General features: G+C 45.4%; 4 protein-coding genes and 1 long non-coding RNA gene across 6 annotated transcripts; 2 read left to right on the top strand and 3 right to left on the bottom strand.

The window, feature by feature from the left end:
- Nucleotides 1-24279: 24279 nt before the first annotated feature.
- LOC127347876 (uncharacterized) lies at nt 24280-25515 on the top strand. The gene has a single exon (XM_051374019.1). It carries the CDS (start codon nt 24280-24282, stop codon nt 25513-25515), a length of 1236 nt encoding a protein of 411 aa, XP_051229979.1.
- A 325-nt stretch (nt 25516-25840) lies between these two features.
- Nucleotides 25841-30985, bottom strand: LOC127296506 (protein root UVB sensitive 3). Of its 2 annotated transcripts, XM_051326608.2 has the most exons (16): nt 30594-30985; nt 30430-30487; nt 30087-30146; nt 29955-29993; nt 29791-29853; nt 29340-29396; nt 29136-29199; nt 28833-28916; nt 28659-28741; nt 28440-28569; nt 27689-27781; nt 27192-27330; nt 27063-27100; nt 26796-26983; nt 26212-26306; nt 25841-26135 (listed from the first exon to the last, which is right to left on the bottom strand). In XM_051326608.2, the coding sequence occupies exons 1-16, from the start codon at nt 30725-30727 to the stop codon at nt 26090-26092; spliced, it is 1371 nt and encodes a 456-aa protein (XP_051182568.1). In that variant the 5' UTR covers nt 30728-30985; the 3' UTR covers nt 25841-26089. The 2 variants fall into 2 exon arrangements, with proteins under 2 accessions (XP_051182568.1, XP_071675486.1); XM_071819385.1 differs by lacking the exons at nt 25841-26135; nt 26212-26306 and adding an exon at nt 26408-26620 and having other exon boundaries at nt 30594-30862.
- Nucleotides 30986-31285: 300 nt separating this feature from the next.
- Nucleotides 31286-35670, bottom strand: LOC127296505 (uncharacterized). Its single transcript, XM_051326607.2, has 9 exons — nt 35444-35670; nt 34622-34737; nt 34450-34507; nt 34111-34260; nt 33452-33662; nt 32774-32819; nt 32347-32467; nt 32161-32233; nt 31286-31805 (listed from the first exon to the last, which is right to left on the bottom strand). Exons 1-9 carry the CDS (start codon nt 35541-35543, stop codon nt 31616-31618), a joined length of 1065 nt encoding a protein of 354 aa, XP_051182567.1. The 5' UTR covers nt 35544-35670; the 3' UTR covers nt 31286-31615.
- Nucleotides 35671-43529: 7859 nt separating this feature from the next.
- Nucleotides 43530-44360, top strand: LOC127347875 (putative F-box/FBD/LRR-repeat protein At1g22000). The gene has a single exon (XM_051374017.1). It carries the CDS (start codon nt 43530-43532, stop codon nt 44358-44360), a length of 831 nt encoding a protein of 276 aa, XP_051229977.1.
- Nucleotides 44361-45210: 850 nt separating this feature from the next.
- Nucleotides 45211-50965, bottom strand: LOC127296504 (uncharacterized). Its single transcript, XR_007848515.2, has 5 exons — nt 50302-50965; nt 49888-50054; nt 46760-46865; nt 45600-46467; nt 45211-45498 (listed from the first exon to the last, which is right to left on the bottom strand). It is a non-coding gene; the product is annotated as an uncharacterized lncRNA (long non-coding RNA).
- Nucleotides 50966-71686: the final 20721 nt, after the last annotated feature.

The following is a 71686-nucleotide window of genomic DNA, read 5'->3' as shown; positions in this document are numbered from 1 at the left end:
GCTTCACATGTGCTCGCGTGTCGCCTCCCCCTTGGGGGAAGCGCCCGCTGAACTATGCGCAGGTCTGGGTGAAAGTCTCCGCTGAATGGCCCCGTCAAGGGCCGCGGTCAGGCGAGGAGCGAAGAAGAGAAGGTTCGTGGAGCGGGCATGGTGCCGCAACTCTGGCGACCACTGCATCAGGCCCGAGTGGCCCGCCACGCACCCAAAAAGAAGCTCTACCCTGCGAGGCATGTTCCGATTTCCCCCAGCCCGGGGAGATCCAAACTTTGCCGAGTGGAAGGACAGTGTGGAGAAGCTCCTCATGGATGTGGACCAGGGCCACCCTCGGGAGGTTCCGCGGCCGGCGGGTCGGCGGGTCGGAAGCCCGCTCCCTTGGAGCCCCGCGGGAGTCTTACCTCCTAGAAGGGGAGGGTCGTACTGGGGGCTTGGGGAGGGAAGAGGGCCCCCGCGACGGTCCTACTAGGGGACCATTTTTACGCAAGGCATAGATCAAAATCTCACCAAGCAGGTTCCTCTCTTTGGCGACATGACTCATTCTGTGACCATAGGTGCGCACCTGTCGCCGGAACGGGAGGAGGAATTGGTCGATTTCCTTCGGGAAAACGTTGATTTCTTTGCCTGGGACTCATCTTGCATGCCCGGGGTGCCCCGGGGAGGTGATCGAGCACAAGTTGGCCGTGGATCCAGCGGCCAGGCCTATCAATCAGAAGGTGCAACGCCAGGCCCAAGACCGGCAAGACTTCATCATTCATGAGGTTCTGAAGCTCGAAGCTGCCGGGGTGGTTATCCGTATCCTGCATCTGACCTGGACCACAAACCTGGTCGTGGTGCCCAAACCCAACCTGAAGAAGCGGACGTGTGTGGATTTCATGGACCTGAATCGCGCTTGTCCAAAGGAACCGTTTCCTTTTGCCTCGCATAGACCAGATCATGGATTCCACCGCAGGCTGCGACCTGCTATGTTTCCTGGACGCCTTTTCGAGGTATCATCAGATCCAAATGAAGGGAGAAGATGAAGAAAAAACAGCGTTCATTGATGCGTCCAAATTGCGTCACTATTTTATATTATAATTTACTATTATTCACTTATATATTTCATATTTAGAGATGATACTTATGTTATTTCATCTATTTTGCATGTTTGATGATTATTGGAGAATTAACTGCCGGAGTCAGAATTCTGCTGGAAAAAGGACCGTCAAGATACCATATTTGTGAAGATCAGCAATTCCCGGAAAATACCTAGAAGTTCCTATTTTGCCAGATACCGAAGGAAGGCAAAAGGGGAGCCTGAGGTGGGCCAGGAGGGGCCCACACCACCCCTAGGCGCGGGCCACCCCTGGCCGTGCCTAGGATTGGTGGGGTGGCCCTAGCCCACCACTGACATCATTCCTTCGCGCATTTCATCCCCCCGAGAACCCTAAGCAGAGGGGAGACGAACAGAGAAATATTTCACCATCGCGACGCGGCGGAAAACCATAGAGAGAGAAAAGCTCCCCTGCACGCAGAAATCTGTCGGGGGAAATTCCTTTCCTAAGGGGGGAAATCATGGTCATCGTCACCGTCATCGAGCTGGACTTCATCGGGATCATCATCATCATCATCATCATCTCCATCACCAGCACCATCATCTCCACCATGTCCACTCCGTCCCACTATAACATTTTGGGTTTGATCTTGTCTAGTTCATAGGGGAAACTTTCCTAGTGTTAATTACTCCTTGTAGTTGATGCTATTGAGTGAAACCATTGGATTAAGGTTTATGTCCAGATTATTATTCATCATTATATCCCCTCTGATTATGATCCATATGATGTTTTGTCAGTAGTTCGTTTAGTTCTTGAGGAGATGGCAGAAGTTAAGATATTAGTAGTGGAACTATGTTCAGTAATATTTAATGGTTTGATATTTAAGTTGTGGTGTTATTCTTCTAGTGGTGTCATGTGAACGTCGACTACATGATACTTCACCTTTATGGGCCTAGTGGAATGCATCGTGTATTTGGCTACTAATTGTGGGGTTGCTGGAGTGACAGAAACCTAAACCCCCGTTGGGAAACCAATGTATGAGGGAGTGTAGGATCTTAAGTTTAAGACTGTGGTTAGATTTATCTTAATTACTTTCTTTAGTTGTCGATGCTTGCAAGGGGTATAATCACAAGTATGCATTAGTCCAAGTAGGGGTAGTGCATTAGCATAGGTTCACCCACACAACACCTACCAATCCGATAAAGATTATTCAGCCGCGTGAAGCGAAAGCACTTGACGAAATTCAGGTGTGTCCTCAGGAACGTTGAGACATCATAAGTAAAACAACCGGATTGTTCTTTGCTCTAGAAAGGATTGGGCCACTCACTGCAATTATTATTACTGCCTTTTATTATTTACTCGTACTTTATTTATTTGCACTATCAGAAACCCCTAAAAATTTGTTTGCTTGTGTTTACAATGAATCCTTGATCAAAACTGCTTGTCAACATCTTCTGCTCCTCGTTGGGTTCGACACTCTTATTTATCGAAAGTACTACGATAACCCCCTATACTTGTGGGTCATCATTCATCACCCCCCCCCCCCCCCCTTGGGATGCTTCTGCACAGAGGAAGTGCGCCTTTGGTGTGCCATCGAGAAAGCTGATGGGTTTCTTGGTTTCACACCGAGGAATCGAGGCTAACCCGGATAAGATCAAGGCCATCGAGGACATGCAGATCCCCCGAAGGGTCAAGGATGTACAACGCATGAACGGTTGCATCACCGCTTTGGGCCGGTTCATCTCCCGTCTAGGGGAGCGGGCCCTTCCTTTCTTCAAACTTTTGAAGTCGAAGGGGCCCGTTGATCGAGTGGACGCTTGAAGTGAAGCGATCGCTGGAGGAACTTAAGAAGTACTTGGCCTCGTCCCCAATGTGGGTGGCGTCCGAGCCAGGAGAGCTTCTATTGCGGTACGGTGTAGCCACCAACCAGGTGGTCAGCGCCGTGCCAGTGGTGGAGCGGGAGGAACCCATGACCAAGGCGCCGATCCCTGCGAGATGCCCCGGATGGAGGCTCGGAGTAGGCAAATAATGGACTGATCACGTAAATGATCTCATCTGTAAATAAATTAGTCCAGCAGTACAGTGATAATGCGCCATATTCTAATTAGTAAGAAAACTGGGTACCTGATAAAAGGCCAACAATATGCCTCCGAGCATTCCTGTCAAATCTCTGAGAAACCACTGCCAGAAAACAAAGTATATTCAGAAAAAATAAGATAAACCCAATAAAATAAGAGAAGGCAGAAAGAACGTGCAGGCCAGGCTGCCTAGTTATTGCAAATCGCACATAGCTCAGGCTGTATGTATTCACTGAACATCCATGCTTTCTGAACATAGTTCAGGCGCCTGCCGCGAGCGCGCACGTACGCAAGATGTGGACGCCCTTTCCCGTCCCAGCACCCGTGGAGATGGAGCACGGGGACCGTCCGGTGTGGTTCACGTCTGCCGCGCCCGTTTCGTCGCCGGCTGCGTCCACGGAGGTGCCCCATCACGCGCCTGAAGCTGACGACGACATGGGCCGGATGTCTTGCACCATGGAAGAGCTTCTCGGGCCACAACAACAAGAGCAAACTCTCCCCGTGGTCGTGGAAGAAGAGGACTTCGACTGGGACTCACTAGACAGGGAATCAGAAGTGCACCTGCTGCTCAAGCCTTGGGATGATGATGACTGGGAATCAGAGGAGCAAACTCCCCCGGTCGAGGCGGAGAAGAACAACATCCAACAGGTCGACACACACCAGCCTGCGCCATCAGCTAGCTGGGAGCTTCCAGAGGACCTGCGAAACCTCTTGGCTGATCACAACGACCAAGAAGCACTTCTCTACATGGGGTGCAGCTACAACACCGTAGCGGCGGCCTGCCTTCACGCTCCATCGCTTCAGGGATTCTTCTCGTTTGGAGCTGTCAATTAGATCCGAATTTCTTAGCAAAGTGTAATGTGTTCAGGGATTCTTCTCGTTTGGAGCTGTCAATTAGATCCGAATTCTAAGCGAAGTGTAATGTGTTCGATCTTAGTACATTAACTTGTCTTGTATGGTCGTCACATACAGCTGTAGTTCGCCCATTCAAACTAAATTGTTGATGTTGTTCTCTTACCTGATCTTATCAATGTTCTGAAATTTCTGTCCCTGTCCACTGTGTTTTTTTTTTGTGATCCTAATTGAGCATTCATGATGCAACCCGCAAATAATAAAAATAAAAGAACAGCATGCGTGATGCAGTTCTCGATTTGAACAGCCCTTTACAATGGAGCTGCCCAATTGTGCAACCTGACGAAAATAGGACTAGAAAAAAATTCAACAATTCAGCAATGTGTTACAATTTCCAGTAGCGTGGAAACACGTTGCAGGAGAACATCAGGGCAACATGAATAATCTTTAGTCTTTTGTTTCCTTCTCTCCGCAACTCTTGATTTCACCATCTGCCGGTACAAAGTTTGGATCTGAGGGAGTAGGTACTACCATCTATAGCTGTTTCCTCCTACTTTATCTTCTCCATTCACCACCACTTTTTCTCTGGCTGCGGCGGCTGGAACGGTAGGACCGGCGGGAGGATCGGCGTTCGGCGCTCGAGGTACAAGCGGCTGTGAGGCGGCAAGGGCGGTTCCTCCTTCACTGCTGGCTCCTTTTTCGGACGGAGGGGCGCCGTGCCGAGGACGATGACCTAGCCCCATCGTGGATGCTGATTCCGCCACTCCGCCTCGGCGTAGGGTAGGGCGCCGATCATTGTTGGCCGTATAAAAGAACAAGAGGAAAAATAGATTGTGCCGTGCCTCTAGCAACCGGCGTCTGATGTATTTATATAAAGCTCATAGAGCTAGGGTTTAAATTCGGTTATGATACAACTCAACAAACTAACAATCATGAGTTATCTATCTATCTCAATCTATCGACTAGATCAGCTATACAGGTTAGGATAGTATCTTCGGTATGTTTACGCCTAACCTTTTAACAGTCCCCCTCAATCCAAACATGTACTAGCTAAGCACAACTCATGTCAGTCGATCAAAAGACATCTCTATTTAGTGCCTTTGTAAATACGTCAGCTAGCTGATCTTGGGACGAAATGAAGTGAACCTTCAGTGCTCCTGCAGAAACCTTCTCCCGTACAAAATGGAAGTCAATCTCTATATGTTTCGTTCTCACATGAAACATAGGGTTTGCGGTAAGAAATGTGGCTCCAAGATTATCGCACCACAACGTGGGTGCTCGAGACTGAAACACTCCCAGTTCCCTTAGAACTGACTGCAACCATGTGACTTCAGCCGTCCCATTTGCTATCGCCTTGTACTCCGCTTTTGTACTTGAACGACTAACTGTTGGTTGTTTTCGTGAGCTCCATGACACCAGATTTGGTCCATAAAACACTGCATAGCCACCGGTTGAGCGACGATCATCCGGGCAACCTGCCCAGTCCGCATCCGTATAAACACTGAGCTCCGTGGATGATGATCTCTGAATTTGCAACCCAAGATTAGTTGTACCCTTAACGTACCTCAGTATCCGTTTTACAGCTGACCAATGCACATCTGTTGGAGTGGCAAGGAATTGACACACTCGGTTTACTGAGAACGCGATATCTGGTCGAGTTAAACACAAATACTGTAAAGCTCCCACTGTACTTCTATAACTGAAGGCCATGTTATCCGTCAGCAAAACTCCTGCAGATATGCTGAGCTTCCCTGAAGATGACATTGGTATTGCTATGTCTTTGCAATTATGCATATTCACTCGACGCAGTAGATCAGCTGCATATTTCGTCTGAGTTAGTGCAATGCCATTGTGAGTATCTGTCACTTCTACTCCAAGAAAATAGGACGGTTTTCCCAGATCCTTTACTGCAAATGACTCACACAATTTCTTCATCAAAACACTTACAGCTTGCTTGCACGATCCGGTGATGATGATATCGTCCACGTAGATCCGCATATAGATAATCACTCTTGTATAAATGAACACAAATAGAGAGGTATCTGCCTTGGACGGAACAAACCCCAGAGACTGAAGTTTCGAGCTCAACTTGGAGTACCACACCCGTGGTGACTGCTTCAACCCATACAAGGACTTTTGAAGACTAGACACGGTTTGGAAAATTCTGATCAACATACCCTGGCGGATGACACATATACACCTCCTCCTGAATATCGCCATGAAGAAATGCATTCTGCGCATCAACCTTCTGCAACACCCATCCCCTGGACACGGCGATAGACAAGATCACAGTGGTAGGTTTGACAACCGGAGAGAAGAAAGTATTAGTATAGTCAATTCCATGGCGTTGGGTAAATCCCTTAGCCACGAGTCGCGCCTTGTATCGATCAATGGAGCCGTCAGGTTTCTGTTTCAGTTTAAATACCCATTTGCAGCCAACAATGTGTCGACCGGGTGGAGGATCAACCAGTCTCCAAGTATGATTCAGTGAGAGTGCCCGATACTCGTCATCCATAGCAGCCTTCCAAACAGGTTCAACAAGAGCATCCACGTGAGACGTGGGTTCAGCAGCGAACGCCCTCTTCTTGCGGTCATAACGGATGATACCATCCAAGAGGCGAATAGGTTGGTGCGCACGGCGAGCAGGTAGATCGGGCGCATGATCACGTGTGGACGGTGAGGAGCTGCTGGTGGGAGATGCATCCATTTGAATCGAGGCTGGAGACAATTGCGAAGACGTTGGCCCATCATCGTTGTGGGCCTGACCATGGGCCGTCGGTTACGGTGTGTGGGGCGGATATTGAGCTCCAGCAGGGCCGTCAGGAGCTGCACCAGGGTGTGTGACCGCCGAGCGATCGACGTGCGGGGGTGCATGCAGGCCATGCAGGGACGGATCGACGTGAGTGGCACCTGAAAATCACAAGGAGCATAACGATCAGTAGCACTTGCCGTATCTGTACATATGGGTTCATCTGTATCCGGTTCAGAGAGGAGGAGAGCATCCTCAGTAGGTTGTGGATTGGACGAAAGAGTGTCACGGGCGAACGGATACAGGTTTTCGTCGAAGACAACGTCTCGGGACACATAAATGCATCATGTGGACCGATCAAGGCACCTAAACCTCGGTGATTAGGGCTATATCCGAGGAACACACACAAGCGTGAGCGAAAGCTCATTTTATGATTGTTATATGGGCGGAGGTTGGGCCAGTATGCGCACCCGAAGACACGAAGAAAGCCATAGTCGACTTCTTTTTTGAACAGTTTGGTGACAGGTGTAGAGTTTTGGATGGTGCGACTTGGCATGCGATTAATGAGATAGCAAGCGGTGAGGATAGCATCATCCCAAAACCTTAGAGGTGCGGATGCTTGAGCTAGCAAAGCTAAGGTTGTATCTACTAGGTGACGATGTTTGCGTTCGATAGCCCCATTTTGCTGGTATGTGTGTGGACATGAGATGCGATGGGTAATGCTCGTGTTTGTGAAATAGGTATGTAGTTTTTGGTATTCCCCTCCCTAATCTGATTGGACAGAGATAATTTTCGTTCCAAGGGAAAGCTCAACTTGTTCTGGAACTGATAGAATACATGCTCAACATCGGATTTGTGTTTTAGCAAATACACCCATGTAAATTTACTGAAATCATCAAGGAAGCTAACATAATAACTGAACCCGGCAACTGATTTAATTGCTGGACCCATACATCCGTATGAACGAGTTCTAGAGGGAAACGAGATACATGACTAGAATCTGCAAAAGGCAGTGGTGAAGTTTGGCTTGCTCGCATGCGTCACATACATGCGGCACTACATCTTTATTTGGTGAAAACCCTAATTTATTGGCTTGGAGGATGGCTTGAACAATTGGAGATGCCGGGTGTCCGAGTCGGCGATGCCACAGTTCCCTAGATGGTGAAGTGGTATGGACTTGCGGAAGACGTGGTGCTTGGCGATGATGGAGTGGACGAACTGGGTACAGGCCACCTTGCGATCTACCTTGGAGCAGGGTTTCCCTCGTGGTGAGGTCCTTGATAAAAAAAAGATTCAGGATGAAGCTCAATAAAGCAATTGTTATCATTTGTAAGCTTACCGGTGGATAGCAGATTTTTACTAATGTGAGGAGCATGTAAGACATTGGATAATCGAAGTGGGCGAGATGAACTGGATAAACTAGATTGCCCAATACATACAATAGGAATGTGCGTACCATTGGCAACTTGAATCTGCTCGTTCACCTTGTAGGTTTCGTGGGTGTGGAGGCGCTCCATGTCGTTCGGCATATGGTCGGTGGCACCCGAGTCCATGTACCAATTGGCATCGGCGGTGTAGTTGTCGCTGGTGTTGGAGAATTGAGCCGCCCTGTTCGATGTCTCCGGCTGGATCGCGTAGTTGAACCGCGACTAACACTGGAGGGCGTCGTGACCTCCGCCCTGGGCGTTTCCATCGCGCCCAGAGCCGTCGCCATGGCCTCCGCCATGGCCTCCTCCATAGTAGCCGCCACCGCCGTAGCCGCCACCATTGTAGCCGCCATAGCGGCCTCCACCGTTGCCGCAGCCTCCGTCGCCACGGCCACGTCCATCTCCGCCTTTCTGGAATGGCTAGAAGCCCTCACACCCGCCGCCGCGTTAGGTGTTGTTGGCGGAGTGCTGGAACGGTGTGTTGTGGTGACCGCCCGAAGTGCGGCCACCGGTGCGGGCCTCGTACATCGTGAGATGCCCATACAGATCACCAAGCGTGAAGTCCTCGTTAGCCGGACCACGCTCATCGAGGTAATGAAGTTCTCGTGGTCCTCGCCTAGCCCAGCAAGGATGTAGGAGACAACCTCGTCGTCGCTGAGGGGGTTGCCGATCATCGCCATCGTGTCAGCGATGTTCTTCGTGTGCTAGTAGTAGGCGGACATGGAGGTGTCCCTTTTCTTCAGCTTTACTAGCGTGGTGCGGAGTTGCACGATCCGCGCCTTGGACCTGGAGGCAAAGGTCCGATCCAGAGCCTCCCAGACCTGCGCCGACGTCTTCAGCAGTTGGACGTGGCGAAGGACGACAGGCGTGAGGGAGGTGAGCAGCCCGCTCAGGACTTGCTGATCCTGCTTGCGCCAGGCAGCATATTCAGGATTGTCGACTTGGTTCGAGCTGCCGGTCGCGGCAGGGATACATGTTGGCAGCGCAGCGTTGGATCCGTCGATGAAGCCGAACAGATCATTACCGTGGAGAGCCGGCAGGGCCTGTGCCTTCCAGAGCAGGTAATTCTCCTGATCCAACTTGATGGAGATGGCGGCACTCAGGCGTGGCCGTGATGTTGATCGAAACTGGGGGCGGTGAGGAGTTCGGAGCCATGGTGGTTTAGGAGTGTTGGCTCTGATACCATATAAAAGAACAAGAGGAAGAATAGATTGTGTCGTGCCTCTAGCAACCGGCGTCTAATGTATTCATATTCAGCTCACAGAGCTAGGGTTTACAACTCAACAAACTAACAAACATGAGTTATCTATCTATCTCAATCTATCGACTAGATCAGCTATACAGGTTAGGATCGTATCTTCAGTATGGTTACGCCTAACCTTTTAACAGGCCGCTGGAGCTATAGCCGGAGCGTGACGACCTTGAAAGAGCTGTGGGATCGCTGGACAGGGCCGCCGGGTAGGACACCGGCCAGTGAGGAGGCTCCCCAGGCAGCCGCGGGAGGTAGCCATACGCGACATCTCATCGACGACACGCCCGTGCCACCAGGCTCACCGGCCAACGCGGTTGAACCGGCTGGAGTTGGGACCGGCAAACATGGCAATCTCCGCCTCGCGTTGCCGCTAGAACATGTCCACACAGTCGCGGATTGACGGCGACCAGCATGGCTGGGTGCGCTGCTGCGGCGACATTTGTGCTCACCGCTTGTCGATGAGCGCGCGGAACTCCGCCCCCGCCGGTAGCGGCGGGATGGCATAGCCGGCGTTCGACAAATGCCACCCGTGCGAGAGGCAGTACTCCGGTGGCACGAGAAGGTGGGTTCGGTAACACCTCCGCCTCGTCGAGGTTTAGTTTGTGCGACCTGTCTTCACTAACGACGGCCTCGTGATTGTGCGCCATGGAGGCGAAGAGGAGATGTCAGCAGTGGTTAGGGTTTGATGGAGGAGGGGAGTGGTGGAATGGGAGGACACGGGGAGAAACAGGCGGTTTAAGGCGGGTGGAGGAGTGTTGTTTCGTCGCCGCATGGAACTGGCGGCCAGCGTCCCGTCGTTTTGCCATCGCCTCCGGAACTGTCGCGCCCATTGAAGATGACGATCGGCCTCCTCCACGCGGGCATTTAGCGTGTGTTTGGTTCATGATAAAACGAGGGATGGGATGGGATCATCCATTCTCAGGTAGTGTTTGCTTGTAATTGAGGAGGATGGAACCATCCCCGTAGGAGAATATTGTAGGATAACGTTGCATAGAAAACAAAAATTTTCCTACCGCGAACACGAAATCCAAGCCAAGATGCAATCTAGAAGACGGTAGCAACGAGGGGATTATCGAGTCTCACCCTTGAAGAGATTCCAAAGCCTACAAGAGGAGGCTCTTGTTGCTGCGGTAGACGTTCACTTGCCGCTTGCAAAAGCGCGTAGAAGATCTTGATCACGATCGGTTCCGGCGCCACGAACGGGCAGCACCTCCGTACTCGGTCACACGTTCGGTTGTTGATGAAGACAACGTCCACCTCCCCGTTCCAGCGGGCAGCGGAAGTAGTAGCTCCTCTTGAATCCGACAGCACGACGGCGTGGTGTCGGTGGTGGTGGAGAAATCCGGCGGAGCTTCGCTTAAGCGTGCGGGATGTGGTGGAGGAGAGAGACCGCTAGGGTTTGGGGAGAGAGGGGGAGGCTAGGGTGCCGGCCAAGGGCAGCCCTAGGTGGTGCGGCCAAGAGTGGGCAGCCCCCTCCCTCTCCTCCTCATTATATAGGTGGAAATCCCCAAGTGTTGGTATCCAAGTCTTCGAATAAGACCCCAACAATGAAACCTCCCATATGTAGGGAAACCTACCCAAGGTGGGAATCCCACTTGGGGTGGGATTCCCCCCTTCCATGAGGGGGGTTAGCCGGCCACCCTAGAGGAGTCCACCTTGGACTCCTCCCCTTTAGGGTTGGCTGGTCATGCAAGGTGGAGTCCCTCCGGGACTCTACTTTCCATGATGATTTCTTCCGGACTTTTCTAGAACCTCCTAGAACCTGCCATAAATGCACCGGATCATTTCCAAACTTGGAATATGACTTCCTATATATGAATCTTATTCTCCGGACCATTCCGGAACTCCTCGTGATGTCCGGGATCTCATCCGGGACTCCGAACAAATATTCGAACTCCATTTCATATTCAAGTTCTACCATTTCAACATCCAACTTTAAGTGTGTCACCCTACGGTTCGTGAACTATGCGGACATGGTTGAGTACTCACTCCGACCAATAACCACTAGCGGGATCTGGAGATCCATAATGGCTCCCACATATTCAACGATGACTTCAGTGATCGAATGAACCATTCACATACGATACCAATTCCCTTTGTCACGCGATATTTTACTTGTCCGAGGTTTGATCATCGGTATCACTCTATACCTTGTTCAACCTCGTCTCCTGACAAGTACACACTTTACTCGTACCGTGGTATGTGGTCTCTTATGAACTCATTCATATGCTTGCAAGACATTAGACGACATTCCACCGAGAGAGCCCAGAGTATATCTATCCGTCATCGGGATGGACAAATCCCACTGTTGATCCATATGCCTCAACTCATACTTTCCGGATACTTAATCCCATCTTTATAACCACCCATTTACGCAGTGGCGTTTGATGTAATCAAAGTACCTTTCCGGTATAAGTGATTTACATGATCTCATGGTCATAAGGACTAGGTAACTATGTATCGAAAGCTTATAGCAAATAACTTAATGACGAGATCTTATGCTACGCTTAATTGGGTGTGTCCATTACATCATTCATATAATGATATAACCTTGTTATTAATAACATCCAATGTTCATGATTATGAAACTAATCATCCATTAATCAACAAGCTAGTTTAAGAGGCATACTAGGGACTTCTTTGTTGTCTACATATCACACATGTACTAATGTTTCGGTTAATACAATTATAGCATGGTATGTAAACATTATCATAAACTTAAAGATTATAATAACCATTTTATTATTGCCTCTTGGGCATATCTCCAACAGTCTCCCACTTGCACTAGAGTCAATAATCTAGTTTACATTTGTAAAGATATAACACCTTGGCCTTCCGGTGCTTTATCATGTTTTGCTCATGAGAGAGGTTTTAGTCAACGGACCTGACATGCTCAGAACCGTATGTATTTTGCAATTCATTTGCGTCTCAACGCATCACTCATTTCCAAATGAGTCGGCATTAAATATGTTTGGTCTTCTGGTGGAACCTTAATTCCGCGGTCTGAAATATGTCACTAATATTGTCACACACAATATAGCTTCAAAGTTCTGACTCTGTCGGAACTACACCAAGTTAAAGAACCTCTTGACTTAACATCCTTTGTCATTGTCAAAACAATGACATACTCTGCCTTCTTTTGTAGAATCCGTCACAATATTTAGAACTCTTCTAAATCTAGCATAGACAACTTCTAGCTCATTGTGCTACTTTTTTTTAAACAACATTTAGTCTAATTTGAGATTGAAATTATATTTTATATGTGACAAAACCAATATCGGTGTAACACCTTACAGCGATTTGTTTGTCATTTCATCATACAAAAATATATATATATATATATCCTTAGTTCTTCTAAAGTACTCAAGGATATTCTTACTGTCGTCCAATGATCATCATATGAATCATTCTGGTATATGCTCATAACACTTTATTGCACATGATATCTGATTGTGTACATATTATTCGTGATCTATAATCACTCATGTGTTTTTACTCATTGAGTGTCAGATACACTCAAGTCTTGTTAAAACTTAACATGACAAGAACATTTTCTTAATATTTCTATATTGAACTATTTCAATATCCATTCTATGTACTTTGACTTAAACTTATTTGTGTTTCAATCTATCTTCATAGATCTTGACACTAGATATATTTCAGTCCATATCCTTTCATTGAAGTTAATTTCTCAATGAAACCTTTTTTTTAATCAAGTATATAATTACATTATTTATAACCAACTATATGTCACCTACATAAAGTATTATAAATATGTCTTAGCGCTCCCACTTAATTTCTTGCAAATGCAAGCCTCTTCATCGTCTCTGATGAAATCAAAAACTCTTTGACTATTTCATCTGGTGAAGATTCAAACTCCGCGATACTCACTTCATCAAATTGAAGTTTGTATACCTATCTAATATTCCACGGACCAGCAAAACTCTTGGTTGTATCTTGTATACACCTTTAATACATACTTCTGGTAAGTAATGTATTTTGCCATCCTACTAGAATAATCCATATAGACTATAAGCATTTCTACGGAAGATCTAATCTTATCGTAGTCAACTCTTTGAACTTTGTCGTAAACAATTTTTCAACAAGTTGAGCTTTTTCAAGGATATTTCATCCAAGTCTATAGATCCATTTACTTTCAAAAAGTATTCATCTATTATGGATTTCATGGCGCATGGCCATTTTAACGGAGTCAGGGCCCATCATAACTTCTTTGTTTGTAGTTGGTTTATCATTGTTCAAAATCAATCCTTTGTCCACAAATCATTTATTTGATCACAAAGTAAACCATACCTACAAGGTTCAATATGTACTTCGATCTCCATGACTAAAACACTTTGTAGTCATGGGAGCCATGATCGTTGTGGCCGCTTCCGAAACCAATTCCGATGCTGCGCTACTCTGATCATTATGCTCTGGTTCATAAACCTTATCAAATTATATTGTCCTCCCACTCAAATACTTCACTAGAAACAATTTCTCGGAAACAAGAAACATTGACAAACACTTTTGTCTTTGTCTCGTGGGAAGAATTCCCAATCAAATCTCTGGGATAACCAACAAAGACATTCATCCGATTTTGGTTGTAAACTTATTTACTTATGCTGTGCATACCAAAATTTAAGAAAAGACTATCAGGTTTCTTACCTATGCCATAACTCGTGTAGTATCATTTCAACGGATCATGATGATGTTCTATTTAGTGTAAAAAGCGGTAGTCACTAAATCATAATCCACAAAAATATAATAGCGTCATAATATTTTTATCTCATCATTAATCCAACAAGGTTTGGATACATATCTTGGATACTATATCATCATTATGATACTCCAAGAAATGTGAGTTGTAGAACAATTTCATAACTCTCTTAGATGTTCGCTAAAACTCGTAATTCAAATATTTCCACCATGATCCAATCATAGATATTCGACTTTTCTATTACGATGATTTCCACTTCATGCTGAAATTTATTTGAATCCATTCAAATGTTTCAAACTTCTTCCTTATTGAATATATCCACATATATATACTTAATTCATTGTTGAAAGTTTTCATGAAGTAGAAGAATCTCCCGCACACAACTATGCTCAGTGAACCACATACATCATCATGTATTTTTCCACTAAGTTAGTTGCTCGTTCAACTTTTGGCCTATGAACGGTATTTTAATCATTCTCTTTAGGAAAGATTTGCAAGCGCCAAATGATTCAAAAATCAAATGACTCAAAAAATCCATTTGCATGGAGTTTCTTCATGCGTTCCTTTCCAACATGACCTAAATGGCGGTTCCACAAATAAGTGGAATTCAAATCATTTGCCTTACGGCATTTTAGCGTCAGTGTTATGTATGTGTGTTTCACCATTAAAATTTATAATAACTTATCCATCGTTCATGGAGTAATGTCATAATTTGAACAACTCATTGTTTTTATTTGACAAGAGCAAAATAACAATTATTAAGTTCTTTATTATAAATTCTAAGGGCTAGATAGAATGCCAACGATGAACATAATAACACTTTATTTTTGTTCCAGACGTGCATTCCTATCATATTCCTTGTCAGTCACTTAGGCCATTGTATTCTTGTATTGCGTTGTTTTGTATGACACTTCATACCAACCAATATGGTACAAATACCCAAGAATTTCATTGTGTGACCAAACGAGGAATACATCCATAACATGTATATCATTGATATACACCTGAGCTAGACTTTCTAGTCTTTCCTTTTCTTTCTGCCAAAATATCTTTTGTAGTTTCTCTTTTTAGCTTTCCTCATTATTCAGAAAAAACACTTCAACATCATTAACTTCTAGGTTTGTTGGTCAAATACCAATAACCTTGAGGTTCTTACTTTGAAGTTGATCATCATATGACAAGTGTTTCAGATTTCACTATTAGTAACTTTGTAATATGATGAACAATTTCACTCATAGTTTTATCCATCATATCATGACGACTTTCCGAGGCCATGTCTGTACATGCTAGGCTCGTAAAGTTTTAACCTTGGTATTTGCATGTGCAAATCTAGCTCGCACCCGTTGTATGCACACGTAGAATCTATCACACCCGATCATCACGTGATGCTTCGAAACGACGAGTCTTAGCAACGGTGCATATTTAAGGATGGTCACTTCATGGATATGCGAATATTATTAGTGCCCCAATAGTTGGAGGATTGTGACGCCTGGCGTCTTCAACCTTCATACATTCCCATAAAACTTATGAGTTTATGTAGTCTCACCAAATTTATATTCTATCATCTTGCAATAAGGTCTTAGATATCACATATATCTCATACCTTGATTATTTCTGAAAACTAAATTTTCAGCTCCTTACTTTTCAAACAGATTTGAACTTCAAGTTTCACGGAGACAAGATAACTTTGAGTACTAATTGAAACCATAGCTCTTTGAATCAACAATGTGAGGTTTACTAAAAGTTTGCAATAGGACTTAATCAATTCTTGATTCTTTAACAATACGGTACTAATCCATAAAGTTTCTTATCAGATTTAACAGTATTTCTATCTCAATAACAAGACTAGCGCATAGTAGTCAACGGATGCCAATACTACAAAATTAATACAAAATACTACTCAGACTATGTTTATGATAATTAGTTCATGTTTTAATCTTATTACTAATGAACTCCCACTTAATACAACATCCCTCATAGTTGTTTAGTGGTACACGATCCAAATCCACTACACCAAAACCGATCATCACGTGAGATGATGTAGCTTCAATGGTGAACATCAACATGTTGATCATATCATCCATATGACTCGTGTTCAACCTTTCGGTTTCCGTTGTCCCGAGGCCATGTCTGTACATGCTAGGCTCGTCAAGCAAACCCAAGTATTCTGCGTATGCAACATGGCTTACACCCGTTGTATATGAACGTTGAGTCTATCACATCCGATCATCACGAGATGCTTCGAAACGAAGAACCTTGGCAACGGTGCATACGAGGGGAGAACACTTTATTATCTTGATATTAATGTAAGGGATCATCTTATAATGCTACCGTCGCGATCTAAGCAAAATAAGATGCATAAAGGATTAACATCACATGCAATTCATATGTGATATGATATGGCCCTTTGGTCTTTGCGCTTTCGATCTTCATCTCCAAAGCACGGACATGATCTCCATCATCAACGGGCATGATCTCCATCATCGTCGGCGTAGCGTCAAGGTCCATGGCGGCGTCTTCATGGTTGTTCACCTCATGTAGCAATTATTACAACTACTTTGAAATACTACTCAACATGAAAATTAAAGACAACCATAAGGCTCCTGCCGGTTGCCACAATACAATAATGATCATTTCATACATATTCATCATCATATCATGGCCATATCACATCAACAAACCCTGCAAAAACAAGTTAGACGTCTCTAATTTGGTTTGCATATTTTACGTGGTTTAGGGTTTTCGAGTAAGATCTAATCTACCTACGAACATGAACCACAACGGTGATACTAGTGTAGTCAATAGAAGAGTAAATTGAATCTTCACTATAGTAGGAGAGACAGACACCCGCAAAGCCACTTATGCAATACAAGTTGCATGTCGAGCGTGGAGCAAATCTCATGAACGCGGTCATGTAAAGTTAGCCCGAGCCGCTTCATCCCACTATGCCACAAAGATGCAAAGTACTCAAACTAAAGACAACATAAGCATCAATGCCCACAAACCATTGTGTTCTACTCGTGCAACCATCTATGCATAGACACGGCTCTGATACCACTGTAGGATAACGTTGCATAGAAAACAAAAATTTTCCTACCGCGAACACGAAATCCAAGCCAAGATGCAATCTAGAAGACGGTAGCAACGAGGGGATTATCGAGTCTCACCCTTGAAGAGATTCCAAAGCCTACAAGAGGAGGCTCTTGTTGCTGCGGTAGACGTTCACTTGCCGCTTGCAAAAGCGCGTAGAAGATCTTGATCACGATCGGTTCCGGCGCCACGAACGGGCAGCACCTCCGTACTCGGTCACACGTTCGGTTGTTGATGAAGACAGCGTCCACCTCCCCGTTCCAGCGGGCAGCGGAAGTAGTAGCTCCTCTTGAATCCGACAGCACGACGGCGTGGTGTCGGTGGTGGTGGAGAAATCCGGCGGAGCTTCGCTTAAGCGTGCGGGATGTGGTGGAGGAGAGAGACCGCTAGGGTTTGGGGAGAGAGGGGGAGGCTAGGGCGCCGGCCAAGGGCAGCCCTAGGTGGTGCGCCAAGTGGGCAGCCCCCTCCCTCTCCTCCTCATTATATAGGTGGAAATCCCCAAGTGTTGGTATCCAAGTCTTCGAATAAGACCCCAACAATGAAACCTCCCATATGTAGGGAAACCTACCCAAGGTGGGAATCCCACTTGGGGTGGGATTCCCCCCTTCCATGAGGGGGGTTGGCCGGCCACCCTAGAGGAGTCCACCTTGGACTCCTCCCCTTTAGGGTTGGCTGGTCATGCAAGGTGGAGTCCCTCCGGGACTCTACTTTGCATGATGATTTCTTCCGGACTTTTCTAGAACCTTCTAGAACCTGCCATAAATGCACCGGATCATTTCCAAACTTGGAATATGACTTCCTATATATGAATCTTATTCTCCGGACCATTCCGGAACTCCTCGTGATGTCCGGGATCTCATCCGGGACTCCGAACAAATATTCGAACTCCATTTCATATTCAAGTTCTACCATTTCAACATCCAACTTTAAGTGTGTCACCCTACGGTTCGTGAACTATGCGGACATGGTTGAGTACTCACTCCGACCAATAACCACTAGCGGGATCTGGAGATCCATAATGGCTCCCACATATTCAACGATGACTTCAGTGATCGAATGAACCATTCACATACGATACCAATTCCCTTTGTCACGCGATATTTTACTTGTCCGAGGTTTGATCATCGGTATCACTCTATACCTTGTTCAACCTCGTCTCCTGACAAGTACTCTTTACTCGTACCGTGGTATGTGGTCTCTTATGAACTCATTCATATGCTTGCAAGACATTAGACGACATTCCACCGAGAGGGCCCAGAGTATATCTATCCGTCATCGGGATGGACAAATCCCACTGTTGATCCATATGCCTCAACTCATACTTTCCGGATACTTAATCCCATCTTTATAACCACCCATTTACGCAGTGGCGTTTGATGTAATCAAAGTACCTTTCCGGTATAAGTGATTTACATGATCTCATGGTCATAAGGACTAGGTAACTATGTATCGAAAGCTTATAGCAAATAACTTAATGACGAGATCTTATGCTACGCTTAATTGGGTGTGTCCATTACATCATTCATATAATGATATAACCTTGTTATTAATAACATCCAATGTTCATGATTATGAAACTAATCATCCATTAATCAACAAGCTAGTTTAAGAGGCATACTAGGGACTTCTTTGTTGTCTACATATCACACATGTACTAATGTTTCGGTTAATACAATTATAGCATGGTATGTAAACATTATCATAAACTTAAAGATTATAATAACCATTTTATTATTGCCTCTTGGGCATATCTCCAACAAATATTCCCCCCAAAACGTGGATCAACCGATCCGGCAAAATTGACCGGCCCTCCTCATCCACGTTTTGCTAATTGGGTGGACCGCTTCTAATCCCTCTCTAACGAAACCATTCTAGCCGCAAAGAGCCAAACCAAACCATCACCGAGTCACCTCCCTCGTCGCCGGTGCGTTCGCGCCGCCGCATCTTCACCCTCGCGTTGGCCCTCCTCGAGGTCTCTACCCGCGCGGCCGCCTTGACCCCGCCCAGTAGCTCCCGGCGTCCCACCCCGTGCTCCATCCGTGCGTCGCCGCCCTGACCTCTCGTCCGTCCGCTCCTCGTGCAGCTTTACCGCAGCCCCACTAATGCCGGCGCCGGCCAAGGCCAGCTCGGTTCTCTACGGCACGGCGGCCCTCACCAGCAGGGCACTGGGCGGCCTCTCTAACGAAACCATTCTAGCCGCAAAGAGCCAAACCAAACCATCACCGAGTCACCTCCCTCGTCGACGGTGCGTTCGCGCCGCCGCATCTTCACCCTCGCGCTGGCCCTCCTCGAGGTCTCTGCCCGGCCGCCTTGACCCCGCCCAGTAGCTCCCAGCGTCCCACCCCGTGCTCCATCCGTGCGTTGCCGCCCTGACCTCTCGTCCGCCCGCTCCTCGTGCAGCTTTACCGCAGCCCCACTAATGCCGGCGCCGGCCAAGGCTAGCTCGGTTCTCTACGGCATGGCGGCCCTCACCAGCAGGGCACTGGGCGGTGCCTAGGACAAAATCATGGCCGCTCTTCCCTTCTCTTCCAATTTCCCAAAAGCAGAGGCAAGGCCATTCCCCGGCAAGCGGCGGCGAGGCCCTTCTCCGGTGCGACCGATGCTTCCTGCATCACCGAGTTCCCCGTCGCGCACGCCTGCGCCGGTAACTTCCCCCCATGCCTGCAGCACTCACCGGCTGCCTGAATCAACCATTACGCGGTGAGCAGCAGGGAACGGTGTGGAGCATGACGGCCGAGGTCAGGATTCAGATGCATATCGTAACGAGGCACTCGCCCTGACCAAGATGCAGTCACCCGCGTCGAGCTCCTCGTTCCCCTTTTTTTGCTAATTGCAATTTGCCTTGTTAACCAACTGTTGAACAATATAAGCTAATCACATCCCATCCCACCCCTCAAATTCTTGGAACCAAACAAAACAAGGGATCACTACCCGTGTGAGGGCGCTCATTCCCCCCCCCCCTTCCCAGCTCTCGCGGCTGAACAGTAGCCTTGAGAGTCTTTTCCTCTCTGCCGGCTCCCCTCTCCCTCTCCTCCGGCGGCCTCGCCGGCCGAAGTGACTGGGAGAGGGGAGGTCGGCCCCCCTCTGTACATAGTAGTGTAGATGTAGTGTTTGTTCCCTTAGTGGAGTCTGGCGCTCTGATGATGGAGATCTGGTGGCCAGCACTTGCGGGCGGTGCTCGGTGGCCGGTGGTGGTGAGGCTTCTGCTCGCGGAGCTCCGATGGGCGGAGCTGGAGGCGAGCAGCAGCGTCCCCTCACCCTCCATGAAGAATAAGCTCGAAGGTGCTCCAGAGCTGCAAGATCTAGATGGATCTGACCTTGTTCTTGCCGTCATGGGGGCGGAAGGAGCAGTTTGTCCTAAGATCTATCTAGATCTGGCAGGATCTGGAGAGAGCGGGGAAGATCGGAGTCCTGCGTCGATTTCTACAGTGACGGAACTTATTCTTGGAGACGAGGCTCCTGGGAGTGCATCCTCGACGGCGTCTCTGCCGTCGACTCTTCAGGCCGAAGGGCGGCCACTCCCTCCTTGGTTGCTGGCGCTGGATGGCCAGCTCAAGGTCACCAAAAGCCTCCTTCTATGGAGGCTATTCTACTCCGCCATGATTGACTCCCGCCATGGCGACCCAAGTGGTTCTGTCCCCGGTGTCGCCATGGTTGTTCATGGTTGGAACCTGGAGCGTGTTGGAGATGGAGTTGGACCGGATCGCGTTTTCATCCGCAGATCTGGGGTCTTTAGTGCAAAATTACAGGACCTAGTTGTAAGTTTTGATCTTTGTAGGGTCTTCCTGATGTACTGTACTGTAACTCCACCGCTTCCAATGAATGATAGGCCGATCCCTGTTCAAAAAAAAACAAGGGATCACTTTAATTGGGGCCATCCCATCCACCAAATATGATCCATCCCGTACCATACACATTTGTCCACCAACCAAACGGACCCTTAATCATGACTAGCGGTTACTCTCGCTGCTAGGACGGACTCACATGTGTAATCCGACGTGGCACGAGGCGTCGGCGCCCCCGTTCGGCACCCCGCGCGAAGGTGCCGACACGGGATTGCCGGCGATTGTATTGAGCTCTGCAACTAACCTGCTACTTATTAGACGCGCAGTGTGGCCCAAAATCACACCGGACCTCCAAATTACTATTGGGGTCACTATCGGGCGTGCAGGTGAAGATGCTCTAACTAAGGAACAGATTCACAATACAACGAGATTCAGAGAACCTATCCATTCGATTAGCTACTTTGAGAGAAAGCTTGTAAGCACTTGTTTCAAAAAAAAATAGTATGAATAGATGATACGAGGCGAATCCCCTCCCTGGCAATCGCTCGCTCGAGCGATTGATTTCTGTGGCGCGGAGCGCTCGCGCGAAAGCGCGACTCAATTCCCTTTGTATCACGTGGTGTTTTAATTGCGTTCACACGTGTTCACACTAACAGGTTGTATTACTACTTTGCAAGTTGCATTAGCGTTCACACTGCATGCATGCACATGCACAGAGCATCTCACGAATTTGCATTTAATGAGCCAACTTTTCATTAAATTGTTGCATGCATACACATAGCATCTCACTCTTTTTCTTCAGCGCGAGGCAGACTCTCAATTCACTTTTTGCAATTCCCTTTTCGGTTTTTTTTTTCGTACGGTAATTCATATTTAATGGGGTCCTTTTGCAATTCCCTTTTTCGGGCCAGTGGTTTTTAAGGGGGAAAATAACGGGTGGGAAGATCCACTTGCAACTCAAATGAACTACCACTTGCTACTCAAATTAAGTACTGTTTTAAGTTGTAATCTAACAAAAGTTGCTAAAAAAATTCTTAATGAAAATTACTTTTTAGGGTTGCTAGGTATTTATATTTACCGTTGATAAATAACAGGGCACCGGGTTGATAACTTGTAAACAAAAAAAGAGTCTCTACATTTTTAAATTAAATTAAATTTTTAGGGTTGATATTTATTTATATTTACCATTGATAAATAGCGGGTCACCAGGTTGATAGCTTCTAAACTAGAAGAGAGTGGCTAAAATATTCTAAATGAAATACTTTTACGGTTATTATTTATTTTATATTTATCGTTGATAAATAACGAGGCACCGGGTTGATAGCTTGTAAAATAAAAAAATATTCGCTAAAATATTCTAAATGAAATACTTTTTAGGGTTGGTAGTTATTTATAATTACCATTGATAAATAACGGGGCACCGGGTTGATAACTTGTAAACTAAAAAGAGCCGCCAAAATATTTAAAATAAAATTAGATTTTTAGGGTTAGTAGTTATTTATATTTACTATTGATAAATAACAGGACACCGGGTTGATAGCTTCTAAATTAAAAAAAATCGCTAAACTGTTTTCAAATAAAATTAACTTTGGGGTTGATAATTTTATATATTTACCGTTGATCACTTAAGTACGGAGGGGTTGATTATTCAGATAGAGAGGGTTGATAACTTTTAGCCCGAAAAAAAGTGTCTCAAAACATATCAACATGGGTGCTAGTTTTGAAGATCTCGTCGAGACGGATTTATTGGTGAAAGCGAATCTTAATTTGGAGTTGTCGTTTGAAAGTTAAAACGTTTTGAATTTACAAATTTGGAAAAGATTCCACTGACATCAGCATATTCGTCTATTTGTGCATGCATGCAGAATTTTCCCTCAATAGGCTACACCAGGTTGATAATTTTATATATTTACCGTTGATCACTCAAGTACGGAGGGGTTGATTATTCAGATAGAGAGGGTTGATAACTTTTAGCCCGAATTTTTTTTTCTCAAAACATATCAACATGGGTGCTAGTTTTGAAGATCTCGTCGAGACGGATTTTTTGGTGAAAGCGGATCTTAATTTGGAGTTATCGTTTGAAATTTAAAACGTTTTGAATTTTCAAATTTGAAAAAGATTCCGCTGACATCAGCGGATTCGTCTTTTTGTGCATGCACGGAACTTTCCTCAATAAATTTCACTGCGTTGATAATTTTATACATTCACCGTTCATCACTCAAGTACGGAGGGGTTGATTATTCAGATAGAGAGGGTTGATAACTTTTAGCCCGAAAAAAAGTTTCTCGAAACATATCAACATGGGTGCTAGTTTTGAAGATCTCGTCGAGACGGATTTATTGGTGAAAGCGGATCTTAATTTGGAGTTATCGTTTGAAAGTTAAAACGTTTTAAATTTTCAAATTTAGAAAAGATTCCACTGGCATCAGCGGATTCGTCTTTTTGTGCATGCATGCAGAACTTTCCCTCAATAGCCTCCACCAGGTTGATAATTTTATAAATTCACCGTTGATCACTCAAGTACGGAGGGGTTGATTATTCAGATAGAGAGGGTTGATAACTTTTAGCCCGAAAAAAAGTTTCTCGAAACATATCAACATGGGTGCTAGTTTTGAAGATCTCGACGAGACCGACTCATAGGTAAAAACAGATCTTAAATCGGAGTTGTCGTTTGTGAGATAAAATGTTTTAAATTTTCAAATTGAGAAAGATTCTCGATTTACGTCATCAGATTTGTTCCCTTCTACATGCATGCAGAACTTTCCTCAAATAGGATATACTACAGTCCAAAACATTCCTAAAATGGAAAAAAATTATGTCCTAAACCGATCGCTCAATTTGCTTTGAGCAAACGATCGCTAGCTAGGGTAGCCCGATACGAGGAGTCTAGCTGAGCTTGCTAATTAAACTTGACAAAGGATTTACAAACTGCACTTTGATTCGGACTCGTCCACACGCCTGCAAGGCTAAAGTAGATCGAAACTTTGCTGGCAAGTTAGCCACCAGAAGAGAAGCACGGCTCGGATTCAAAACATGGAAACAACTGGGACACAAAACATGGAAACCAACCGTATTGAATTGGAAACCGATTCGAACATCGAAACCCAACCCTCTTGGCTGTGGCAATATTTCCTAGTTTCCTTTCTAGTACGCGTGATTTCGATCCTTATAAGTAGCTGAATCCCACTCTCCATCCGGCAGCACTCCCTCTCCCTCTCCCGCCATCCAACCTAGGTTTCTTCCTCCCGCCATCCAGTCAACCTAGACGCAGAGCAGCTCCGGCCGCGTCCGATCCATATCCATGGAGGCGGACGGGCAGCTCGACGACTTCTACAGGCACCACCAGTTCAAGCCTTCCAAGGAGGAGGCCGTCACCTACTTCCTGCCGCGCCTCCTCGCCGGCACGCCGCTGCCGCACGGCGCCGACAGCCTCATCCGCCACGCCGACGTCTACGCCTGCGAGCCCAGGGACCTCGCCGCCCAGTTCGCGCCCGTGCCTAACGCCGCCAGCACAGGCGACCGCTTCTTCTTCACGACCTGCAGGCGCAAGAGCGGGAACGACGCCCGGGTCGTGCGCCGCGCCGGGGCCGGCACCTGGGCCGTCCAGACCACCGAGGACGTCTACCACGAGGGGGCCAAGGTCGGCGAGGCCAAGCACCTGTCCTTCAAGAAGGGCAAGACCACCACCGGCTGGGTCATGAAGGAGTACCGCTGCCTGCGTCCTGAGGCCGTCGTCGCCGACGGGGAGATGGTGCTCTGCAAGATCCACCTCGCTCAGCACGCGCCCGCCGCCGCCCGCCAAGAATCCAACGCGTACAAGATGCTTCGTCAAGAACCAGCAGAGCCTACACCCACGCCACAATCGCACAAGAGGGCAGCGCCTGCTGCCGCGGCCGCCGGTCCGCCCTGCTCCAAGAAGATGCGGATGGCAGCCCCCGTCCCGGAACCTGAGTGCCCGGTCACGCCTGCCGCGAGCACGCACGCACAGAAGTCTCAGAAGCTGTACGGTGTTCCCGTCCCAGCACCCGAGGAGATGGAGTACGATGATTGTCCGGTGTGGTTCACGTCCGCCGCACCCGTTTCCTTGCCGGCTGCGTTCACGGAGGTGCCCCACGCGCCTGAAGCTGACGGCGACACGGGCCGGTTTTCTTGCACCATGGAAGAGCTTCTCGGGCTACAGCAACCACAGGAGCAAACTCTCCCCGTGGCCGTGGAAGATGAGGACTTCGACTGGGACTCACTAGACAGGGAATCAGAAGTGCACCTGCTGCTCAAGCCTTGGGATGATGATGACTGGGAATCAGAGGAGCAAACTCCCCCGGTCGAGGCGGAGAAGAACAACATCCAACAGGTCGACACACACCAGCCTGCGCCATCAGCTAGCTGGGAGCTTCCAGAGGACCTGCGAAACCTCTTGGCTGATCACAACGACCAAGAAGCACTGCTCTACATGGGGTGCAGCTACAACACCGTAGCGGCGGCCTGCCTTCACGCTCCATCGCTTCAGGGATTCTTCTCATTTGGAGCTGTCAATTAGATCCGAATTCTTTGCAAAGTGTAATGTGTTCAGGGATTCTTCTCGTTTGGAGCTGTTAATTAGATGCGAATTCTTAGCAAAGTGTAATGTGTTCCAGTATTCTTCTCGTTTGGAGCTGTCAAGTAGATCCGAATTCTTAGCGAAGTGTAATGTGTTTGATGTTACATTAACTCATCTTGTATGGTCGCTACTTACAACTGTAGTTCGCCCATTCAAACTAAAATTGTTTATGTTGTTCTCTTACCTGATCTGATCAATTTTCTAAAATTTCTGTCCCTGTCCACTGTTTTTTGTGATCATAATTGAGCATTCATGATGCAACCCGTAAAAAATAAAAATAAATAAAACAGCATGCGTGATGCAGTTCTCGATTTGAACAATACCAACAGATTCATAAGTCCAAGCCCTGTTACAATGGAGCTGCCGAATTTGTGCAACTTGATGAAACTAGGACTGGAAAATTCAACAATGTGTGAACTTCCAGTAATGTGGAATCACTTTGCAAGAGAACATCAGTTAGCTAGGCAACATGAATGATTTTTAGTCTTTTGTCTTCTCTCTGCAATTCTCGGTTTCACCATCTGCTGGTGCTTTCTTTGCTCTTCTGTAACAGTTCGGTCCTGGCAATGCACATCCTTCATCATACAACGCGACCATGTCAAATAGATACTACCATCTACAGCTGTTTCCTCCTACTTTGTCTTCTCATCCGATGGACCGTAAAGCCAATGTGCCTTCCAAACAATCGAATGTGAGAGAAGCCGTTCTGTTGAGTAACCTTCCAGTTTCAGCTGTGATAAATAATTTTGGGTAAATGAGCCATGAACTCGCTGGGAAAATAATGGATACAATAAATCTAAGTGCAAAAACAGTCGATCACAAGATTATGACGAAAATAACTGTGGAGGCACTACTTTTTCATAATCTAAGCTCCCTGTCCTACAAACATGCATAAGGCCACCCCGTGATGCATCAAGGCTAAAGAAAATTATAGGGTGACTTACAGGCATCAATTCACAAACTGTATATACTGATTCCCCATATACAACAGACACATCGGTACTCCTTTTCATTACCTAAAGCTGAGGGAGTAATCTCCACAGGCCTAGCATTAACAATATGAACAAGGAATTAACTATGATATCTGATTCTTTGATCTGCGTTGTTATTTCCGACATACAGGAACACTGAGAGGCTAAGCTTCTATTTAATAAAGCATTAAATACCAACCCTAACAAGACAATCACAAGGTGGGTATCTTAGGATGTACAGTGTTTTACCTTTGAGATGAAGGTGCTGTATTTCTCATCCATCCATTGGTGAGCCTCCTCGTGGCAAGATTTGCTCTTCTGCATCAGACGTGCTAAGACGAGCCCATGTATGAAGGACTTCAAAACATCAGTTGCCACTGCTTGCTTGTGTATGAAAATGTGAACGCTGCCTTCCTTGTCCAGCAAAAAGTAGTTGGCTGAATAAATTTGGGATGTGAAGAAAGTCAGCAGCAATTCATATACTATCACATTAAACAAAACAAAAAAAGATCATACCATTTGTATAGTAGGATCTTGTTTTCGCAATTAGCAACCTGTTAAATTTACAAATACTCCATAAATGTCTCTTTAATCCTCAGGCAATGTCTCACACATAAGAAACACAATTCAGAAGTTAAAACTTACATATCAGAGTGTGTAAGAGTTGAGGCTTTAGCACCTAGGTGTACAAGCTCATGTGGAAGTTTAACTCTAAGAAATTTCCGCCAGGTTGACCAAAACGGAAGAATGTGCTCTTGCTTGGAAACTTGTTGTGGAGTAAGAACTAGGAAAAGAGTTTGATGATTAAATAATAAAACTTCTTGCATTGAATTTTAGCAGATTCTAACAAATGAAGCAGTATAAGTTATTCTTGAGACGATAATTACAATGCCACAAACAGATCTACAATAAAACTGCATATGAGACATGACAAGATAAAGAGCCACAATTTGGAGCATACACTATAATTGATAATAAAATTAACTAAGATTCTCACTATGGAATATATCTTGTTAGGTCCGCTAAACACAAACTAAACTCAGTTGAGTTTCTTAGATGCTACTGATCCTGCATGGTTACTAACCGCAAAGCACAAGAAGATGGATTTTGTGAAACCAGGAAAAGTAAAGGGGTACACTCACCTTCATCATCTTCCATAAAAGAATGCAGCAAAATGGAAGTTCTCTCATAATTTAGTGTACTGAGTGAAAGTGACTGCACTGCCTTGTAATTTGCTGAATTTGTGCAAACAAAAACAAGTAAAAGTTTGTAAACAGAAGATTTCTTCAAATCTCAGTTGTGCTAATTAAATGCACTATCAAGTCAACATTATTTCCTGGATACTTCTCATGAGATCAAATTCTAGTGGGGCCACACAACTTAACAGGAGAATAGGAGATCGAGACTGAGGATTTTTACTAGAAATTCAAAATTAATTACTGTCTTGTTTGAATATCTTGCTATTTGAAGTTAACAGAATCCCAGGAAAATTCCATCTTGGATCCATGCAGGCAACAATATACGGGATGACGTACTTCAAACATATCTGGTGTATTATTTCATTTTCCCATTTTGTCCATTTTCTTTTCTTTTGGGGTGCATTCTTCCATAATGAACAGATATTAATACAATATCTACCATGTAACAGATTCAACATAGTTTTCTTCCAGAAAAGATCAACACAATTTGCAGTCATGCAAGGATATGCCTAATGGTAGAAGCTAAGCGGAAGCTTTTCTTTTCTTCCTCTATCACATATGCCATAATTGTTCTAACAGTTGGGCACCCACAGACCACAGTGATGATGCAGATGATTCAATTATAATTGGTCTATTTCGAAAACAATGTCATAGAATAGTAGGTATGTCTAAAATAGAGTAATGACACACTCACCGAACATATGGAATATTGTGAGAGAAAGGAATGAAACCCATACAACAAAATCATGCCCCCTGGTAACATGCGCCAACAGCATTCCCAGTCCCATTCCAGACATTGTTGCAAGTGTCTCCTGGCTGCCCTCCTGACAAATGAAATATACTCCTTTAGCTACATTTAATAATTTACCATCCAAATTGCAGCTATAAAATTGTTGAGATTGTTCAAATGTACCTTTGCAGATATATCAGCTGCATTATTTGCAAGTGCAAAATGCTGTGTTAATGCTGCTCTAGTTGCTCCACTAGCAACACCAGCTATACATAATGACCAACAAACTGGCTAAGAAAATAACCATCCAATTTTTCCTTAGAAGCTTCTAAATTATTGACATGTAAATTATCTTACTGAATGAGCGAGATAAGCTGCCTAAGCACATTATGACTATCAATGATGAAGGAAACAAAGGGCTTAAGAGATCCATCAACATTCCTGTAAAACAACAACAAACGGTGTTATCACACTTTGTATGGCTCGGATCATGTAAGGTATATGTCCAGGAACATGTTACACACTGAATTGTACCATTAGGCTACTACAGAAGAATCCCGGAGAAATAAGTAAGTACTACTCCTTACAGGTAATAATTAATTCAACTTACAACATACTAATCATTTGAATACTGATAACTTGATTTCAATTAAACATTACCAAGGTCATTCATAAAGTCTGCAACTAAACGCCACATTTTAGCGTCACTGTCAAGGTTAGAGCCCTGGTGGAAAAGACAAAATAATGAACACTTAGTACAGACGAATAGCGAACTGACCACAAAAATCATCTCATCTGTAAATAAATTATTCCAGCTGTACAATGATAATGCTTCCTATTCTAACTAGTAAGAAAACTGGGTACCTGATAAAAGGCGAACAATATGCCTCCGAGCATTCCTGTCAAATCTCTGAGAAACCACTGCCAGAATAGAAAGTATTAAGAAAAAAAAATACAGCAATAAACCAAATAAAATAAGAAGGTGCAGGCTAGGCTGCCTAGTTATTCCCAATCGCACATTGCTCAGGAAATCGAGAAAAAGCTGCCTGTCTTTAATGTACTCGCGCGAATCATCGCTACGTTGTGGGCCACAATCAGAACAGCGACGCTTACCCCTTGGAGGAATGGAGCATACAGGACCAGCGGCGCATGCAGCCACACTAATCCCAAATATGCACATATTTCAGGATTGTTTTAAGGAAGATTACATATGTTCATGAAATAATTCTCACGTTATGCGCTAGCTTCTAGGAACAAGTACAAGTTCAGGCACATATGTATATTGTATAAATAAAGATTGGTGGGGGCAATCTACCTGAAAAGTGGCACCTATGACTGTGGCAGATTTCTCACCCACGCCAATCGCACCTAAAAGAGCCTGAAGCCAGTCCCGGTGGCGGTCCATTTAGACCAGCAAAACAAACATAAGGAACAAAAAACTAAACGAAAGATGGGGGAACATGGCGCTGCCAAGCTTACTTGAGTAGACAACATTGCGCGGATGTATGTCGACAGCCCCTACATCAGAGAAACCCTGGGTGAGATCTAAAGAGGAAGTAGCTTGCTGATCCAGAAAGCTTGCAAGCAGTTTTTGCAACAAATGGATTTTACCTGTAAGGTATCCCACATCTGGAACGAGACGTAGTCCGGAGTGACGCTGCCAGGAAAGCCCTGCCAATCGAAGGCATCGCTCGTCATTGAATGTCGACAAGCGAAACAGAGAAGACGACTCCAGCAGAGCGAAGGTCAGAACCACCAGCTTAACACATAGTAATTCACACTTCTAAATTCTAATGGTTATTGCTGACATGAAGAGGACAGGGTACTCAGGATATGCAAGAGTAGACGTGTATTGGAGCATATGGTTACAGTGTTGCTTCCGCAAATACGGGTGTGTGTGCGTGATGATGATAGGGGTGAGAGCTGAGTGCAGCAGAGGTTCAGGCTGACTCACCTCGGGCACGAAGGCGCCGAGCACGCGGCTGCCGATCCGCCCCCACCGGCTTCCGAACCTGGGTCGGTGAACGCGCGCGCGTGAGACTGAGAGCGGATCGAAAACGAAGGAACTGAACGGAAAGGAGTCTCAGAGTCTGGAATCTGGAGAGGAGGAGGCGTCACCTGTGGGAGGTGAGGGAGGATGCGGAGGCGGTGAGGACGGCGGTGCGGGAGAGCGCGGAGCCGGAGGAGCCGCCCCACTCCTCGACCGTCACCCACGCCGCCGCGGCCGCCGCATCAGGCTCGCCGTGGCCCATCAAACGGGACGACTCGATGTTGATCCCCTCGCACGATCGACAGCGCTGGTGCGCGCGTGACGTCGGTGTGCAGCTTGCCGGGTGCAAGCGGCGGAGAGGCAGCTGGTCTTCAGCAGCGACTCGGAGGAGCTTCCCGTCCGGTGGCCGGTGGGATTTGAGTCGTGCCGGGTAGTGGAGTTGACTGGGAGAGTGGCTGATTCCGATCTTGCCGCGCTCGACTACGCACGTTTGATTTGTCAGCGCTCGACCGCTCCAGGTCTGCAGGGAGTAGTGTTCGTGCAGAATGTGTGAATTTGGACATTCCCCGAAAACATGTACTCTCTCCATTTTTCGATAAAGAAAATATATTAATATCAAAAGATACTTTCTTCATTATTTAAAAATAGATGTCTCACTTTTGTCTAAATAAATATCACTTAAAGATATATTCATGTCTAGATAAAGTTAAGTTCAGACACTTAGAACTTAGACAGATAATAGTAAAACCCATGAATACTATTGAGATTTTGCATAGGAGTTTCATAAAGCTGAATGGCTCGTCAGCATTTGCACAAGAAATAAAATACAGTACATCGTAAGGACATTTAGAATCATAGATGTGACAAAAAATGGCAGGAGCTACAAATGGAACTGATGCAGCACCTATCTTCAAGACAGGCTAATAAGATCTGCCCCCAAAGAATGCTGATTCCTAACTCCGAAAATTCCTGGCTTGCCGAAGGATTTTCAGTTTCTCTGTTTCCGTCTCCTACTTACAAAAATTCCACAGAACTGAAGAGCGCATTTCTACTTCTAAAGAGTGAAACGAACTTCAGTGCCAGACACACCAAAAAATTTCCTCTGGGTCAATTCTCTCTTGCGCAGTAAAAAGAACTGTTGAGAGGGCAGTCAGTTCAGGGGCATCTCCGCATCTGTATCGATCTTCTCGTTGAAATTCTCCCTCAGGAATTCCACCGCCATGAACGTGAATGCAGATGCGGGTATGTACCATATGATCCTGGGAACACTCCCCTTGAACAAGCCACTTGCTCCCTCGGAAGCCCATGTCTTTTTAATAGCATCCAGCCACCCATCGTACCTGATTGCGCAACAAAAGGACATTAATTCTTAGGACAAAAATCATATATAATCAAAATGGAAATGTTGTACATGGCAGTCAGGGAGAGAGTATGATAATCAAAATGGTTTCAGTATTCATCAGAAAGATGGGGAGGAAAATAATTAAGGCGTCTCTTATCAATATCAACCTGGCCTAGAAGACAAATAATGGGGAGGGGAGGAAAATAATTAATGCGTCTCTTATCAATATCAACCTGGCCTAGAAGACAAAAAATGGGGAGGGGAGGAAAATAGCATTGTCCATCATCAATATCAATATGCCTAACAGAAAAAGAGATGCATGTATCAATCACAGAACCAGATTTGCATTTTACCTAGTTGTTGATCCTTGTACTTGCAGCCTTGTCTTGATCACATCCAAGGGGGTTGTCAAGTATGCACTGAAACCTGCAAAACACAATGGAAAAGAGTAGTAAATCGAGAGGCAAAACACTATGATTCTCAAGAAATATGATTACCAACATAGGAGTACGATTTATTAAATATATACTAGACCATACCGCCTGATAATCCTCCTAGAACAAGCCCTTCAAAGGAGTTGCTGACTTGTAAATCACTGTCTGGAAAATACTTCATCTTCCCGTACTCAGTCAGATCTTTCAGTCCTTCGTAGAAAGTTACCTGGAGATGCCAACGATCGTGCGCATAAAAGGATTGAAACAAAAATATCTTAAGCTGTCTTGTCTGCAGCAGGCATGTTAATGATTTTCTAACTCTTCAGATCTGGGAATGCATGATACAATCAGACAACACCAATATCCACAGTAACTGGTTGACTCTAATGACTAAGATCTAGCCATGTATACTGCCTACTGGCTATAGGACCTTAGCCCAAACATAAAGCAACTAACGTTTCTTCCAAGTAGCAAACAGGTTTACCAAAATTACTAGAACAATGATAAAAGCATATGCTGACTTCCCACTTACCATTAGACCAGCAAACGGGACATCCCTGGCAAGTGTAGACCCATACCTGCGAGAAATAAATGGTTTCATTGATTGAGTATAACTGAAATGTGTGACAACTAGAACATCATCATGTGCAGAATAGTATCAGTTTTTGACACACAAAAACTGACCAGGTTTGTTCCATGAGCAACCGTACATTCATACATCCACGAATAGTGTGCAGAAAAAGAAAGACTGCCAGCTGGTTCAGCTTGAGCAATTAATTCTTAGCTAAACAAGAGAATGGCATCTGTCCTAAGCTAAGTAATACCACCTCAATTTTTGTCAAATCTAATACAAATTTTCTGTAATAGCTTTTGACAGAGACACTGATACTTGCATAACTGTATTCAAGTGTGCTAGCATACTTCATTGGATTTGATTTTAGCATGGAGGAAAAATAAAATGCTGACTCAACAGGCTTGTTCCTTGAAAATACTACTCCCTCCGTCCATAAAAGTATACATCTAAATTTAGACAAACTTGTGACATCCTTTTATGGACAGAGGCAGTATATGTTTTCCTTTGCCAGGACACTAAGTGGGCTTACATAGCAGAAACAACGTAACAAACAGAAATAGAGTCTCTTCAGACCATGATCTCTATCAGAAAACAGAAGAAATACATTATTCATAAACAAGATGTGAGTGCCAGTACCCTGCATAGAGTCCCTTCAGACCATGATCTCTCAAGATAGAACGACCAGCATGGAACATTCCATTATAGTAGCCATACATCTGAGTCCCAGGAGATTGAGAAACATTTCCTTTTGTAGCATTTAGTGCCCAAGATTTGCTAGAGCCTTGGACTTGCATTCGTTGTTTCATGACTTCGCACGGCACATAGATGAAAGATCCAAGTGTATCTCCTGGAATAAGGAACAAACAATTATGTGGTGTCAAGGAAGCAGCATAGCAAATTTTCATGACATGAGTGTCAAAGGAGAAGACCACAAAAAGAAAATCTGCATGCGCAGAAATTAAAAAAAAACACATATGCATTGCATGCGTGTGGCACACAAAATGTCAAAAAACACTCACTGAAAACTCCGTGCAGTCATCATGTAAGGATATCCCCTTCTGCATCTAAATCCTAGTAACATGCTGATAAAACCTAGTACCCCCTCCGTCCGATGAAAGTTATCTTAAGTTTGTCAAAATTTGGATGTATCTACACACTAGATAATGCCTAGATACATCCAAATTTAGACAAATCTAAGACAACTTTCATGGGACAGAGGGAGTATAAATTTGAAGTGACATCATAAGACTTCCTGTAAAGTGAAATACAACAAATATAAGAAAACAGTTTCTCACCAATTCCTCCAGCAATGAAGTGAGACCAATGACCACTTAGATTAGGATTAGCACTCTCCAGCCATGTCTTAGTTGATTCAATAACACCAAAATATGTTGCACCTGTAGCAAGTGAACCAGTAACACCTGGACCGATTCCTCTGTAAAAACCTGAAATAGGACAAGTGTGCTAGGGTTTATAAGGATGACGATAGAGCTCTGAATAGGATCAATCATTTGGCCATCCCCACCCTCAGGGCTCAGGCACAGGAATATTATCTCTGGTTTCCGCATCGCTATTACTACAGTATTCCAGGTTTCTCTCTCTTTTTCAATAAAAAAAAAAGCAGAGGGGCTGACCTCTCAGACCATCAGAAGCCCAAACTGTCCTGACCATCTGAAAAATATTCTTCTGAGCCTATTGAGAACAAATGAAGAAAGACAGGGCACCCATGTGTCAAAATCATGCATTACAGCAAGAAACTCGCGTCCATGTAAAGTGAAAAGAGAACTTTAGGAAACGATACCGTACCTGAGCCCCTGTCATTATAGCCTGACTCTGAAGCCTTGTTTTCAGAGTGTCAACTGGATGCATCATGCCTTCTCCAAATGCGCCTGCAATTGCTCCCCACACAAATTCCCTCCACACTGCAGCATAAATCTCATCTCAGTAACAATATGATGCACATTTTGGGAATTACGTGTTGCTTAGTTACTGTAAAACTCCAGTAAAAATTACAATGCAGTCTCATGTGGAATATGCAGAAAGGTTTTGGTGTAATTAACCAACATGACAACCTCTATCTTACTGCAGTGAAATAGATAAACCGTTCTAAAAACGTCATACTATTTATCGGCTTCATCAGTGGGTTAAGAAGATACAATGCACCCATTTCCATGTCCAAATCTAATCAAAATAGTTTGCTCTGTTGCCCAGTAAAGCATGTTACTTGCATAACCATCCAATGCAAGGCAAAGTAGTAATGAAAACATGGGTACATAACCCCCTATTGCATATGAAAACTCATGAATACTGTAGGTAAAAATTATAATATTCTCCGCTGTCGAAAGGTGTGGCCAAGTTTGGGGAAAGTGAAATGTCATGAAAACCTCTACTATATTAAAAAAAAAACTCGATTGCAGGAAACAGAAGAGAGACGGGTCATATCATCAGTCAGGTCGAAATCATAATAAGCCCAATAAAAACACAATCCCACGCTGTGAGGGTCACCTCTGTCTCAAAGCTAATAAACGAGATCCCAAGTCCGGGAGACAAGAGCGCGACCGCGGAAGCTAGCGATCCGATGTATAGCGCCCAGCGAAACGAGAGGGGGAGGGAGAGCAGAGCTCCTACCGAAGAAGTTGGCGAGGTTCGGAGACGGCGACTGGTGGGCGGGGCTCCGGACGGCGACCACGGCGGGAGGCGGAGGGGGAGAGGGCGGGGACGCCGCCATTGGCGCCGATGCGGTGCGGTGCGGTTGGTCGGGGCTTAGCGGAGGGTTTAGGGTTCTGGGCGGCGCGCCACCATGGATGCGGCTGGCCTGGTCTCAGTGGGTTCGGTGCAGCTGGCCTGGGTTTGCCGGTCGGCGGGTCGGGGTTCGGGAATGCGCCGCGGGTTCAGGTCGTGCGGGGAAACGCGAGCGGTGTGTGGGCCGTTCGATCCAGATCACACCCCGCAGATAGTATATGCCTGTTTCTTTTATTTTTTATTTTTAGAAACTCAAGCTCACGAAGCCACCAAATCTAACTCGCCACATCAAAGATCAAACGTGAGGTTTGATATTTGGTGGGAAGGGTACCACTGTTTCTGACCATCCAACCACGGATTGATGTTTGGAACCACAACTGGATTCCGAGATCAACACTAAAGCGTCCCTTTGGCCATCGTCCGGGTGTGCAGTTTGCAAAAGTTAGTGAGCTTCTGGAACCAAATGGGAATGGATGGGATCAAAACAAGCTGAGTGAGTGTTTCTTTGAAGCTGATGTTGCTGATATCATGAAGATTCCTGTGGGTAGGGCTGGATCCGCTGATTATATGGCTTGGAATTACACCAAAAATGAGATACTTACTGTTCGTTCGGCATATCATCTTAAAAGACAAATCTGATCTTCGCAATTGGGAAGGGCGAGCTCTTCGTATAATCTGGACATGCATCAGGGCTGGCGGGCGTTATGGCTCAGCTGATGTCGCAAACAAAATAAAGGTGCATTGCTGGCGCCTAGTTAAGAATGGTCTAGCTGTGGGTGAAGAGTTGCAAAGGAGAAAGATTAAGGTGGGGTCAGGTGCATTGCGTGTGACAGAACTGAGTCCCTAGTTCACAGGTTCTGGGGAAGCCCTCGCTCGGCCCATGTGTGGAGCACACTGCGTGCTAGAACGGGTCTTCCTCTTGTGTCACCACCAGATGATCTGCACTCACATAGTGAACTGGAAGGCTGGTTGTTGGACTGGTTTGGGAAGCTGAAGGAGAAGGAATTGGGTGTTACTATGTTGGCCATCTACCAGTTGTGGCTGGCTCGTAATGACGCAAGGGATGCACCTATGATCGAAGACCTAGAAGCGACAACTAAGCGTATATTTTTTCTATGGGATGAATGGCAGTCGATCAAGGATACACCAAAATCTAGAGTTGTGCAGAGTGGAGCATTGGGAGCCACCAAAGCCGTCCTGCTGCAAGGTGAACACTGATGGAAGTTTTTCTCCAAGTGATGGAACAGGAGGCGGGGGCGTGGTCGTGCGGGATCACCACGGCGACTTTATAGAAGGAGCTTGCCGTTTTTTCACTGCTGTTTCGGACCCTGAAGGAGCAGAACTAAAGGGCGTGCTGGTTGGCGCTCAGCGTGGCAAAGGATGCAGGTGCTCGGAAGCTGATTCTGGAGTCAGACTGTCAAGGTTTGGTAACTAAACTGAAGATATCAAGTTTCTGCTCTCTGAATTTGATGAAGCCAAGGTCAGGTTTGTACGTCGTTCGGCTAATAGGGTCGCGGATTGCTAGGCAAAAGAGGGCTGCAGGAATAAAGTGTGTAATACCTGGATGGGTGTTCCTCCATAGTTTATTGTAAACGTTTTGGACACTAATTGTGACGGTTATTAATAAAGTTGCAGCCTTTTGATCTAAAAAAAACCACGGATTAGTTTTTAGTCTGCCTGTTTGCGGGTATGTCTATGTTTCTCTTGAAATGGGGAGATTTTATGTGACAAGATCCACTCTTTTACCGCATTTCACATGTTTCACACTCTACATTATATTTCACCTCCAATTAAAAATATATCCCTTGTTGGTTGTTGTTAAAATGTGGAAAATCTGAGCCTCCACCTATCGCTCATAATTCTTGTTCTTGCAAGTTGAGATAAAACGGATGAATTTGTAACTCACATGCCTAAATCCACATTCCTTCTTTCAGAGTAAACAAATGTGTTTTCCTAACTGCCACAGTTGTATTGGACAAGCAACGGACACGTGCTAAAAATATTTATACAATCCACATTCCTCCGTAGCAATGTACACAAGAAGAAGAGGAGGAAGAAGAGGAAGAGCAAGAACAATAACAAGAAGAAAATGCACTTCGTTGTCAACAGAGTTGAATAAGAAAGAGGTTTATTTCGCTACCTACGTGGGATAGAAGCCACATAACCTTCCAAGGAACTTCCGTGTCAACAAATGGCTTTTTTTTTTCTTGTCGTCCTCCTCTTTGGTTTCTTAACCTTCGGCTTGTTACTATAACTTATTTTTTTTTCTCCTTTATTATAATGCAATAGTAGAGCTCCTGCCAGTTCACGTTAAAAAGTGTAGAAGAAAATAGCGACAAAGAAAATATGTAACAACACAATTTAATATTTACATAGAAATTTTGTTGTCGCATGTTTTTTCACCAGAAATTATACTTTCTCCATTTTCAGTTTCACACTTTTTCCACTCTTTTTGTTTGATGAGAAAGGCTGACACTATGTCCATTTTCCTATATATGTGTTTTTCTAAGACACATATATATAGGTCACATTGCAAGACATAACGAGTATCAAATGAAAGCCTTGAAAGCAAATTTGGTTCCGTTGTGAATATGAACTTATAGCCGTTGCACGTATGCGTGTGCCAGAATAAAAGCTACATATCAGTTTGAATGGTGTTGCCGTTGGAGTACAAGTAGTTGCGTTATAAATACACTTGCTCTTCTGCCGTTGGACGTACAAGGCCCTTTTTGGAGGTGTGTGTGTGTGATATCCAGCCTACGCCGCTGCTCAGCGGTTTTGTTACGGTTTTTTCGTACAACGTTTGATATGTCAGTTGACGGAGAATTTCTTATGTTTCAGTCACTTAAAAAAGTGCTTGAGTTGCACTACTCTAGCAAAAAAAAATGCAATTGCACACAAATACACAACTGAAATGAGTTGTACTTTTCTTCAAACTGTACTTGCCTTTTTCTCAAATGATTGAGGCTTAAAGAAAATCTCAGTCAACTAATATATAGTAGACAAAATCCCTTCTACTAATTAATGGATGAGGCAGATATTTTGTCTCCATTTTTAAAAAGTTACGACTTGTGTGGTGTACTATACACCAAAGCATGAACTGATTGGTCATCGAGTGCTCCATATACACGGAGTGCCAATTTAAGTAAATACTAGTGTTGTATACGTGTGCTACTCCGAGTGTGGCGTTTTGGAGGCCGAACTACATGTAGCTCTTTGTTTTCGAACACTTAAATTTTTAAAAAATCGAACAAAATTTTAGAGGTAGCCGATGATGTATGTTACAATGTTGTAAAATCTCAATGCAAACATATTTGTATTCTGGGCTACACAAGATTGACAAAATCTGACAAATTCCGTAGTCTTGAAACATGCAGTATTCACTATAAAAAAATCAATTTTTTTATTTTTCTGTAGCCTAGAATATAAAGTAGTTTGTATTGAGATTTTACACCATTGTAGTATATATACCATTAACTATCTGCAGAATTTTGATTTGAATTTTTTAAAACTTTGAAATACAGATTCTAAGTGTTTACAAATAAATGGCTACATATAGCTTGGTCTCCGTGTGAACTTTTCATGCTACTCCCTCCATAGTAGTTTTTAGAGAGAGAAAATTAGCCTTTAATTTGGTCAACAAAATATAAATATATGCCACGAAACTTATGTCTTAAATTTGTTTAACCAAATTAATGGTTCAAGTTTTTCAAAGCCTAAGAAATCAGCATGGAGGGAGAATCTTTTTTAGAGAGAGTACTCTACATTAGACTTTGATTAAAAAAAAGTGTCTCAACTTTTTTTAGAGGAAGGTAGTACTCTATAGTACTTTGATTTAGTAAAAGCCGAAAGATTGAGGGCCACTCTGGTAGAAAAAGAAAGCGGAAGCGCCTACAAATAGACGGTGGGAGCTGAAAATTCTCAAGCCAATGTTCAAAGCAAAAGTCACACACCACCAGCACCTTCTTCTCGCTGCACAGCCACAACTCAGCGAGCAACCATGTCGGTCTCCACGGGAAAATCTCCGGCGGTTCCGGCAGCCGGCGGAGGAGGAAACGGCGTGGCGGCGGCCGGTGGGTCGCTCTCCTACCATCCGGGACTGGTGCCCGCCCGCGAGGAGACGATGACGGAGGAGGCGCGCGCTAGGAGGAAGGCGGAGAAAGCGGAGCTGCAGAAGAAGATCGCGAGCGCCAAGGACGAGATCGTCGCCCTGGAGGCGGCGCTGGCCGAGATGGACGCCGCCGCCGTCCCCGAGCCCACCAAGCCGTAGCTGAACCACCGGTCCGGCGCCCACGCTCGTCGGTTGATCTCCGCGCGTGTCGCCGGCGCCGTTTTGAAGTAGCCTTCATTAGAAGTTTAGAACTGTAGTACCCTGTTTGGCCGTGGCTTTAAATTTCCTTAGTTAATTCGAGCACCTACTTGCTCTTCGGTCTATCTGGTGTGAGTTGTGACGAATGAACAACGAGAAGTTAGTTCTTGGTGTGTTTGTGTGTGAACATTGCCAAAGCTGCATCGGCCAAGTAACTTGCCCCTGCCATTCACCCTCAAAAAAAAAAAACTTGCCCCTGCCATTCTGTATCAGATCAGCTCACTCGTCCTTTTCATCCTCTTCTTTTCTATATTCGCATAGCGAATTGATGGGTCAAGGAGCAGCTCGAGCCGCCCATTTCGGGCAAATCATGAGCGCAGCATTGCTTTAGCCCATGCCACTCACAGCAGCAGCTCGATCGTGCTCCTCCCATGGCATCTGTTGTGATCTTACTTCTTACCACAAGCTAGCAGATGGTTTGTGGTAAGATTAAAGAATCTACTACACCGAAATTGCATCAGCGGGTGGTCAAGGCTGCAACTTTGTGTGCTGTTGTGCAACTGGTGGTTGGGCGGTCAAGGCGGCAACTTTGTGTGCTGTTGTGCAACTGGTGGTTGAACTTGGCCCGGTGCCCCGCGTCACAAACGTTTGGCCGGAAAGTATAGTACGAGTACAGAACGCTCAGACCAGCTCGCGATGAGCGCATCTTAATTTGGAGCCCGATTTATTGAACCTTTGAATTCCGGGTGAATGGACGAGGATTTTGTGCACATGGGAGTCAGTGCTCCCTTCACTTTTGGATTTTTGAAAATTTTAGATTCCCATATTGCTCTTCTTTCAAGAATTATGACATTAAATATGTAGATAGATGTGTATACGAGGATTGGAATCAAAAAAAGTCTCGTAAAAAAATACGTTATATTTTGGGAGATGCAAAAAAGACAAATTTACAAAGTATTTTTCAATGGGACTTGTTTGACTACACTCCTCGTGTCTAAATCTATCTACATATTTAATGTCATAATTTTTGAAAACATAAAAGAGCGAGGTTTTGAAAATTTTCAAAAATCCAAAAGTCCAAGGAGCACTTGTGCTCATGTGCACATGGTACTTTCCGTGAATTCCGTCCATACATTTGATTTATTGAAGGCGACGAGAATATTTCAAATCATACAACTGCTTTTGTAAAGAGCTTTTTGGGATGATTGAGCTTTCACTAGTCTCTCTAGAAGTCTAGATGTACTTTTGCCTCATGTGTTGTCCTTGAACAAAAGCAAGCTTTAAATGAACCTTCCACTTCATAGGAGTGCATTTTCCGTGGATGGCTTTAAATCTTGGTCATCTAGATCTACTACTAGGTGAGCTAAGAGTCCATTCAAAAATGGATGTGTGCATCAAACGATGAAGAGGCGGGTTGGCCATCTCCTCCTTTCCGAGAAAACAGAAAGGCTCGTTTGAGCAATTGATTCACTTCAAAACAAACTCAAGTAGGTTGTTGTTCTTAGAGATTCCAGTCTAGAAGGTTGAATCCTCTCAATCTTGCGAGAAGCTCTTGAAAGGGTGTGGAGGATAGGGTTCCACTTCCACCTCCTCAAGGAACGAAATGCAAAGGAGTAAATGACTCCGGCTCCAAGAATTTTGTGATGGCTTTCTTCGACATGTGATTGAATCCATTCGCGTTTTCGGTATTTAAATTTTATTTTCATCTATATGTGCCTTAGGTGGGATTGTGGGATCATTTAACACAGACCCAAATACGTTCAAGAATCGTAAGCTTATCTGACTTCATGTGAGTTTTTTTCTATTATTTTGTCCATGGCACTGCACAGGGTATCAACTAGTAGTATATAAACATAAGAGAGGTTTGCTCCAGTACAACCCCCTCCCCCATACGCAACCAAACTCAATCGGTGATATGTAGGTTCATGTCCAAACCCAAATCCAAAACCTGGTATCCTCGAGTATAGACATACCGCCGTCGCAAAATAGTCCGACGCGGGCGCCGTAAGACAGTATGGTGTGGACACCGCAAGACAGTCCGGCTAGTCTCATTTCCAATGCAACGGGTAGTCGATCTGTCCAAATTGCCCCATACTGTCCGGGCGGACTGACCGATAGTTCATCGCGCTGCCATGCCACCTAGCCTGCACGCCACCCCTACCCTGCCGGCACGCACCTACGAGGCATTGGCGAGGCTCGTGTCGCCCAACGCCGCCTTGCAGTGCCTCGTGGTCGGCTAGCACCGGGCACCGCCTTGTCGTCCTTTCCGCCCGGCGGCCACGACCACCACCGCGCGAAAGAGTCCCACCAATGATGCATGTACTTACATAATCATATCTATACTATGCAACAGATGCATATAATTTACTTGGGCCATATAGATTTTGTTATATATCCATTTAATATTAATAACGAAGGGGTACCAAGTGATCTCAGCGGTCCTTGTATACAAAGGCGAGGCCAATAGGGAGGCTTAAACAGGCTTCAGCCTGCCCTCCAAAAAAGCAAATTTATTTTGTACTACTAGTAATCTTATATGAGGAGGCCATTTGCTTAGTCAGTTTCAGGTTCCAGCCCAACTCGCGTCGTACACCAGCCTCGCATCGCACCCGAAACAGTCCCCACTCACGGCATCTCCAGCAGCCCGACGTGACCGACCGTTTGCGACCGCCGTAACCGAAAATGCGTCTGGGGCCTCCTCCAGCAGGGCGACGCATAGTGACTGGGCGGTTCGCGGCGACGTAAACCTAGCCCAAATATGCGCCAGGTTTGCGTCTCCGCGGACTCTGCGCGGTAACAGAAAGTGTCCGCGTTCGTTGCATCCGGGTCCGGTCGGCAGTGACTAGGTAACAATAATATTTTTCATTACTATTGATTGGCCAAAAGGACCATCTTTACAGAGATGGTTAGTCGAGTTAACCTAAAACTACAACGGCCGTACCTACTCGCCGTCGCGCGGCCTACACCGGCCTCGGTTACTCGCAGTCACGCGGCCTACTACTGGGTGCCGGAAGGGCCGGCACCGTCGTCGAAGCGGGAGCGCTTCGCGCACTCCGCGCGCCGCGCGCGGCGGTGAACGGACATCTCCTCCTGGTGCCTACGGCGTTCGAGGGCCCCAGCCAGAGAGGAGTCTCACAGGACTGCCCTGGCCATAGAGCTGGCCTCCGCCTCCGCCTCCATATCTAAAGGCCACCAGCAGAAGGCGACGCGCAGACGGCGGATGCGCCCAGCCGCCAAACCCTAGCGGCAGCGCTGGCGTCCGGCGTCCAGTTAATTTGTGGTATTTTGTCTTAATTAATTTTGTGTCTTATATATTGGCTTATTTTCTACCGGAAGTAGTCGTCAACTTTCAGCCTCCCCTGCAAATAATTCCTGGACTCGCCCTTGCTTGTATAGTTGTATTTAAGTTTGATCTAAGTATAAAATTTTACCCTACTGTATAAGGAAATCGATAAAATCTAGTATCAACCGACAATTGGGAATTCCTATTGTCGGACCATATGTACCGGAGGCACGTTCGTTGGGACTTGAGAGATCAAGGAGTTCTTGCCGTGCTGGAGTAGAACCCGATTTTGACATGTTTGTCCTAAAGACTCCGAGTAGGCGAGTACCCATACACACGCCCAAGATCATTGTCTCGCAGACCACCCAGGACGATCGTCAATGAACTCTAAACTACTAGAACGCGGCGCCGCGGATGACGACATCATCAGCAGCCTTACCGACGACGTGCTCCTGCACATCCTCAGCTTCGTGCCCACCACCGAGGACGCCGTCCGCACGAGAGCCCTCTCGCGGCGGTGGCGGCACGTCTGGCTCTGCCTCCCGGCCTTGGCCTTCTCCGACATCGGTAAGATACCAACATCGGGTCTCGACGAGTTGATCAACGCGGCGCTCGCTCACAGCCACGATACCCTCACGATCCGCATCCAACATCCTCGCCACAAGCTCCACGCAAACGCGTGGCTCCAGCAGGCGGCGGAGCGTGTGCATGGAAATATCAGCCTCAGGCTGGATGACTACAGCCCAATAACAATTGAGGACCGCCAATGGCACTGGCACGGGTTTGGCAATGTCGTCTTGGACCTTCCCTGCGGCGACGATACGAGGACGGCCGCCATGTCGTTCCGCTCGTTCCTACAAGATGATAAAATGTTAACACTTAAACTCCCAGTGGCGCCGGCGGTGAACAGCTCGTTGACCGAGCTGGAGCTGTTTAATATTCGGCTGGACGGCGGCGGCCTCTCGGATTTACTGTCCTTGTGCGGCCAGCTGCGAAGGCTTCTCCTACATGTGTTTTGGGGGGTGGACGGCCCGGACCTCAAGATAACCAGCAAGCTCCTCGAAGAGCTTGATTTGGACTACATCGACGGTATAGTGCGTCTGGAGGTGTCGTGTCCCAAGCTCCGCCTGCTCCGCATTAAAAGGCTCTTCCAGACGGATAGCAAGCTGGTGGGTAGTTTTTGCACTCCCAGCCTCGAGGAGATACACTAGCCCTTGAACGCCTCGCTACCCGCGAGCAGGGTTGAGTTCCTTAGCAGCATGGACACGGTCCGCCGTCTCAACGTCGGGCTATTTACACACGTCCAAACATATGAATCCTACATCGGTCCTTGGCTTCTACGGAGTTGCACCGGCGTCCAACACCTTGACGTTTCCCTGCGGAATATCATAGCGGTGGGCAACAATTTAAGTTCTGGACTCTCGTATATGTTTTCGGATTAAGGAATTACATTAACTCGAAATTTTTACGTGTATTATATGCATATTTGCCCGTATATGCAGATCGATGCAGATAATGTGGTGGACATGATTGAAGAACTACCTAAACTTAATAGTGTCACTCACCTAAGAGTGACCAATTCATATTGGCAGCACATGTACGGAGCGAGTATAGCAAAACTACTCTCGAGGTGCTGCCAGCTACAGAGGCTCGACGTCTATGCAGACAACCCACTGGTAGAAAAACGCTCATCTATACCGGTTCCAGAGGGGCATTAGTACCGATTGAGCAACCGGTATTAATTATCTGGCACTAAAGGCCCCCCCCCCCCCTTTCGTACCGGTTGCTTACGAACCGGTATAAAAGGGGCCTCCACGTGGGCCACCAGGAGAGCTCAGGGCCAAGGAGCTTTGGTACCGGTTGGTAATACGAACCGGTACCAAAGATTCCCACCCGCGGCAGGGAATTTGCCCAAATCTTCGCCACGGCAGAATTGGATTTTTAGGGTTTTTGGAGGGGTTTAGGGATATCGGTTTGTTTCATATCGCGTCGATGCACCAGAAACGCGTTTGGGTTTAGGTAATACATGAAGATCAAGATGATGCATAGCAAGTTGGTGCATATAATATAACACACATGTAATTGCATAAGATCGCAAATTAAGTAGCACTATGCATGAAGATCGATCTTCATGCATAGTGGTACTCTCCGAGGCGTACTCTATATATGTCTATTACATGTAGCATAGTGGTACTCTTCGAGTCAACTATATATGTAACACGTACATCTTCATTCATAGTGGTACTCTACGAATGGTGGTATGACGCCCCGAAGGAAAAATCCCGCCAATTCCTCGCCTATTGCTATGAAGCGGTCATCGATTGAGAGCTTGTTCCGCTTTCTTGCCAACTATAAAAGAATAAGATACAAATGAATACATGAATCAACTATTACTGAAACTCAGCACAACTTATGATAAGAAAACAAATTTGTGAAGATTGTTTTTGTACCTCTTTATTTCTTGGACCCGACTTAGGGAGCATCCGGTGCTGGTTAGTCTACCCAGCACCCGGATGCTGGTTTGTGCGACCCAACATCTGGATGCTGGTTTGACCGGATCAGCACCCAGCCAATTCGGCACAGGCAAGCCCCGTTTCTTGGCCCTAGATCCAACACAAGCTTATCTTCCTCCTACAGAATCGCTATGGATACATATGGCTTACAAAATTGAATCAAGACAACTTCCTACATCCCAGAAAAATCAAAGATCAAATCCATGACCTTATTAGAAAAAGATAAAATCCATGACCGATCTGCTCTGGTATAGATCTGTCTCAGAACCTAAATCATGCAGCAAAAAAAAAACAGAAACCTGTAACTTAAATCCGTTTCAGATCGGACACAGAGAACAAATAAACTTGTACCCAAACCATAGGATATGGTCAGAAAACACCAGATGCATGCAACAGAAAAAACACATATGCATCAACTTAGAGATATGGGCAAATATATTTAGCAAAATTCACAGGTTCATGAAGCATATTGCTACTACCCTGCACCAACTTATCTGGATTCAGCAATCCCAAATATATACAACAAAGAACAAACCTTCATCAACTTTATGTGGGATATTGACAGCAAGAACAACAACCCCGGCAGTAGCTAAAAACTAAGATTCCCCAGGTGCATACAACATGCTAACAGACCTGGATCAACATAGATACATTGGGGGAAATCCCAGGTTCCATGCAACAAAATGCATAGAGGAAACTAGTGCAAAATTTATGGAAAAACTCCTGCTGAGTATACACACATAATGCATTCATTTCGCTGAGTATATTGGAGTTGCTCCTGCTGGCAACCGAGTTGCTCCTGAAACTTAGCAAAAGAACATTTTCCATTGATCAAAATTATGTGTAAACAACTTAGCACGTGCCTGAAGTAACAAAGTAATGTATAGAAAACCAACTTCTTAAAAGAAGACTCTCCACTAATGGACGTTATGTGTAAACAACTTAGCACATTTGTGAAGCAACAAACTATATTATTATGTAAAGGCAACTTAGAACTAAATTTACGCAAAAATCAACTTAACAAATTTCAGTATCCAACTTAAGCATATTAGTAAAGCAACTTAAAAAAGCACAATGGCTTGCATGTGGATTTATACCTCATTAGGAAAGCTCCGTGCCAACTTTGAAGATACAAACTCTTCAATCCTCGTCATCACAACAAACAAGACCATCTCTTGCGGTGGCACCGACACCTTCTTTTAGCTATTTTGTGCCAAAGGAAAAAAAAAAACATGTTAGACAAATTATTGTCAACTATGGACCGGCAACACCTAGGACTAATACTAGACTTTGTTCTAGGTCATACAAAAGAACTGACAACACCGGCAAAATATGCACAGAGAAGCGCTTGACATTCTCTTTAGTCATTTGTTCTACACTAGTCTTAAAGCTTGAATGCTAGAAAATCAACTTTCTATTTATAAACCGGGCAGAGGGCATTTCTCGTTTACCCAAATTTAATTGCATTGTATGGAAACAAACTCAGCAATATGATGTCACAATTTAAGTATGCCGACTGAAGCGACTTAATTAAATTCAGCAGTGAACTCAAAAGCATGACGATAAAAAGAAGAACATAACAAAATCAGTATACTACTTCGACACATTTGGTTGTAACTCGAACTTAATCAAAGTTAAACAGACAAATCGATCATATTAGTATGAAAGTCAAAAGGATGTTGCTAAACATCAAAATTAAACTATATGATGAAAATCAACCTATAAACCATGATGTGAAAGGCAAACTTAGCTATATGTAGTACACAACTTAAGCAAGTTGAAGAAACGACTCGGTTAAAAACAACATGCAGCTTAAGCACGCCGAGCCTTAAAAAGCAAAATGCAACTTAGGTATTTTCAAGTAACTAACTTAGTTATTTTTGGTATCCAACTTAAGCATGATGAACAATCAAACTTAAGGAAAATTAGTATCAAACTTAACCATTTAGTCAAACTATCATGTCTCTGTGCATTGTGCAACACTACAAAACAGAAGTGCATACCTTAGATGCCAATACTGAGGAACAAAAGGGAGGTGGTACTAATATACATGAAGCATTTTTTACTTCCCGAGTTGCTGAAATTTATACATGTAAATCCTTCACTCCATCACTGTCGATTAAAGATATTTATACGAGAAGAAATGCAGGCTTGCACCATGAAGCGAGACAGAGCCTATCTAAATTTTGCTCAGTGTGGACTCCACAAGTTCAGAAAGCACAAAATACTTGCCACTAGTACCTTCCTAAAAGTGAAGCCACTAAATTTTGTTCAAGAACCACAGGAAAAACCTAATGCCAGAATAATCTAGATGTCAGCCTACCAATAGTCTATGTCAAGAGAACACACAGAATTGAGGGTGGCACTACCATGGAATCAAGACAGTCCTACATATTGGGTAAGATACGATCATTATTTCGTCAAAAATAAGCTATCAACATTAATCTAGATTTAGCAAAGTAGAGTACAATCATGTTCAACCAGATTATATGTCATCTAGATCTAACTTCTACGACCAAGTCAAGGCTGGACAATTATAGTTTGTGGGCGTGCCCAATAGTTGGTTTAGGCTTTATATTCTTGTACATCCGGTGTAATGGGATGTTTCAAGCTGGAATTCTAGTTGTTGGTGTTTCCAAAAGAGTTTCTTTTGATCTATTTTGCTCATCAGATGACACCATGCAAAGCTTCTCACGCAACAACAATGTCCTCCATGGAACAACTTAGTAAGTGGTGATAATTAACTTTTTGTTTGCAAAATGGTGATAATTAACTTCATTGCATCTAAAAAGCAACTTATCATCTGGCCAGTGACACGGTGAGCTGCCTAAGCAAACTTTAACCTAAAAATCTGGGATTTATGCCCGTGTGCCTTTTCGCCCCCATCTGGAAAGCCTACTGAGTAGGACGATTACCACACAGAAAACTTAGTTGGACTGGTACCTGCAGCTTGGTGGACTGCAAGCTGCAACTTAGGAGAAAGCGTAAAACAACTTAAGCTAAAGTGGATAATCAACTTAAGGAAACATGGTAAGCAACTCATGAACCTACGGGACAAGTGCATAATTCAAAAGAAAAAAAAAGCCAAATGCATACTACAGGTAGATAAAAAGCAACTCAGCGGGCGTTGCGGAACAACAAATGTAATATGCAACAACTTACAACAATAAAAGACCAACTTAGTGGACTGCAAGCTACAACTTAGGAGAAAGCGTAAAACAACTTAAGCTAAAGTGGATAATCAACTTAATGGAACATGATAAGCAACTCATGAACCTACGGGGCAAGTGCATAATTCGAAAAAAGAAGGCAAATGCATACAACAGGTAGATAAAAAGCAACTAAGCGCGAATTTGCGGGACAACAAATGTGATATGCAACAACTTACAACAATAAAAGAGCACCCTTACCATTATGTTAAGTGCCTAACAAGAAAAGTGGACAACTTAACTACAATCACTATGCAACTTAACGGGAAATTGATGGACAACATAACAACATACACAACTGTGTATTACACAAAAAATAACAACAATGTGATATCATCTACCACTTTAAAAAAAGAATCTAGTATGCAGTTTATCATAAACAACGCCCAAATGACACACCTAATCAATCAGAGAATGTACTAAGATGAAATTGCTACATCAACTTAATACTAATTTCCTACTAATTCTGGGAATTTCGCGATGAGGATAGGATCCAGGGTGACAAACCTGTACGAAAATTCAGATTGCAACTTAGGCTACTCCGACTAACCAACTTAGTTCTATGCTAAAAGCAACTTAACTATTGTGACAAGACAAGTTAATTTGAAAAAAGGGACAGCGATTCAAAGAAAAACAATTCCGCCCTCTAGAAAATAAGGATATTAACTGGAACCTAGGCTAATCATGTTAGTTCTATGATGAAAGCAACTTAATTACAATGACAAGACAACTTAATTGGGAAAAGGGACACTAAATCAAATAAAACAATTCCGCACTGCAAAATTAGAATCCAACTTAGACTAATCAGCTTAATAAACTTAGTTCGATGCTAAAAACAACTTAACTATGGTGACATAACAACTTCAATATAACACTGAATAATGCTATCTTTCTCACTCAACTCATAACAACACAGTAATAGTAAGAATTACTAACGCTACAGAATGACTAACAATACAAGAAAAAGAGCAAGATAAAACAACTTGGTTAGTTGTGCCGGTAATTGTCAACCACACCTCATGTTGTGCCGGTAATTGTCGACCACACCTCATGCGCATATGTACTTATACAAATATGCCTCGCAGCAAAGCAGGTCTCAGCTCCATGATAGGGCATTAGATAAAGCCCAGGGGAGGTGATTTTAGATCACTCCATGACATAAGCATTATGCACATTTATTGTTCTGCATCGAAAAATCTTCATGGTTATGCATCTCCCTAGTTTAACCACCCCAAGATGGCCAGAACATAACAAGACGAAGTATCACCGAACCATCTAAACCAAGTGTGCAGTTTTCATAGACAAATGAGACTAGCACAACAACTCAACGAGGTGCAAAATGTTAGGCATACAGACTATCAGGCCCCTGAAAACAATTCAACGAACACCTAGTGCATGCCCAAGTACATTGCAATACACAACCAACTTACTCTTTGGAGACATGGAAGAAGGTCTTCTGGCCGGTGCGGACGCGCTTGATGGTCCAGCCTGATTGGATGTAGTCGGTGACGAAGGTGTCGTCACGACAGCCCGCAGACGTGAGGCTACAGCCAGCCTAGGCAAACATTAGCACCACACCGATCTGGGGCTCGATGTTGAAGGTTATGGCGTCGGGTTGGAGTAGTAGGTGCACCAGAGGGCGAGCTCTACGAAGAAGAACTCGGGGCATCGAGGGTGGAGCCGGAGGCGCTGGTGCGGGGAGCAACGCTGGCAGCCCGAGATGCGGGCAGCAACACCAGCAGCCCGAGCCAACACCGGAGCTTGACTAGGAGGCGTGGTGGTAGGGCAGGGGCGTGGAACTGGTGGAGGCGCTTGTCTCCGGGCGGCGCAGGCGAGTGGCGGATGTCGGAGCAGCGCCGGCGAGCGTGAGCCTCGAGGCTAGGGTTAGCCACGAAATCTCGATTGGGGGCAGAGAGGCGTGGCGCTGGTAGGGATTCTGTCCAGGAGGCGGGTATGGTGCGGCGGCGGGCGCGCTGTGGCGGCGGGCGCGGTGCGGCGGCGGCGTACGACGGTGGCAGGAGCTGGAGGCGGCGGCATCGTGGGGGAGAAAATGGGGAACGGGTCACATTCGCGAATGGTGGGCAGACGAGCGAGAAAAAGGAAGTGCCTCAGGTGTAATCCTGTCGGGAACTGTCTGCCTAAAGCCTCGTGAGATTGACCGTGATGGAAAGATCGGACGGCGCATAATCGAGTGCTCGTTTTGTCAAATAGCATCCAAGCACTTTTTAGCAACTGGGTTATTTCTTTCATTATTCGTAACAATTCTGCGGATGTACTCGCAAACGAAGAATCCACAGAGATCGGTCCCTTGTGGTTGTTGCGGGCATTTCTTTACAAGAATATAATTCAATCAAACAATAGTCAAGTATGATAATTAAAAGGTGTGTGGATCTAGGTAGTACTACTTACTTTCGCACGCCATCGCAGCTTCGGTGTCCATTCACGGGACGTATCTTCCTTGATGAAAGTTTGCCATACGCTGCTCGACAAAAGAAAATGCATAAAAGAGTCATCAATTAGTTCAAAGCAGGAAATTAACGAAACAAACCGATAAGAATTAAAATTACCTTCTGAGCATTAAAAAACAAGACACGTATAGTTCCGATTTTTTGCTTAGTGAGTCAAAGACTTCAACTTCTCCAATTTCCATATTGATGACGAGAAGAATAAAGTGAAACCTACGCACGTTTCAATATGTAGTGTCATATATATATACGGTGAGCAAAATATAATGTGTTATAAGACAGTAAGACTCACTCGAAGTTGTAAGGCCAAATTATTAGCTTTTTGTCACGTTGTCGCTTCAAAAACCTTAGCAAAGTCTGCGGTGTATCCTTGTTATAGAGGGGATTCTCTATGGTTTTAACATGCATTGTGTGCGGGTCAATGAACCCAATGTCTGTGATTTCGTCCCTTTTGCATTCGAGCATCTTCGATCTGCATAATATAGCGCACAAAAGATTATAATCTGCAGACAATGAACGAGCTGAGCTAAAGACTTCTCAAATTAAATAAATAAATCACTTACAGACAATAGCAACTGATGATTGATTTGTCGAGGGCCCGGAGATTGTATAACTGAAAGAGTTCGGCGAAGTCAACGTTCACACAGTACTCCTGGAAGTAGTGCTCTTCCCTAACTCGCACCATGATAGTCTCGATCCCTTCCTTTGAGGCATTAAGGTACCACGAATGCAAGTTACGCATACATGTTGGTACCTTCCTGAGATTCTCGACCAAATCTTTCCCTTGAACAAATTGATATGCTCGTTCAGCGAAGGCGTAATCAGTTGCGTCTTGTCGAGAACTTTGAACGGTCTTCCCGTCAAACACCTTGAGAGGGGCGACCGATTGAACGGGTTGTTGTCCGAGCTGGTAGACTTGGTGTATCCCTTTTATCTCCCTGATACCCGATTTAACGGGTTTTGTCGCCTCGATCATCTTGTCATACGACCTTTCAATAGAACGCGCATAGTCAGATGGCGGCGATGGTACAGGGTCATATAGATTGTCAACGATACGCACAACTTTCACCGGATCTAGTGTCTTCTCGAAAGGTATCTCTAGCACTTTCGATGCAAAAAATTTCTTCAACTCGGCCTGAACAGCCTCCGCGTTTTCCTCTGGAGTTTTTTCCCAAGGTAACTTCTCAGTAGGCGGCAGTTGTTTCTCCTTTCTAGCTTTCTTCCTAGGCGGCGTACCGTTCCGCTTAACGGACGCTGTCTTACGCGGAGGATCTCGAGATGGTGGACTCACGCTGGGGTCCCTCTCAGGTAGGTGTGGACTTGGCTGCTCACCAGGACTGCCACCAGGAGGAGTCGATGGCATTTGCTGCTCATGTGTAGGAGTCGGTGGCCTTTGCAAAAGGACGACGTACTTCTTCGGCCATAGGGCGAAACCGTGCTTGACATCGGCCAGTGTCCTCTCATCTTCACCTCTAGGAATATCAAGCTCCACTGTTTCAAAACCTGAAACAACTTCATCCACCCCGACACGAACACAGCCAGGTGGAATGGGCATATGATGGTGCATTGCTCCATCTTCACTTGGGTACACATAGCCGACCGCCACCTTAACGGACGCGGTCCTGAATAACATATGTAGCTCGCAATCTGTCTTCTCCGTGACATAATCCACGGGGTAGCTTCCTCCACACCCGTCAAGATGCGAGGAACCGACACTGCTTCTTCGCTGAGATGGGGCAGCATCGCCATGTGGATCCTGTAGAAACAGCGGCTGATCAGGTGCCCTCTGATTTCTCTCAAGAGCCTCCACCCTAGTTAACAATTCCGTTACAATGTCGGCGTCCTTCTTCTTCTTTCGCGAACGGCTTCTATAAGTGTCAGCGCTGTCCGGCCACACTTCCTTCATGGTGAGACCTGGGCGAGCTCGTACCCGTCCAACGTGTTCAGGGTTCCCCAGAGCGAGTGTCAGCTCGTCATTCTCTCGATCGGGAATGTACTCTCCCTTTCTGACCTTATTAATTGCATCTACAAGCTTCGGTACAATTGACTCAATTTTTTCCTTCCATTTTCCCTTCGCAGCGATCAGCCCTGTCTTTGGGTCCAACCCTGCCCCATGAGCGAACAACCAGAACTTGGACCGTTCGGGCCAGTCCCATGTCTGTGGAGTGATTCCATCATTCATCAGTTTATTCTCAAACGATGTCCACTTCGAAATGGCACTCTTGTAGCCACCTGACCCCAAATGATGCGGAAGTTTCTTCTTTGAAGCATTTTCGGTATTTTTCTTCGACCGGGACAGAAAAGTAGACGATTGCTTATACTCCTTAAATGCGGGCCAGTGAGCTTTTATCTTCACTAGATTATCATCGAATACTGGATCTTCATTCTTATATTTGTCCCATAGATTTTTCTTCCAGGTCTGGAATTGTATGGCCATCTTCTTCAATGTCCATTCCTTAACTTTTTTCTTCTGGCCTTCCGTCATGTCTTTCGGTAGGCTGAACTTTGTCAGTAGCGTGTCCCAAAGAAATGTTTTCATCGTCTCGTTGACATAACTAGCACCACTCTCCGCGTTCTTCGGCTTATGCCACTCTTGAATGTTGATCGGTACATGATCCCTAACAAGAACTCCGGCTTGACTTGTAAATTTGCGGCAAAACTCTTTGGGATGCTCTGGTTCACCATTAGCCTTGAATGCCGTGAGGGCTAACCTGCCCTCGCTCTTTAGCACCCGCGTCGGACCTCGTTTTGATCTAACAGACTTGCTCGATGATCCAGAAGGCTAAAAGAAAAAATTATTCGTTAATAAGTGCAATACAAATAAATGAATGCATCTAGGGATGAACATATAGACTAATTGATACATAGATATACACCTCGCCGGAGTTTGTGATGGACACTTCGTTGTCTCTTCTAATTTGTTCAGACTCAAGTCCCTCGCCGAAATCATTCAGAAAGTCTTGGAACTCGTTGTCATCTCCATCGTCGGGTTCCGGACCACGGGCACTCTCATAGATCAATTTCTGCACCGCTTCTTCCCCCTCCTCATCTCGGACGAAGGTGCCGTCCTTCATACCTCAATGTCACTGCAAAATTAAGAAAGCAATTGTATTTCATTCCTCATGTAATGATCATATAACAGATTGCTAGATGAATAACAAATTGAAATGAAGAAAGCAAAAAACCCTAACGGACCAGAAACCCTCTCACTTTGCAAGTTTTATTTTGGATAATTCAGAGATGATGCCAATGATGCATGAGAATGCAAGATTTGAAATCCTCTCACTTTTCTGGTGAGAATAGACATAAAGTCTGCTGGCAAATGGACATGCCTCGGTTCACCGTAAATTAAGTATCAGGTGATACTGATAATTACTCCGGTTCATATTATTTGGCTAATATGAATGTATTTAGAACTAAAATATGTATAGATATATTTAGAACTAAAATATGTATACTATATATGTTTACTGTCACTTTCTTTTTGATAGCCATGCTTCACCGATACACAATCCAAGTGCAATAGATGCAGAGCGGGGAAAATAATGAAATCCATCCAAAGATTTTTTTTTTTTGGACACAATCTCTGTTTGCTTTGGCAATTTGAAAACTCTGTACACGGACGGTCCAGTTCAGAAGCAGAATCGGCCGAAGCACCGAGCGCAAAATTCAGTCTACCGCTACAGCGCGTTTCGCCTGATCAGTACTACTGTAGGAGTTATGCACAAACGCTACAGCGACGCCGCGAGCTCGTCGCACCGCGCCGGGGCGAAGGACAGCACGTGCACGGGCACTTCCGGTAGCCGCCGCCGCCGCCAGAACAGTGATGCCGTCTCGGGCATTGAGAAGCAGAGGTCAAGCGCCGAGCCCGACCTGCGCGATGAACTCCGCCTTCACCGCCTCGTACACGTCCTCCGGCAGCGTCGTGATCGACGTGCCGGAGTCGATGATCGTCGACCGGAGCCGCCGCTCCGGCACCGGCAGCCGCATCGAGCCCACGCTGATGCCCTTCATCAGAACGCGGTACGAGGCATGTGGGTGAACACGCGCGGCGGGCAACGGCAAGCAGGTGCATTCCGTCGAGCACCTTGTGTGCAGCCTCGACAGGTGGTGTGCGGCGGCGTGGCGCGGATGGCGATGGCCTCCAGCAGGGGAACGGCAGCGTGGAGCGCAGCGGCGGCGGCCACGGTCTCGCTCGGTGGCGGCGCATCGGCGGCGGGCAACGGCGCCGGAGAAGGGGAGGGAGGCGACGGGGGCGGCGCACACATACCTGCAGAGGCGCGTGACGAGGGGTCACCTCGGCAATGCCTACGTATTGTAGATTTGGGTTTCGGGAGAGAGCGACGATGGAGATTCCGGGAGCGAGATTAGGCACACGACGTACCCAGCACACGATATACCCAGCTTCGGGCCCCCTCGGTAGAGGATCCCTACGTGCTGCTAGCAATCCAGTATATGATCATATGTTTTACAGGGTGCCGCCGTAGGCGGAGCTATGTTGTCTATATTCTCTCTATCTGTTGGCCTATATCCCCTCCATCTTTCGGGTGCCCTGGCTAGCTTTATATATGCAACCAGCCTAGGGTTTTACAAGAGTCCTAGTCGACTACTTCTTCGGGTTGCCTTGTTGGGCCTTTTCCATATTGGTCTTCTTCATATTGGGCCGAGCCAGGTATACTAATAATGGGTACCCGAAGGGTATGCCCATGTCAGTAGCCCCCGAGTTTATAGGGAAGTCGAAGACTTGCGTAGAAACTCCAAGCATAACCATCTCCGAAGTCGAAGAAATACAAGGCGAGGTCCATGTCGTAGATCATGTGTAGCGTAGATGATGTCGACGATTCTTGAAATTATCGGGTGCGCGGCAGCGCTCCCGATGGGAGTAGCCCCCGAGTCTATGGGCAAGTGCTTGCACTTAGGCATAGACTCAAGTTGTACTACTCGATGAAAAACTTAACTATATTTCTGGAAGACTTGATGAAATCCATGTGCTCCCGATGGGAGTAGGCTCCACTCGAGTCGTAGAATCGAGTTGAGTCTATAAACCTTAATTGCCGTAGATGCTGTTGAAGTTATCTTTCTATCGGGTGCGCGACCAGCGCTCTCGATGGGAGTAACCCCCGAGGCTACAGCCAAGTGTTTGCACTTGGGTGTAGGCTCAACTTGCTTTTAATTGACACCACAATTTTTCCTCTTTCTTGTATCTTATCTGGAAGGTGAACAATACTCTCGATAAGAGTAGCCCCCGAGACTATGGGCAGGTGCTTGCACCTAGGCATAGGCTCAAGTTGTACTACTCGATAAAGAACTTGACTATATTTCAGGGCGCAGCCCCTCTTTTTATCGACTCCAGGCCGTTGCTATTTTTATTTGACATCCATATCTATATTGTACAGGGATAATGGTAATTGGGGCTAGTTCATCTGACGGATCAGGTACTAGTTAACTGCTCTAGTGGCAATCCGCAAAAACCTACTTCAAGATCACGTCCCTGGACATGATCTCGGGATACTGGTGTTAACTCGACAGGTGCCGCTTAAGGTCTTACCATTCTGTCGAGTCCCAGTCATGTTTTATCGGGTACCTAACGCGTCCGTTAGGATTTTTCTTCGTATCTGTTGATACGGAAAAAAGTAGCAAACCAACGTCAGAGACGGTGCCACGCCGCTCAGAATGGATCTGGGGTCTTACCTTCGCAGAGTTTTGCGGCATTCAGAGATTATTCGCGACTTTTAGCGCTCTGAGAATATATTGTCGAGTGCCTTGTTCGGCTGATGCAATGACCCATTTTACGGGCTCTTCTATATTTTTCTCGGGCGTGATGAGACAGCCGAATATATTGGATTCTTCTATATTGTCGGGTTCATCACCGATGCTCTTGCTCGGAAGAATATGACGAGTCAATGGACCCGAAGATTTGTCCATCTCTCTTTTTTTTTCTTTTTTTTTTCTTTTTCTTTTTTTTTTTTTGTTCCTCCTTGATGAAAATTTCGTCGAGTTCCTCCTTCAGAAAAATTTCTTCGGGTCCTCTTTGAGGACAATTCTTCGGGTCCTCCCTGAGGACAATTCTTCGGGTCTTCTTTGAAGATAATTCTTTGAGACCTCCTTGAGGATAATTCTTCGGGACCTCCTTGAAGATAATTTTTCGGGACCTCCTTGAAGATAATTCTTCGGGACCTCCTTGAAGATAATTCTTCGGGTCCTGTTCTTTCTTGAAGACAATTTCGTCGAGTTCTCCCTGTGGACAATTTCGTCGGGTTCTCTCTTATATACTTTGAATTTCGCTTTCTCCTGCACAAATAAACAAACTTTTTCTATCTTTCCCTTGACTCTCTTTTTCGCATGCGGTGTCAGATGCTCAGATTCGATGATATGTAAAGTGAATATATGCCGCGCAGCCCCCAACTGTCGGGTGCGACAAAAGTAAACGATAATCAACTTTGTGCAAAATAAAAGAACACTTAGCTTTTTGGACACGACGAAGTCTATGCATGATGAAGTCTTCGAGTGTAGATAAGAAATCTAGCCAAAGTAGAAACCACCAAATAGCAAAAGTGGATGCCGCGAAATTGTTGATGAATAAATAGCCAAGCCCCCGAGCGTTGCTGAGGTGATGTCATGATTGTTGTGTCGCAGTCGTGACCCGAGGCGAAATCGTTGTCGAGCCCCCGAGCGTTAGGCGTGCATCGAAATAAGTTGATGGAGTCGCGGCGTCATATTTGGTGAAGCCATTTAGGATGAAGCCATAGATAATAATATACGAAGATGAATCCCAGATGAAGTATTTGAGATGAATCCATATTGAAGATTACGCCATTAAATATAGAGCATATATTGAAGATAAATCCGTCGATATCATAAAGGATGAATTCATTGGCCCGAAGAATCCAATAATAATCATAGAAGATGAATCCGCTGATGTCATAGAAGATGAATCCATTGACCCGAAGAAAATAAATCCATTAATGACCATAGAAGATGAATCCATTGACCCGGAAACGCATCGGGTAATATTGTATAAGTGAACCAATTATTTACCAAAGAAAACCAATCCAGTAATCCGAAGAAATTAAATCCACTGAGCCGAGAAGATAAAGCCACTAAGTCAAAGAAAGTAATCCCACTGAGCCGAAGAAAATAATTTCACTGAGCCGGAGAAGATAATTCCACTGAGCCGGAGGAGGCGAAGAAAAGAAATTCACAAAGTAACTGAGTATATTTGCGGTAACGAAGTAATGGCGCAGCCCCCAGTGTTTGGATGAATTTTTTGTAATAATGCAATGGCGCAGCCCCGAGTATTCGGGTGTGGCGAAAGTAAATAATAATTAACACTCGGGAATGGAACACTTAGCTTTTTGATCAGGTGTGACGGAGTCGACGTGGAAGTAGGTTGTCCGGCAGACGCAGTCGAAGAAGTAGACGCAACCGATGCAGCGGAGCGGTACGCCTTTTAGCCGAAAATATTCGACACGGTGAAAATAGTCGGCATGGAGGAGAGAATCGTCAAGTTTGTGGCGAACGAGCCCCCAGGCAAGGCGATTGCGCGTTGTCAGTTTCACGGCGGGCGAGCCCCCGAGCATGCGACCGCACGCGGCGAAATAATCGGAGCTTGTTCTGATTTGAAGTTGTATTGGAGTGCGGAAATCTGCGCGCAAGTAACAGCACAAGCCGAAAAAATATTTGGCCAATTTAAATTTTCCGAATAGTAATTAACTGAAAATATAGCACCTGGTGATCTTTGCGTCGGATGACGGATTCACAGTAGAGAGGAGTCCATGATGAGGAGTTCACGCTGGCGGGTGCGCCGGCGGATTCGTGATGACGAATCCGCACCAATATACTGCTGATACGCTGTCGCTATTTTCATCTTGAGCATCATGTACACCTCGTACGTACAATCTTGGTAGTATCTTGATCAATGTCCTTTTGTTTTAACTTTTCTTCCGATAGTTCTTGGCCTCTCCTTTGCACTTGCCATCCTCTACGAAAATAGATTGCCTCCGAATCCATGGTGAATTCGAGTTGATCACTCCTTTGCTCGTAAGTCCAGAGTAGATTGGCGAGTTCGAGACGTACGAGCCCCAAAGCGTGGCGTGGCTCATACACGATGACGGGTCCACGGTGGCGGAGTCCATGATGATGAAATGTATCACTCTGTGCGTAGAAAAGTAGACAAAAACCGAGACAAGTACATGTATATTTATCGGCAATACTGGAAAAATATATCTTAAAAATAACCAGATAAATAGCACCTGAAGAATCGATGCCGCAGCGATGCGGATGGTGTCGTAATTCATGGCGATGTATGTTCCTTCGGACCCGATGGCGATATAGGTTTCTTCGGAGTCGATGGCGAAGGAGTTGCACGTAGTCGAAGTTGTTGGTGGCCGTGACGAAGTTGAAGTATTGTTCTGTGCTGTCCACCCTACCTGATGACTCATCATGCTATAGACTTGCATAAAATACGATGTCTCTTCGTGTTCTTCATATGTACGTAAGTATGCAGACTAGCACACTTATACAGGCCTTTGATTAATCTCTTCTCTTTCCTCACGAAGTACTAGCACTTGATTGATTGATTAATCCAACGCCTTCACTTTTTGGACTGCAGGATTCTCAGGCATACACTGGCGCTAGCCCGCGAGTTGCCACGCGCGCCAAAGTAGACAAGCTAGCTTGCAAGCGATTTAGATCTGATCTTCTGCACGCCCGGGTCAAGGGATGATGTAGAACTCCGGGCGTTACCTTAATTCAACGATGCGCAGCAGACAACCAACCGGCAGATTGGATTGTAACACTATCTCCCCGTTTGCTCCTTCTTTTCGAACAATCGCGGCTGCTGCACCACTCGGTAGATTGGATCTTGACTTCTACTGATCTCTAATCACATTGATGGCGTTGATGACAATTTCTCTGGATCCCGCCCGGATGATAAAATCCAGCCGCCGCGATTCCCCACGGTCGGCGCCAATTGACGAGGGGTCACCTCGGCAATGCCTACGTATTGTAGACTTGGGTTTCGGGAGAGAGCGACGATGGAGATTCCGGGAGCGAGATTAGGCACACGACGTACCCAGCACACGATATACCCAGCTTCGGGTCCCCTCGGTGGAGGATCCCTACGTGCTGCTAGCAATCCAGTATATGATCATATGTTTTACAGGATGCCGCCGTAGGCGGAGCTATGTTGTCTATATTCTCTCTATCTGTTGGCCTATATCCCCTCCATCTTTCGGGTGCCCTGGCTAGCTTTATATATGCAACCAGCCTAGGGTTTTACAAGAGTCCTAGTCGACTACTTCTTCGGGTTGCCTTGTTGGGCCTTTTCCATATTAGTCTTCTCCATATTGGCCGAGCCAGGTATACTAATAATGGGTACCCGAAGGGTATGCCCATGTCAGCGCGCGCGGAGAGGAGCGGGCGGCGGACGACGACGAGGCTGCGACGGTGACGGCGAGGAGCGCGCGGTGTCTCCGTGCGTGGACGACGGCGACGGCGAGGAGCGGCGCGGGGTCTCTGTGCGTGAGGAGCGTGGCGCGCAGAGGATTTGGGGCAATTTGGCCCGCGCCGCTAAGTCAAAACCTTGAGGAAGACCCTTTGGTACCGGTTGGTACCACCAACCGGTACGAAAGGCCTTTCGTACCGGTTGGTGGTACCAACCGGTGCCAAAGGTTTTTTTCTTTTTCTTTTTCTTTTTCTGTTTTCTTTTCTTTTGCTGTTTTTTTGCTGTTTCTTTTCTTTTTCTTTTCTGTTTCTTTTCTTTTTTTTTCTGTTTCTTTTTCTGTTTCTTTGCTGTTTCTTTTCTTTTCTTTTCTGTTTCTTTTCTTTTTTTATTTTCTTTTTATTTTCTTTTCTATTTCTTTTCTATTTATTTTTTCTGTTGCTTTTCTATTTATTTTCTTTTCTGTTTCTTTTCTATTTATTTTTTCTATTGCTTTTCTATTTATTTTCTTTTCTATTTATTGTTTCTATTTCTTTCTTTACTCCCGCCACGACGCCGTTCGCGCGGGAAAGTTTCCCGCCTCGACGTCGCGCGGGAAACTTTCCCGCCACGACGCCGCGCGTGGGAGAAAAAAGGCGAGAAAGAAAGAGCGGGAATAAAATTTTATTACGATTGAACTCGAATTAAAAGAGCTCAACTGAAAATTAAGATACATGGCCACATTTGACTGTTGGAGTCATTCAGTCATACTCGTGCCTAGCCCTATAATACTCGCCACTGTAGTCGTCGTAGTCTCCGTCATCATCGTCGCTGGCATCGGGGTCGCGGTAGTCGAACCTCGGCGGGAGAGCACGCGTGGGCTGGGACTGAGGGTAACGCAGGCGGGGGCCACGGTAGGCCATGACGCCCTGGAGAGTCCGGTCGCGCTACCACAGCCGACGCCCGGCCTCGTTGAAGTTCGAAGGAGGCGGGCCGCCCTCCTCGTGCCTGGCAAGCGCCCTCTCACGCCGATTGATGAAGAAGCTTTCCCAAGTCGGGCTGTAGTCGGGATGCCACTGGGGATTCCTCCGCTGCTTTGGCGTGAGCTCGAAGTAGTAGTGGTTCGTGATGGCCATCTCGCGCGCCACACCTAGAGGGACTGGAGGGACCGGTACGCCTTCGACGCTTAGCAACCAGCCGGTCGGGACGCGGTAGCCCGGCGGGCAGGGGTAGTTCGAGGCGCAAAGCGCCTCCGCCTCCCGGGGGGTTAGAGATACGATGGAAGCCATGGGAGAGAATGATGAGGTTTGCAGATATGAGTCTAGATGTGATATGTAAATGGAGGCCAAGCCTACATATATATAGTGAAAAAATGGCGGGAAGACAGAGGCAGGAACCGGTGGAAAGCGCGGGAAGAAAATAGGCGGGAAACCTTTAGTACCGGCTGGTGGGTGCAACCGGTACTAAAGGTGGTTTTCTGTCATGTAACAAAACTGTCGGTGGGATAAGGACGCGTGGGTAACATTTAGTACTGGCTGGTGGGTGCAACCGGTACTAAAGGTGGTTTTTCTGTCATGTAACAAAACTGTCGGTGGGATAAGGACGCGTGGGTAACATTTAGTACCGGCTGGTGGGTGCAACCGGTACTAAAGGTGGTTTTTCTGTCATGTAACAAAACTGTCGGTGGGATAAGGACGCGTGGGTAACATTTAGTACCGGCTGGTGGGTGCAACCGGTACTAAAGCTGGTTTTTCTGTCATGTAACAAAACTGTCGGTGGGATAAGGACGCGTGGGTAACATTTAGTACCGGCTGGTGGGTGCAACCGGTACTAAAGCTGTCGGCAGGATAAGGACGCCCGCTTCGATGAGATAAAGCATGTAGCGCACGACGCCCTGTCGGAGGAAGAAGACAATGTAGAAGCGGCGCCGTGCCTATAAAAGGAGCATCGATACGCCATGGCAAGCAGCTCAACAAGCCAGCATGGATGGAGAGTTTCATCACCATGGATGGACGAAAGGGTTGGGAAATCTCCTATGGCGGAATTTCTCGAAGATGCCCTTGGTGCACACGCCCTATGGCATCTTCGGAAGTTCCGCCTCGGAAAAATTTCCCTGCAAGCCTGTGAAAGACTCCATCTCCTCTAACAATGTTGGGGAAAGGGTTGGGAAATCTCCCGTGGCGGAACTTGTCAAAGATGCCCTTGGTGCACACGCCCTATGGCATCTTCGGAAGTTCCGCCTCGGAAAAATTTCCCTGCAAGCCCGTGAAAGACTCCATCTCCTCTAACAATGTTGGGGAAAGGGTTGGGAAATCTCCCATGGCGGAACTTCTCGAAGATGCCCTTGGTGCACACGCCCTATGGCATCTTCGGAAGTTCCGCCTCGGAAAAATTTCCCTGCAAGCCCGTGAAAGACTCCATCTCCTCTAACAATGTTGGGGAAAGGGTTGGGAAATCTCCCGTGGCGGAACTTCTCGAATATGCCCTTGGTGCACATGCCCTATATATGGCATATTCCGAAGTTCCGCCTCGGAAAAATTTCCCTGCAAGCCCGTGAAAGCTACTTAACTAGTAAAACAAGCCAACCATCTCCATTGTTAATATCTTACATATAGTAACATCATTACACAAAAGTGATTTCTATATTGAGATACACAAGTTATGATCCCTATATGTAGCTAGCTAGTCTTCTGAGTTTTCTTCGTCTGTTTCCCTTTCTTCTTACTGCGACGCAACCATGGACAATCTTCATTGTTTAAGATGATGCTTGGGTCAATTTTTACCTTGAAGGGTGGGATATCGTCAAACTTATTATAATCTTCTGACATGTCTGTCTTGTCCTCTACTCCCACGATGTTTCTTTTTCCTGAAAGAACTATGTGCCGCTTTGGCTCATCGTATGATGTGTCCTCTTGCCTTTCTTTTATTTTTTTCGGTTTGCTAGACATATCCTTCACATAAAAAACCTGAGCCACTTCACTGGCTAGGACGAATGGTTCGGTGTCGTACCCTAGATTCTTGAAATCCACTGTAGTCATTCCGCATCTGGGTCTACCTGTGCCCCGTCTTTCAGGTTGAACCATTTGCACCGGAACAAAGGGACCTTGAAATTAGGTCCATAGTCAAGTTCCCATATCTCCTCTATGTACCCATAATATGTGACCTTGTTCCCATTGCCATCTTCTGCATCAAAGCGGACACCACTGTTTTGGTTGGTGCTCTTTTTGTCTTGGGCGAAAGTGTAAAATGTGTTCCCATTAATCTCGTACCCTTGAAAAGTCGATATAGTAGAAGATGGTTGCTTGGCCAACAAGTACAGCTGCTCGTCATCGGTGTCATTCATGAGACGTGTTTGCAACCAACTGCCGAAAGTCTTCATGTGTTCTCCATCAATCCAATCTTCACGTTGCTCCGGGTATTTAGAGCGTAAGATATCCTTGTGTTCCTCTTTGTACGGAGCCACCAAGATGGAATTATGTAGAACTGTGTAGTGTGCTTGAGTGAAAGAATGTCCGTCCATACACGTTGCTGATTTCTTTCCTAGCGTGCCTTTTCCACGCAGTCTCCCCTCATAGCGCGATTCAGGAACACCGATCGGCTTAAGGTCAGGAATAAAGTCAACACAAAACTCAATGACCTCCTCTGTTCCATAGCCCTTGGAGATGCTTCCTTCTGGCCTAGCACGGTTATGAACGTACTTCTTTAAGACTCCCATGAATCTCTCAAAGGGGAACATGTTGTGTAGAAATACAGGACCGAGAACGCCAATCTCTTCGACCAGGTGAACTAGGAGATGTGTCATAATATTGAAGAAGGATGGTGGGAACACCAACTCGAAGCTGACTAGACATTGGACCACATCCTTCTGTAAATTTTGTAGAGTAAGTGGATTGATCACCTTCTGAGAAATTGCATTGAGGAACGCACATAGCTTCACAATGGGTACTCGAACATTTTCCGAGAAGCCCCTCAATGCAACCGGAAGTAATTGTGTCATAATCACGTGGCGGTCATGAGACTTTAGGTTTTGAAACTTTTTCTCCGACATGTTTATTATTCCCTTTATATTCGACGAGAAGCCGTACGGGACCTTGATGCTACTCGGGACTTCAAAAAGATCTCCTTCTCCTCTTTGGTAAGAGCGTAGCTGGCGGGACCTTGATACTTCTCTCGGATTCGAGTTGTTTCCTTCGTGGATACTTTGCTGGTCCTGCCGTGCATCCGGTGTATCTTTTGTCTTCCCATACACGCCCAAGAAGTTTAGCAGGTTCACGCAAAGATTTTTCGTCACGTGCATCACGTCGATTGCAGAGTGAACCTCTAAGAATTTCCAGTAGGGTAGCTCCCAAAATATCGACTTCTTCTTCCACATGGGTATGTGTCCGTCAACATCATGCGGAACAGATTGTCCGCCGGGACCCTTTCCAAAGATCACTTTTAAATCCTTGACCATATCATATATAACTTCCCCAGTAGGGCGGGTAGGCTTCGGTTATCTGCCTCACCTCCGAAATGCTTTCCTCTCTTTCTTACGTGATGTTGTTTTGGAAGAAATCGACGATGCCCCAGGTACACATTCTTGTTTCCCAAATAATTACTGTCAGTCTCACCTAAACAGTGTGTGCATGCATTGTATCCCTTGTTTGACTGCCCTAAAATGTTACCAAGAGCAGGCCAATCATTGATGGTTACAAATAACAACGCTCGCAGGTTAAATTCCTTTTGTTCGTGCTCATCCCACACAGGTACACATTCGTCACGCCACAACTCTAAAAGTTCTTCAACCAATGGCCTCAGGTACACATCAATGTCGTTGCCGGATTGCTTCGGGCCCTCGATGAGCACTGGCATCATAATGAACTTCTGCTTCATGCACAACCAAGGAGGAAGGTTATAGATACATAGAGTCACTGGCCAGGTGCTATGACTGGAGCTCTGCTCCCCGAAAGGATTAAAGCCATCTGTACTTAGACCAAATCTTAAGTTCCTTGCGTCATCTGAAAATGACTTGAACTCTCTGTCGATTTTTCTCCACTGCGACACGTCAGCGGGGTGTCTCAGCATCACATCTTTCTTACGGTCCTCTTTGTGCCATCGCAACAACTTGGCATGCTCTTTGTTCTGGAACAAACGTTTCAACCGTGGTATTATAGGAGCATACCACATCACCTTCGCAGGAACCCTCTTCCTGGGGGTGGACTCGCCCTCAACATCGCCAGGGTCATCTCGCCTGATCTTATACCTCAATGCACTACATATCGGGCATGCATTCAAATTCTCGTACTCCCCGCGGTAGAGGATGCAGTCATTGATGCATGCATGTATCTTCTGCACCTCTAATCCTAGAGGGCAGACAACCTTCTTTGCTTCGTACGTGCTAGAGGGTGATGTCTACGCCCCCTCCTTTTCCTGTAGACAGTGTTGGGCCTCCAAGAGCAGAGGTTTGTAGAACAGCAGCAAGTTTCCCTTAAGTGGATCACCCAAGGTTTATCGAACTCAGGGAGGAAGAGGTCAAAGATATCCCTCTCATGCAACCCTGCAACCACAAAGCAAGAAGTCTCTTGTGTCCCCAACACACCTAATAGGTGCACTAGTTCGGCGAAGAGATAGTGAAATACAGGTGGTGTAAATAAGTAGTAGCAATGGCACCAGAAAAGTGCTTTGCCCAGGACAGTAAACAAGCAGTAGTAACGCAGCAGTAGTAAAACAGTAAACAAGCAGCGATAGCAGTATCTAGGAACAAGGCCTAGGGACTACACTTTCACTAGTGGACACTCTCAACATTGATCACATAACAGAATAGATAAATGCATACTCTACACCCTTTTGTTGGATGATGAACACCATTGCGTAGGATTACACGAACCCTCAATTGTAGGATAACGTTGCATAGAAAACAAAAATTTTCCTACGGCGAACACGCAATCCAAGCCAAGATGCAATCTAGAAGACGGTAGCAACGAGGGGGTATCGAGTCTCACCCTTGAAGAGATTCCAAAGCCTACAAGATGAGGCTCTTGTTGCTGCGGTAGACGATCACTTGCCGCTTGCAAAAGCGCGTAGAAGATCTTGATCACGATCGGTTCCGGCGCCACGAACGGGCAGCACCTCCGTACTCGGTCACACGTTCGGTTGTTGATGAAGACGACGTCCACCTCCCCGTTCCAGCGGGCAGCGGAAGTAGTAGCTCCTCTTGAATCCGACAGCACGACGGCGTGGTGTCGGTGGCGGTGTAGAAGTCCGGCGGAGCTTCGCTAAGCTACGCGGGCAATATGGAGTGGAGGAGCAAAGCTAGGGTTTGGGAGGGGGTGGCCGGCCACTCAAGGGGGGCGGCCAGCTTATGGTCTTGGGGTGGCCGGCCCCCTCCCTTGGCCCCTCATTATATAGGTGGATCCCAAGTGTTGGTGTCCAAGTCTTCGAATAAGACCCGAAACCAAAACCTTCCATAGGAGGGGGGAAACCTAGCCCAACTAGGACTCCCACCCAAAGGTGGGATTCCCACCTCCCATGTGGGGGGTGGCCGGCCCCCTATGGTGGAGTCCACTTGGGACTCCACCCCCACTAGGGCTGGCCGGCCATGGAGGTGGAGTCCCTTGTGGACTCCACCTTCCTTGGTGGTTTCTTCCGGACTTTTCTAGAACCTTCTAGAACCTTCCATAGAACCTTCCGCGACATTTTATTTCACATAAAATGACATCCTATATATGAATCTTATTCTCCGGACCATTCCGGAACTCTTCGTGATGTCCGGGATCTCATCCGGGACTCCGAACAAATATTCGAACTCCATTCCATAATTCAAGTACTACCATTTCAACATCCAACTTTAAGTGTGTCACCCTACGGTTCGAGAACTATGTGGACATGGTTGAGTACTCACTCCGACCAATAACCAATAGCGGGATCTGAGATCCATAATGGCTCCCACATATTCAACGATGACTTTAGTGATCGAATGAACCATTCACATACATTACCAATTCCCTTTGTCTCGCGATATTTTACTTGTCCGAGGTTTGATCTTCGGTATCACTCTATACCTTGTTCAACCTCGTCTCTGACAAGTACTCTTTACTCGTACCGTGGTATGTGGTCTCTTATGAACTCATTCATATGCTTGCAAGACATTAGACGACATTCCACCGAGAGGGCCCAGAGTATATCTATCCGTCATCGGGATGGACAAATCCCACCGTTGATCCATATGCCTCAACTCATACTTTACGGATACTTAATCCCACCTTTATAGCCACCCATTTACGCAAAGTGGTGTTTGGTGTAATCAAAGTACCTTTCCGGTATAAGTGATTTACATGATCTCATGGTCATAAGGACTAGGTAACTATGTATCGAAAGCTTATAGCAAATAACTTAATGACGAGATCTTATGCTACGCTTAATTGGGTGTGTCCATTACATCATTCACACAATGACATAACCTTGTTATTAATAACATCCAATGTTCATGATTATGAAACTAATCATCCATTAATCAACAAGCTAGTTTAAGAGGCATACTAGGGACTTCTTGTTTGTCTACATATCACACATGTACTAATGTTTCGGTTAATACAATTCTAGCATGATATATAAACATTTATCATAAACATAAAGATATAAATAATAACCACTTTATTATTGCCTCTAGGGCATATCTCCTTGATCTCCCACTTGCACTAGAGTCAATAATCTAGATTACATTGTAATATACCTAACACCCATGGCATTTTGGTGTTGGTCATGCTTTGACCTAGGGAGAGGATTATTAAACGGATCTGCTTCATACAGATCATTGGGTACGTTGCAAATCTTTCCTTCTCCATCTGCGATGTACTCGCGAATCGAGTGGTAACGCAGCTTGATATGCTTCAGCCTCTTGTGTGACCTTGGCTCTTGTGCATTGGCGATGGCACCCATGTTATCACAGTAAATGATTAATGGGTCCAATGCACTAGGAACCACACCGAGCTCTACAATGAACCTCTTCATCCATACCGCTTCGATGAAGCCTCCGAAGCCGCTATGTACTCGATTCTCGTTGAAGACTTCGCCACCGTGCCTTTGCTTCGAGCTTGCCCAGCTTATCGCAGCACCATTCAATATAAACACGTACCTGCATTGTGACTTAGAGTCATCGGGATCGGTGTTCCAACTTGCATCGGTGTAACTTGTTACAACGAGCTCTTGGTCACCTCCATAACAAAGAAACATATCCTTAGTTCTTTTCAAGTACTTCAGGATATTCTTGACCGCTGTCCAGTGTTCCATTCCTGGATCACTTTGATATCTGCTAGTTAAACTAACAGCATGTGCTATATCCGCTCTTGTACATAGCATGGCATACATAATAGAGCCTACTGCCGAAGCATAGGGGATGTTACACATCCTTTCTCTTTCTTCTGCCGTAGCCGGTCCTTGAGTTTTACTCAATACCTTGCCTGGTAACATAGGTAAGAACCCTTTCTTACTTTCGTCCACTCTAAACTTCTTTAGAATCTTGTCCAGATATGTACTCTGTGATAGCCCTATTAGGCGTCTTGATCTATCTCTATAAATCTTGATGCCTAATATATATGATGCTTCACCAAGGTCTTTCATTGAAAAACTATTATTCAAATATCCCTTAACACTGCTTAATAGTTCTATATCATTCCCGATCAATAATATGTCATCTACATATAATATCAGGAATGCTACAGAGCTCCCACTCACTTTCTTGTAAATACAGCCTCTCCATGACACTTTGTATAAACCCGAAGTCTTTGATCACCTTATCAAAGCGTCGGTTCCAACTTCTTGATGCTTGCTTCAGTCCATAGATTGAACGCTGAAGTTTGCATACTTTGTCAGCATTTTTAGGATCGACAAAACCTTTGGGTTGTACCATATACAACTCTTCCTCAATGTCTCCATTAAGGAACGCCGTTTTGACATCCATCTGCCAAATCTCATAATCGAAAAATGCAGCTATTGCTAACAAAATCCTCACAGATTTTAGCTTCGCTACAGGTGAGAAAGTCTCATCGTAGTCAACTCCTTGAATTTGTCGGAAACCCTTTGCGACAAGTCGAGCTTTATAGACGATAATATTACCATCAGCATCTGTTTTTCTCTTGAAGATCCATTTATTCTCGACAGCCTTTCGGCTATCAGGTAAGTCTACCAAAGTCCATACTTTGTTATCATACATGGATCCCATTTCGGATTTCATGGCTTCTTGCCATTTGTTGGAATCTGGGCTCATCATCGCTTCTTCATACGTCGCAGGTCCTCATCATTGTTATCTACAATCATGACATTTAGACAAGGATCATACCAATCAGGAGTGGCACGTTCCCTTGTCGATCTGCGAGGTTCGATAGTTTCCTCGTTCGAGGTTTCATGATCATTATCATTAGCTTCCTCTGTTGCCGGTGTAGGCGGTGCAGTACAACTTCCTGTGATCGCGCTACTCTGATCAACGAGTATAGATTCATCAATCTCATCGAGTTCTACTTTTCTTCAAGTCACTTCTTTAGTGAGAAATTCTTTCTCAAGAAAGGTTCCGTTCTTAGCAACAAAGATTTTGCCTTCGGATCTGTGATAGAAAGTGTACCCTATAGTTTCCTTAGGGTAACCTATGAAGACGCATTTCTCCGCTTTGGGTTCTAGCTTGTCCGGTTGTAACTTCTTTACATAGGCTTCGCAACCCCAAACTTTCAGAACGATGACTTAGGTTTCTTATTAAACCATAATTCATACGGTGTCGTTTCTACGGATTTTGATGGTGCTCTATTTAAAGTGAATGCGGCTGTCTCTAATGCATAACTCCAAAATGATAACGGCAAATCAGTAAGAGACATCATACTACGAACCATATCTAAGAGAGTTCGATTACGACGTTCGGACACACCGTTTCGTTGAGGTGTTCCCGGCGGTGTCAATTGTGAAAGTATTCCGCATTTCTTTAAATGCATGCCAAACTCATAACTCAGATATTCACCTCCACGATCAGATCGTAGAAATTTGATCTTCTTGTTACGTTGATTTTCTACTTCACTTTGAAATTCCTTAAACTTCTCGAAAGTTTCGGATTTATGTTTCATGAAATAGATATACCCATATCTACTCAGATCATCTGTGAAGGTTAGAACATAACGATAACCACCGCGCGATGCAACGCTCATTGGTCCACATACATCGGTATGTATGATTTCCAATAAGTCAGTAGCTCGCTCCATCATACCAGAAAATGGAGTCTTTGTCATTTTTCCCATTAGACATGCTTCGCATCTATCAAGTGACTCAAAGTCAAGTGATTCAAGTAATCCATCGATATGGAGTTTCTTCATGCGTTTCACTCCAATATGACCAAGACGACAAGTGCCACATATAAGTAGAATTATCATTAAGTTTAATTCGCTTAGCATCAATGTTATGTATGTGCGTATCACTACTATCGAGATCTAACGAAATAAGCCATTCTTTTGTGGTGCTCGACCATAAAAGATATTATTCATAAAAATAGAACAACCATTATTCTCAGACTTGAATGAATAACCGTCTTGCATTAAACAAGATCCAGATATAATGTTCATGCTCAACGCAGGTACATAATAGCAATTATTTAGGCTTAAAACTAATCCCGAAGGTAGATGTAGAGGAAGTGTGCCGACTGCGATCACATTGACCTTGGATCCGTTTCCAACGCGCATCGTCACTTCATCTTTCAGCAGTTGTCGTTTATTCTTTAGTTCCTGTTTCGAGTTACAAATATGAGCAACCGAACCAGTATCAAATACCCAGGTACTAGAACGAGAACCAGTGAAATGAACATCTATAACATGTATATCAAATATACCTTCTTTCTTCTTCTTGACAAGGCCGCTCTTCGGATCAGCCAGATACTTGGAGCAATTACGCTTCCAGTGTCCCTTCTCCTTGCGATAA

The sequence above is a fragment of the Lolium perenne genome, chromosome 4 (assembly GCF_019359855.2).
Source record: "Lolium perenne isolate Kyuss_39 chromosome 4, Kyuss_2.0, whole genome shotgun sequence".
Classification (NCBI taxonomy): domain Eukaryota; kingdom Viridiplantae; phylum Streptophyta; class Magnoliopsida; order Poales; family Poaceae; genus Lolium; species Lolium perenne.
The sequence above is the reverse complement of the archived record's forward strand: the minus strand, read 5'-3'. Positions and strand labels throughout refer to the sequence as shown.

Bases quoted from the DNA above. Each gene is read 5' to 3' on its own strand.
- LOC127347876 (XM_051374019.1), top strand. From the start codon at position 24,280: ATGGAGGCGGACGGGCAGCTCGACGACTTCTACAGGCACCACCAGTTC.
- LOC127296506 (XM_051326608.2), bottom strand. From the start codon at position 30,727: ATGGGCCACGGCGAGCCTGATGCGGCGGCCGCGGCGGCGTGGGTGACG. The intron at 30,488-30,593 runs GTGACGCCTCCT...TCACCGACCCAG, and splicing joins TCCTCCCTCACCTCCCACAG to GTTCGGAAGCCGGTGGGGGC. The intron at 28,917-29,135 runs GTAATGTTTAAT...GTTGTTTTACAG, and splicing joins AGACTTTATGAATGACCTTG to GAATGTTGATGGATCTCTTA.
- LOC127347875 (XM_051374017.1), top strand. From the start codon at position 43,530: ATGAACTCTAAACTACTAGAACGCGGCGCCGCGGATGACGACATCATC.
- LOC127296505 (XM_051326607.2), bottom strand. From the start codon at position 35,543: ATGGCGGCGTCCCCGCCCTCTCCCCCTCCGCCTCCCGCCGTGGTCGCC. The intron at 34,261-34,449 runs GTCAGCCCCTCT...GTCCTATTTCAG, and splicing joins GGCTTCTGATGGTCTGAGAG to GTTTTTACAGAGGAATCGGT. The intron at 32,820-33,451 runs GTACTGGCACTC...TATTTCTCGCAG, and splicing joins CTGAAGGGACTCTATGCAGG to GTATGGGTCTACACTTGCCA.